This window comes from Physcomitrium patens, chromosome 15 (genome assembly GCF_059467195.1).
Source record: "Physcomitrium patens ecotype Gransden chromosome 15, ASM5946719v1, whole genome shotgun sequence".
NCBI classification, from domain to species: Eukaryota; Viridiplantae; Streptophyta; class Bryopsida; order Funariales; family Funariaceae; genus Physcomitrium; species Physcomitrium patens.
Window position 1 is genome coordinate 14,934,581 of NC_143424.1, and position 61,220 is coordinate 14,995,800.

Genomic DNA, 61,220 nt, shown 5'->3' on the forward strand with positions numbered 1-61,220 from the left:
AATACCATAATATCATCTTGGAGCAAGTGCATTTGGAGTTTTTGTTTTCAAATTAGGTGGAACTTTCATATAAATATTTGCATCAAAAAAATCATACAGATATGTAGTTGCCACATCTATGAGATGCATCTTAAGAGTAGTATAGATTGCTATTCCAATAATATATTAAAATATAATTGAATTCATGATTAGAGAATATGTAGATTCATAATCAATGCCAAATCGTTGAATAAATCCTTACGCAATAAGATGAGCTTTATGGTAGATTTTTTGACCTTTAGTATCTCACTTGCATATTAATACCATCTTATATTCTATAGAGCAATGTGTAAGAGTATTTATAATTGGACCAAAGACTTTCTTCTTATGCAAAGAAACATACTTCTCTTTGATGGTAGTCTTTTATTTTAGCAAGTTAGAGCGATGCATTGCTTCCTAAATGGTTTGAAGTTCAAGTTCATCTTTTTTTGTAAGAAACAACTTGAAAATATTGAAATGCAATGGTAATAGTTGGAAACACAATAGCGGTAGTTGAAGATGTTGAAGCATTCATTATAAATAAATCTATAAAGAAAATTTAATCTATGCTTTAAAAATAAAATTTGGTATGTACTTTATAGAATTAATTCATTAATATATTGCATACTATAGACATATGTGCAAGTGTAAATATAATTTTTTTGGATCTTGTGGTAATTAAGGTAATAAAATTCAGGAATGCACTTTTTTAGAATAACATACATAATCATTAAGTCTTATATGTTTCAAAATTCTTACTAGCATAATTTTTTATTGCATAAAAAAATAAAAAAATCACTATTTTTTAAAGTTTTTTTTATTATAGAATTAAACAAATGAATAAAATATATTTATTTATTTTTGTTTTTGGTGTATATAGTAATTAATTTTTAATTCAAAATTTGAAACATTATATTTTTCAAAGGTTCAAATTAAAGTTTTCAATCATCTAATTTTGTATTCTATTATAAGTAGGAATAATAGTGTGTAATACTTTGGAATTCCTTGCTAATATTTTTTAAAGGAAAAAAAGAAAAGAAAAAATATTTTAATATTGAATTTATATTTTATTGAGAAAATAAAAAAATAACTAATTATTAAATTATGTCCATATTTTTATAATATGCATTGCTTTAATATAACAAACCTTAGTCTTATCATTGTTATATTTATTTATGTTGCAACAAAGGTAAAATATGTACAATTTTGATTTATTATTTATTTCTAAAGATTTAAGTTGGAAATAATTAAATATTTAGATTATTTAAGAATATTATTTTAAACAATTTTCCATCTAAAGTTTAAAGTATATATGATTATAATCTAATATAGATATATTTTTCTTAATTTATCCCCCTCAACTAAGAATTTTTCCTTACTTGATAATATTTGTTGGAATAGAAGTTGTTTTTAGGTTATAAACCTATAATCAATTTTTTCATAATTATTTAATAAAAGAAGTAAAAATTTATAATTTATGTAAAGAATTAAGTGAAAATTTTATAATTTAAGTGTTCATGCGTATTCTTGTTAGACCTACATTTATTTATTTGTAACAAATAGATGAATGTGGATCTAAAGATATTACCATCTATTGGTGCCAATGGAGATGGCTAGATAATAGATGTCATGGACTCATGGCACACTGGCCAAGATAATTAGCAGAAGCCATACATGACACCACTTGCCTACCTCACACTAGCTTCTTCATGACTCTATTCTAAATTCCAGCATTGAGAAGAAGAAGCAATTTTTATGATAGTTTGTTAGAAAAACATTCTGTTTTGCTAGAACCAACCTTCCTAAAGCTAATGAATAGGCTGCAATAGAGCTTGTTTTAAGGCTAAGGTAATTGATACAACCATTGGCAACAATGGTGGTGATGATTTAACAAGAATAGATATCATTTGTTTGAACATTAAAGTTTTAGAATAGATGAATCTAGGTCCAATAAAAAAAATCATTTATTTATATACTTAAGATTTAAGTTTTTTTGTTTCTATGCTCTTGTAGAATTTGCTTTATTGTGGCTACATTCATATTTTTTCATCTCCGCATTTTTATATTTGTCTCCACACTTCATTCATCTACTTTATCTCTCTTGCTTCTCTCTTGGAATAGCATCCAAGGGTGTGGTTTTTGATATAGAAAATCTCTTAATTGACATCTCACATATAGTCAATAATGAATTTCTTAATGATGTTGCTTGTTACACATTGAAGTTGAATAGAAAAAAAATATGGTTTTGAATGTTTCATATTATATAATTGACTTAAAAATAATGGCTTTACATCAATTAGTAAGATTGCCATGATTTATTATTTTAGAACAAGAATTATAAATCTCTATTTTGTACAATAAATTTATTATATATATATTTATATTTATATTTATATTTATATAGCATATCAATGATTTGAGAATTTTGTTGAAATTGTGAAAATAGAATTTTATTAATCTATATAATAATTTTCTTAATATCATAACATGTACATACCTTAACATTTGTAATGTTGATTGAAAAAATAAGAAATTCTATTGAGTGTATTAAATGTAGCTAGCGCTCTCTACAATATTTACTATAATTTATAATAAATACTGTAGCTACAATGTTTAGAATGCACTAAAGAGAAACTATTTATCTTCTCTCCTTTTCTTTGTATAAGTGAAATAGCCACATCAATATACTTTCGCTTTTGTATCTGTATTTTTGTACACATTATTTTAAACTACTCTTATGTCTCTCCAAAAATTCTCAATATGTTATTAGTACAATTACTCTTATACATTAGACTTGGTTCTTAGAAACTTATGTGTACTTTATCTTTTATTTTTTACTTATTTTTTTACATTGCTGCTGTGTTGTGCTACTGTGTTGTACTCTATCCTACCATTGTGATGCGCTGCATCTTGCCACCGACAATTGCATCCTACCATCATTTATTACATCCTGTCATTGACTGCTGTTGTTTTTTGCACCCTATCGTTGATTTTCGTACCTTGCCAATAATTGCCACACCTTACCACCATCTGCCACACCTTACCACCATCTGCCACACCTTACTAATAACTGCCAAACCATACCACCGTTTGTTGCACCCTCTCATCAAGCTGCTGTGCCATATTGCCATTTCTCGCACTCTACTATCAAACTGTTGCACCTTGCCACGGTCCACAATAGACCTTTATTTTTGTAGGGAAAAAAAAAAAATCTCCTTAAAATTTTAATATTTTTTATTTTAAGTTAAATTTTATCATTTTATTTGGTTTTACATTTCAAGGTGCATTTTACTCAATTTCTTTTACATGATTTTATATTTTTTGTTCTTCAATTTATTTATAATAAGTGCTTTAACATCCTCAACTGTCTCTACTATGTTTCTAATTATTACCACTACATTCTAACATTTTAAAGCTCTTCTATTTCTACCATTGGCTGCTAATAGAAAAAATTATCTATTATAGGCAAAAATAACAAAAGTAGATTTATTTGTAAAATAAATCTCAAATATAATTCTATTTGAAGAATCTCTTATTGTACGCACTTCAATTTTTCTTGCTATCCATTGGAAAGCACTTCTTCTCCTTCATTGTCATCTTATAAATATATTATAATATCAATATTTAGAAATAGAAGATTCAGCCAAGCTTTGGTAGAATTTAAATCTAGGTTTGATCATCAAAAGACCATTTTCTTTCAACATGTATATCATGATTGGATACATTTACATGTCTTGGATTTCCTAAATTTAAATACTTTTAATAATGAAATATATTGTAGTATCTTACAACTATAATTATGTGGATAAACCATCTCTAAAGAAAAAATGATTGAAAAAATTCTCTCTATATTTTCTCCTATATTTTCTATGCTTGCATAATAATATATGAACATGAAATTTCAAAGTCATGATGATCTCATGTCCTATCTACTTCTTGTAGAGAAACAAAATGATCTACTCTTACATAATACAGAAGCTCATTCTATTAGAACCACAGTTCTAGAATCTCATATAATTAATATTTCAAAGTCTAAGAAAAAATTATACAAACATAAAAAAAAGTGCTCATAAATACCAAGTCAATCATGGTTATGACGATTTCCACCCATATGAAAAGAATAAACATTCCACAAATAATTATAGTAGAAAACAAAAATTAGAAATGTATTCTTATCTTAAATGTGAGATGATTGAATATTTAGTACATCCATGCTGTACTTTAGAATATTTTGTTAAGATGTTTCACAAAAAATAAGAAACTTCAAGTTGAAGCTTATGAAGTTCATACCATGGATGCATTCATAGACTCAATTGGTGTTGATAATTTAGAGGCTTATATGAATGACAAAATCTCTAATAATGAGTCCAATGATGAATCCATTGATTCTACAACAACACATTCTATCATGTGACATAGACGGTTTTTTATTGAAAAATCTTCAACTTAGCAAACTATAAATTTAATGACTATGGCTGGAACAAATGCATTTTATTTCCAAAAAGGAATAGTGATGATAAAATTGCTTGCGGGTTTCATCATAAAATATAAACATGCAATATTTGTACCCTCAGCACCTTGGAGTCTGATCAGCTACCAAGATGTATGTGTCAATGGTTATCACCTCTCAACCCCAATTCTAGATAGGTTGGAGGTTTTGGTTCTTATATAGAATCATAAAATTGTCAAAAAAACCTTTACTGTGACAAATGGTTTATATTGGATTGCAATCCGGCCTTCCATTATATTTAATTTTGCATCATCTATTATAGAGAGTTGTATTTTTTTCTAACATGAACGATTAGAACATCCAAAATCAACATTATTTCAGAAGATAATTCCATGTATAATTGGACATCATTTAAAACTTGTAGCTAGAAATCCTATAGAATTATGTTATGCATGTATATAAGGTAAAATGATTGCTTGGCCTTCAACTTAAAAACTCCCATGAGAGTTATCACCAATGCTTAAAAGATTGCATAGTAATATTTGTAGTTCTATTAATCTAATATTTGGATGATTTTGTTATTTTTTTATCCTTCTTGATATAATAAGAAAATAATCACATGTTTTATTATTATCAATTCAAAACAACATGGTGTTTGCAAATCTTATATCTACGCTTATTTGTTTCTAAACACATTTTCTTAATTATCCTATCAAAACATTACATATGGAAAATGCGAAATAATTTGTATCAAAGCCTATTGAAGACTATAATACTGTAACAAGGATTGAATTGACATATTAAGTTCTATATGAACATGTTCAAAATAGACTTATAGAGTCATTTATAAAGTATATACAACTTATTATCTAGCCACTCCTTCTTCAAGAAAATTTACTTGCAATCTATGTGGAGTCATATAGTTTTGCATGCTATTGTATTAATACGCCTCCATCCTTCTTCTCTTGAAATTATAACACCAAAAGAATTCATTTCACCTAGTGTTTCAAATGTATCTCACCTATAGATGTTTGGTTGCCATACTTGGATTCCACTACTAAAATCTCAACAGTGTATCATTAGAGCTCATTTATAAAAGGGCATATATGCTGGTTTTAATTCACCAAGTATTATTTGTATTGTTGATCCATCAATTGGCACATTATTATGTGCACATTTTCAAAATTGCCATTTTGAAGAGAATATATTTCTATCTCTTCAAAGAGGAGTATTTAATCAATATAGAAATATAGTACTTATATTTGGAGCACCAAAAATATTTATAGTAAAGCTTGATTCTAGAACACCTTTGGCTAAAACTGAAGTTGTTAAGATTTTGTATCTACAACAAATTATTGATAAAACACCTAATGGCTTCAATGATGTACCTTGGATTATAAGAGTTCCAATTAATGAACCTATTGAGATTAAAATACCACTAACTAATATACTTCAAGTTAAAATACCAAAAACTAAAAAGACTTGTGGACTAGATAAGCAACGAGGAAAGAAGAAGGCTATAACATGTGGTGATTTTGGTATTATTTCTATACAAGTTTTTATTTAATCTATGAAAACATCAATTAATGACGATATATAAATCTAAATTATATCTTTATCTCATGCAATAGAAAATCTTGAAATTCAAAAGAATAAAACAAAGAGGAGTATAGAATTATTTATCTTATATTGTACTATAAATGATATTTCGGATAGATAATTTATTATAATAAATGAAGTATTTGCACTCATAATTACACGAGCTCTATCTTACAAGAAAAAAAAGATGAACTTGAACTTCAAACCATTTAGGAAGCAATGCATCGCTCTAACTTGCTAAAATAAAAGACTACCATCAAAGAGAAGTATGTTTCTTTGCATAAGAAGAAAGTCTTTGGTCCAATTATAAATACTCTTACACATTGCTCTATAGAATATAAGATGGTATTAATATGCAAGTGAGATACTAAAGGTCAAAAAATCTACCATAAAGCTCATCTTATTGCGTAAGGATTTATTCAACGATTTGGCATTGATTATGAATCTACATATTCTCTAATCATGAATTCAATTATATTTTAATATATTATTGGAATAGCAATCTATACTACTCTTAAGATGCATCTCATAGATGTGGCAACTACATATCTGTATGATTTTTTTGATGCAAATATTTATATGAAAGTTCCACCTAATTTGAAAACAAAAACTCCAAATGCACTTGCTCCAAGATGATATTATGGTATTATATTACACAAGGCATTGTATGGTCTAAAACAATCTAACACATGTGGTATCAGTGTCTTCAAGATTATTTAATTACAAATAAATTTATAAGTGATCCACTAATTCCTTGTTTGTTTATTAAACAAGATAAAAATAATTTTGTAATCATTGCTATATATATTGATGATCTTAACCTAGTAGGTACTAGATCTACATGTGTTATAGCTATTAACCTACTTATCTATAAATTTGAGATGAAAATGCTAAAAAAAATATTTTTTTGCATTGGTCTTCAAATTATGCATCTCATAGATAGTAACATTTTTTTCTACCAACTAATGTATATTAGACAAATCCTACAAAGATACAATATGATTGATGCTTATTCATTGTCAATACCAATGGTTGGATGTGGTCATGATGGTGATGAACTATATTGTCTATACAAATAGGAAGAAGAAATATTGGGAGATCAATATCCATACCTTACAATGGTTGGAGCACTTTTATTTAGTCATATCTACAAGACCAAATAGTACAGTTGTAGTTAGTATTCTTGCAAGACACAATACACATCCAACACTAAAATATTGGAATAATATTAAATATTTATTACATTATTTAAAAGATTTTGAAGACTTGAAAATATATTACACACAATCTACAAATCCAAAGTTGGTTGGTTATTGTAATGCAAGATATAAATCTGATATAGCAACATCTAAATCTCAAACAAACTATGTATTTTTAAGACATAGAGCTGCAATATCATGGAAATCAATGAAACAAACTATAACTACAACTTCATCCAACCATGCAAAAATTATTGTCTTACATGAAGCATCTTGGGAATGGATTTGGTTGCAATAAATTGATAAACTCATTTAGACAATTTGTAGACTTCATATAATGATTCTCCAACTATTTTATATAAAAATAATAGTACTTTTGTTGTACATGTGCAAGTCAATTTTATTAAAGGTAACATGATAAAGCATATTGATTCAAACTATTTTAATTATATCCATGACTTGGTTATTAATTAAGTACTTAAAATATAAAAAAATTGAATCTACAAATAACCTTGCTAATCTCTTCACCAAAGCTCTCCCTTTGTACAACCATCAGTGACTTACTTATGGCATTGGCATGCAGCAACTTGCTTTTTTTGAGCAAGAAAGTTAATGAATTCTTTAAATAATTAAAAAAATAAATTATGTTGTATTCTTTTTCCTTCATCTATAGTTTTTGCCTTTGAATACAATAAGATTTTTTTAGATAAGGTTTTAATGAGGCAATAGCTATTGATCATACAAGATTATAAAAAAGTATAGATCATAATTTTATGTAAATTTTATGTTATATAAATATTATGACAAGTAAAGAAAAGTGTTGAGAGCATTAAATGTAGGCAGCACTTTCCATAATATTCAGTGTAGTTACAATGAATATTATAGCTATGGTGTTTAGAATGTAGTGAAGAGAAATTACTTCTCTTGTGCTCCTTCTTTTATACTTAAAGAAGACAACTACATCAATATATCCTCTCTTTTGTTTGCATGTGTATTTTTATGCACATTACTTCTAACTACTCTAGTGTCTCTCCAAACATTCTCAACAAATTCAAACTATGTAGTAACATTATATAACAATTGATTTTGTCTAATCTTAAGCCAGAAAGTTGATGCAGTAATCAACTAAGACATCTTCTTGAATAATCTAGAATTTTTTATTTTTTATTTGTAATTTTTTTATTTTCAGAAAATTTGAAGTATATATATATATATATATATATATATATTCAAGTTTTTATGTTCCTAAACTAGCTGTTGACCTTGAACAACTAGATAAAGACAAGAAGTTTTAAGTACTTGCAAAAAAATGTTCTACAACAAATTGTGCTTCTTACAGTCAGAAATGAGCTCAATTCCAAATTTTAGTGGTGTTACGCAATACAATGCATACTCGTAGATTTTGTGTTACTGATTCGTGTAGTATGGTTGTTTGAATGGGCAACACTCCCACTAGGACTTCGTTTCGGGAATTAGTTGTCAGTTTCCACACCATTTTGTTGCAGCCTCAGCATCGTCATCCACAGCTTCAACCATTGCAGGCTCAATCAGGAGATTCTATGAATTTATTGTCAGGGTTTGAGCTGAAGCATCATCGGTAACAGGATATTCTCTCTCTTTGGTATGGACTTTTCCACAAGTAGAATGGCACCTCCGGCCCCACTTGGGTGAACCATAAGGTCCTCTCCTTGCTTTGCCCGGTGTGCATTGGCTGTCCCTTGCTCTACAGGAACATGTGTGATTGTTAGATTATGACGCACTGCAGTGAATACCCAGCTCTACCGCTAAGAGCCACACTGGATGAAACTCTAGAATTTGTAGTCGTGTGGAAAAGATTCTACTAAACAAGATATTGCAACCTTAGAGAAGTCTGGCATAAATTGAAGGAACAACCAAATAGCACAGTTATATGGCAGTTAGATTTGCCCAAATAAGTACAGAATGTCTAAAGCCATAATGTGAAGATTAGACACACAAATAGATGTTGGATGGGTGGACTCGGAGCACACACAGATCCGTTTTAGATGAAGTGAGCGTTAGAGGTTCTGGATAGGGCGATTTACGCTGAATTTGAGGTCAAAACCAATGGGAGATTAGGATAAGCCCATTCTCTTGATTTGAAACGAAGCCAAGATTCTAGTTCGCAACAGTTTCTTCTAGAATCCTAACACTCGACAAGATCATAAGGCGGCACTGAGGAGAATCTGATGGTCACAAAATTTGCCCCTCCCCAAACCTTAACAAAGCAATTATAGAAATATAATATGGGAAAAGCGTACCTCTCAAACATCGACAGATTCGAACGAGTACCTTCGCTTCATATTCTGTACACCCCAACGCAGATGTCAAAGACGATACAAACTTCTACCGACAACCTTACGACTCACTCATGTTGCTGATTTTGTTAACGAACTAGTGACATAAATCAACATTGTTATTGCCCTCGAATGGGCTGTCTTGAGCGATCGTGTCTTCTATACTGATAGGAGAGGTGAGAATTGGTCTCTGCATGTACTAGCAACTTTACGATAAGCAGCTTTAGAGTAACGCCTAATGGTAATGAAAATCAATAACGATGACTACATTAGGCCGGAGAGTGCACACATAGAGTCATACAATGCTTCGTCAAATAGGTCGCTTTCTTCATGTTAAGAATAGGCGGTTATCAACTTCAAAATCCTGGTGCAGCCACGAATCCCATGCCGGGCCTAATATTTGCAAATCAACAAAAAGCAGTTAGCTGTAAAATACATCGCTTACCTTTCCCCTATGTACAGTGAAGTACTCCTGATATAAGGTTTGAAATGTTTTAAATTTGGTTGCAAGAGCGCTCTCAGTTTCAATTTTGTCTCTAAGTAATTATGCCAGAGAGGGCACCCTCACACGAAATTGGTGACAACTTGACGTGAAAAAGTGGCACCTTTTCACCGAGATCAAATTTGACTAGTAGTTCGGCCATACCCACAAAGCAACACCAATGTCAGAATTTATTCCTCGAAGGCCAAAAGATAGGTGCACGGATAAACAAAATACGGGAACAGAGAAATGCAAAACAAAGAGTACCACAAAACTTGCTATTAACTTGTACACCATCAGGTGAAACAGTACCACTTATGCTTCACCAAAAATTTCGATTGCTGATTCAGCACCAAAAATCCTGTCAGTCTGCTAAATAATACGGTTTTTCAAAGTATCAACCAGTACGTTCTAGTGGAGACTCCATAGCCAATGCATGTAAACTTTCACACATCGTTTGAACTTTCATCTTGTACAACTGGCTAGCCTCCAAGAATTTACGAGATAATAACCTCAACTTTGTTCACATGCTTAATCAAGCCTATTCGTATATATTGCTTATTCTGCAATGTTGGTGACCTTCAGTCCACGTCCTACAAGGATTGACATGAGCGGATGTAAGATTTTAATCAAGCAACTATAATCTGCAACTCCAAGATAGGGTTGGAAGCCAAATGAAATTCAGCTTCAAGGTACTTCTTCACCAACTGAATATGTACAAAAGTATAGATAGATGATGGCAATGATTGAGCTCCATTCCAAAAGTGGCATTGAAACCTTTATGTTCACTTCTTTGTTACTATAGAATTTAGAATAGTCACTTTTACCTTTAAGATAACTTCCAAAATTAGGATATCAATTTGTATAAATCTTGTACTTTTCTTTGCTTCAATGAGCATTTGAGCTCCAAACAGTGAGCTTTGCTTTGGTTTTCTTCAAATTTTGTGTAGCTTTCTTCATGGTATCAAAGCAAGATTCTTTAGAAACAAGTTCTATCTTTCCTTGGCTAGAAGTAATATCTTTTTAATTCTTCTCTCTTGTTTTAGACTTCATGTCAACTGTAGACCACTTAGAAGAAGATACATGAAATAGTGTATAAAATTAGACTACTCATAAAATTGCTCAATAAACAATCATCATGGTTAGAGACAATAGATTCTTAAAGAATTATCATCTATATGAAGGTTCAACCTTTGGAATTTAGATATACTATATGAAGAATTTGCTCCAAAAAGATGAGTGCTTTAACTTTTGCTTGATATCTCCAAGGACACCCATGAATTAAAAAGAAAAAATGGTACATCAAAAAGTTATGAGAATTATGAACAACAATGCTAAGAACAATGATCTCAAATTAATTTGACTTTATAATAGTCTCTATGAGTGTTAAATTAGATTGAAAGTAACATAAGAATTTGACAACATCTCTTTTCGAGTGATATTCTTATATAGGTTCTTTGCCTTGAGGAAAATATAATTTGTTTGTATAGATGCCTACTTCAAGATAGTTTGTGAAGTTACAAATTTCTTAGAAGAAGTGGATATCAACATTTCTCAAGACATCATTGTTTACTACACTTTGAAGAACTTACGTGAGGAATATGAGAATTTCAAGAGAATGGGAATTGTTGCTTAAATTTTCCCAACTTATGAGGAGTTGGAGGCCAAGTTAATCTCTAAAGAAACATCAATACAACTAAAAGCTCAACAAAAGGAAGATGACAAAATATTCCTATTTCACAAAGAGAGAAGAAGGAGATTTCAGCTAGTGCCAAAACATGGATATTCTTCTTTAATGTCTAACAACTATAATTGAGAGATGGCTTCTTAGTACAAACAACACTCTATTAGTAAGTTCATGGATTTTGAAGGATTATTCATTCCAAAATATTCCAACTCAGTGGCTTCTTTACTTGACTTTAGAGCAGTAGTATCTTGATTTCGGAACCACCTGTCACATATTTAGTGATTTGTTAGTCTATAAATCAATTCACTCAACTACTAGAGCTTATAATTGTCTTGAAAAAAATACAATTATGAAGAGATTGGAATTAAAAATATAGTCATCTTATTTTCATCAAGAGCAATAAAATTAATTTTATTTATTTTTTATACATTAAGTATCATAAATTTTTTTATTAAATATAGGATTTCTTGCTGAAAATAAAAAAATTCTTATTTTTAAGTCAAAGACGTTTAGTAGTTGATGATGATAGACTTGATATAATAGTCTTTTTTCTAAAAATAAAAAAATTGTACCAAATTCGAAGAAATATGACATCTTCAAGCCTAGAAGTCAACTTCCTTCATTCTTACTTATATGTGATTCTTTAATACTAGAGGTTTTAATACTTTCATATTCAAGGTCTACAACGAATGATTAATTTTGGTGTAGTCAATTATCCTTTTAACATCTATTTCTTGAGAGAAATTTGTTGCAGTTGCCAATTTGACAAATAAAATAGAAAAAAGATGCCAAAAAAGTTATATTTCATACTTCAAAAATTTTGGAGGTAATTTAATTTGATGTTTGTAAACCATTTATAGTTAATTCAACAAAAGGATCAAGATATTTTGTAACATTTGTAGACATTTTTTTGAAAATACTATAGATTTATTTTATTTCCAATAAAAGCCAAGTTCTACAGAGATTCTAATAATTTATATACAACATAGAAAATACTATTGGATATACCATTCAAACTTTTTATTTAGATAATAGTAGCAAATACATATCTAAAGATTTTTATGATTTTTGTTCTTCAAAAGAAATTTTCAAGGAATTTATTCCATTACACATATATGAGTAGAATGACATGGCAAAACAACAAAATTGATCTTTGTTAAATATTATAAGATGGCTTTTATTAGATAAGGCCTTCCTTTCTACTTATAGGCCATGGTTGTCAAAGCTATTAATATAATTCTTAACCTTTGGTCTACAAAGAGGCATCATGATAAGACTCCAAACAAACGTTTTTTAAATATTAAACTATTTGTGGTCCACTTAAGATTATTTGGTTCTTCAATTTTTATTTATATTTCTAAAACATTCTATATTAAATTAATACTTATTCTAAGAAATGCACACTAGTTAACTTTGATAATAATGCTAAAATCTATCAATGATATTAACCATTTAAGTAAAAAGTTTTTATCTCTTCTCATATTAAAATAAACAATGACAATTCATTATCAATAGCTCATGAATCAAAGCCACCAATTATTCTAGGTATCTATCTTATTAGTACTCTAGCTATTAACTCACTATAATTTATTGAGTTACCAACCTTTCTAATACTATCATTGCCATCTTCTCCAACTTTCTCTATGTTAATTCCACTGTTGCCAATTTTATCTATATTAGTTCCAACATTGCAAGATCCACTTCCATTTATGGCCACATCTTTAATCACCTACAATTGCATACTATAATTGCTATCATTGCTATCGCTAAAGTCACTTTGAAGATCAAATTGGATTCAACATTTTTCTTGTACTCTAAAAGAATTTATTATCTATGTTTAATTTAATAAGTCTGTCTTTAATGTCAATATTTTTTCTTAAAATAGATATAAAATAAATATTTTAAAAATAGCTTACATCTACTTTAGATAGCAAGCTATTATATTAATAAAATTTGATTCAATAAAAAAGAATGCTACTTGGTTCCTTATGTTTCTTTCTATTGACAAAAAAAACTATAAATTCTTATTGGATTTTTAAAATAAAGTCAAGTATCAATGGTGGACCTGATTGTTTGAAAGCTCATCTAGTTGCACACATGTATGAATAGAAATTTGGAATTAATGTCATTGATATTTTTGCATCAGTCATGTATTAAAAAACTATCAAGATTCTAATTATAATTGCCATGCATTTCAAGCGGCCAATTCATCAACTTAATGTATTGGCAACCATTTTGAATGATATTCTTGATGAAGAAGTATTCATAGAACAACCTTAAGATTTTGTAAAACTTAGTAAAAGTTACCTAATCTATAAGCTTCACAAGTCTTTATATAGGTTATGTCAAAGTCTTCAAGCTTGATATACTTGTCTTCATGATGCACTTCTTGCTTAGAATCTCATACAATCAAAGTCCAATCCAAATTTCTATTTTTCTTATATTGGTGCTGATATAGTAGTATTTATAGTTTATATCAATAATATATTTGTCACAAGTAACAACTCAATTCTCATTATTCAATTGAAAAGTAATATATATACCAAACTTTTGAAACCAATGATCTTAGCTTCATTCAATGGTATCTTGGAGTTCAATTTGATATAGATTCTTCTAGTTTATAGATGCACTAAACTAATTATATCTTCAATATTCTTTATTAATTTAGTATGGACAACTATGTATCTTCTCCTACTCCTCTCCTTCAAAGCTTGATTTTATCCAAAGAAATATCCACACCTTGTATAGATGCTATATTATATATGATGTTAGTTGGAAATATTTACATATATATATATATATATATATATATATACTTACAAGCTGTTACACTTACAAGCTGTAAAATATATTTTGTATTATTTACATTGTTATTTAGACTCAGGCTTCTTCTTTGCAAAAGAAAAAAAAATCATTCGCATGACTATATAATGCTCATTATGGTCAAGACATAGATGGAAAAATATTAATTGGTGCCTATAACTTCTTTCTAGAAAGAACACTTATTTTTTAAAATTCCAAAAAGTAATCTAGCACTTCTAAATCATTGTACAAGTTTGAATACAGACGTGGCTTAATACTCATATAGAGCCATCTAAATTAGAAGATTACTATATGAACTTAGATTTCTGGACAACAAACAAATCACTCTCTATTGTGATAATCAAAGTAATATCAAACTGAGTTACAATCTTATTTTCTACGAAAAATCTAAGAATTTTAAAATTTATTATCGTTTAACTTGTCAAAAGATAGAAAGTGGCACTATCAAGATAGAATATATATATATATATATATATATATATATAAAGATATAATAAATAAAATTTTAAAATTTTAAAAAAAAATTAAAAAAAAACTTCACTTTTGTAATACTAACTTTTCTATTGCTTAGTCTAAGTATTCTATAAAATGTTAAGAATACTAAGCTATAATAGAATCCTTAGAGAATGTAGTATCTATATTATATAAATATCCTCTTCTTCTTCAAATTCCATTGTATTGATCATAGTTCAAGTAGTATTCAAGATCAAAATATATTATTTCTCTTGTGCATATTGCTTCTTTTTTGTATCAATGTAACTGCCTCCTAGACCTCCTATTTCATTTGTCATACCTCTTTATATTATTTTTAGAAGAGTTCAACTGATAGTTATTTTCATCTCCCTAAAGCTCTAATTTTTCAGCTTCCAATTGTATCTTCAAATCCTTTAGATGTTCTAAAAGTAATTTGTACAATTCCAATTCATTTTTGATTCGATCTCACAATGAAGGTCACACTCTATTATGCTTCAAAAGATATATAATAAAACTTGGAATATCTACTCAAACCATGTCGAAAGCTATCTATTCCAAAGTATTACTAATACAATCCCTCCAGCTTAATTTACTAGCCTAAGTCTCCACAAAAATAAAATATTTACTCTTTAATGTAAGCAAGAATAAATCCAATTGAGCACTGGTTCATCAATGTCACTCCCTCACGGACCTTATATTTTAAGAGTTTATTGAAGTGTGGCTTTGTCTTCTTGAAGAAATGATACTTGATCATATCTATTAATAATGTGATACCTTGCTTGAGTATTACTTGAGTATTACAAGAAGAGCCCACATCAACAACATCAAGACTCTCAATTGTGTTGTTTTTGTCGTAGTTTATTCTAAAAAATGTAATTTCATGCCAATAAATAGCAGTCTCATTAGTATTAGCTAAATATCTAAACAATCGTTTCTGAACAGTTGATTCAAACCCATTCATTGTCAAAGCGTTTTCATGAACCGCGTATTCACACAAGAGCGAAATGACCCAACATATCAATATGATGACTGATGTTGTGACTCACGATGTGATGGAGGTAATTACACCTCGTGCATGTCTCTCAATCCTACTCATTGTGTGGTACCGTGGTCTACATCACTACAAATCAAATGCAAACGTCCCGTATTAACCATTGGTGTGTAGTACATTTATTGTAGGAAACCACTTCTGCTGGACAATTCACTCGAATCATCCAAAATTCATTCAAAATTAGCGAAACAAAGAGTCACAAGACGTTAAGAAAACCTGGTAAAAGAGAAGCGAGCAGAAGCAAAACCTCCGATTCTTATGTCACCCAAACATATGAGCTTGGTATAGCAGGAAAAGCAGAAAAGAACCCTGCATCTGACTCGTGAAGGTGATGCAATATCACATTATGATCTCGTAATAGATCAGTTTTGTGCATGCTAAATCAGTCCCGGATAATCATAAGTATATCCTTGTGTCGATAAACGATCTACATAACTCTCTACTTCCATTTTTCCAGAACGCTCATGCACACAATGCTCTCAAATAGGTTTCTGCCACTGGACGTTCAGTTACAAAGTGCACCTGAATCCCTCAAAACCAAGCTCCTCACTTTCGATACCCAGCTGATCTTGGCCTTTATCCTCGTAGATTTCACCGTCAGAATTCACTTCCTCTTATCCACTGCCTTCTTCGCTGAAATTTTACTCGGCATCAGCTAAGTTCCTGTCATCGTTCAGTTCCGGTGAAAACCATCTCCCTATGTTATACAACATGAATTGCTGATTGCCTAGATGGTTTTCTTCCTGTCGTCCCCACGTCCAGACCCAGATGTCAATCGTCCTGATTTGCAGCCTAACCTTGCTATGGCATTTATTACTACCCCTTGCGAATAAAAAGGCTCATCGAACACAACCATTCTCTACCACAACAGAGAGACCTCCAACACGACAAACCTCTGACAGTACATGCAAGGCCCCCTACAACTTTCCATACAGCTCTTCTACCACATAACTCTGAATCTTCACCTCAGAAACAACTCTTATCAATTCTACACCTAGTTGATGTAGACTCAAGGTTCAAGCTCGCAAGCTACATGCAGACGAATCACCCGTGTGCAGATTTTATTTTTATTGTGGGCAAGTGATAACAGTCGTCTGCATAAATTCGAAATGTGTTTTTTGTATTCATGCATCATCCATGTTTACTTCAATTTCGTTATTACGCTTGTTGGTGCATCACAACACAAAACAAATTTGCAATAAATTTCTGTTTTTGTGCAAGATGAATGTTTATTGATGTCGTGCAGTCCCTAAAACATATAATTTTTTTATTACTTTTCACAAATATTAAACTCTTTGTTACATATAAGTTAATTATGCAATTGGTTCTTATAAATATATATATATATATATACATATATATATAAAAAATCAATTATGGTTCTTATATATATATATATATATATATTATTACAACTTAAATCTATGAACTTTTTTTTTGATATATTGGCTTAGATGTATCATGTATCTAGAAGATAAATCTTAATACATAGATCAATGTCTACATAAAATCCTTGATATGTATCTTTTATAGATATGAGACCAAATTTACTTGTACTGAAGCACAATTTTGTGCCTTGGTGTAGTTGAACATATCTAAGGCATTTTTGTTAACATAATTATATCTTATGTAAGGATTTTTTTATCACCACTAAATCAATCTACATAATTTTAAATATTTTGGTTTCAAAGAAAGAAATAAATATTATTGTATTAAATTGATCTAAAAAATCTTACTTGAATATATATATAAGCTCTTACAATTAATTTTAAAAATCAAAATTACAGACACAAAACATTTTTTTATATATATACCATTATATTTAATATAAGATATTTTGTGATTATAAGTATTTTCTAAAATCTCAAAAGAATAATTTAAAGGACAATTTCAGTGATTATTAAGTATTTTCTTCTACAAAATACTGAAAAAAACACAAATATTGATCAATTTTATTATCTTACCTTAATTTACCATATACATAAAATTTTAAATATAATTAAACTTGAAATCTTTTATTATATTCTTGAAAATGTTATAAAAATTAATATAAATAATATCTAAAATTTTCAAAGAAATCATTCAAATTAATATGTCATTTATTAAAATATTTTTATATAAAAAAGTAAAAGATGACACATTTGTGTACATTGTTTTGATCACCTTTCAATTCTACATACACATACAAAATAATTTCTCTATGTAATGATCAAAAGCAATATTATTCAAAATATGTGAAAATTAAAAATCTATGGTATTGAACAATAATTTTTTTATTCTTGGAATCTTTTATTAATATATTTTAATTTCTTATTTACCACTTGTATATATTTAAAAGAGTAAACTTCATACATATGCATAGTTGGACATTGGAGTTTTGTATTTTAAATGTGCTAATATTGGCCATTACTAGAACTATAATATTTACTAACAATGTGTTTATACACATTTAAATATAAAGATACAAAGTGTACTTCAAATTCATATCAAGGAAATCTGCTTAATATAACAATAATCAATGCATACAATTCACATTAACATGCTACAATTCACATTTAAGACACAATCTTAAACAATAATGCTAAAAATTAGAAAAAAAGACACTCATGTTGCAATCGCCTCTACTTATCTACTTATCTACATGCAATAACATTGTCTAATACAAAATAGTAGAAGAAAAGTACAAGATCTCCATTTTATCAATAGCACCATCGCCTTGCCAAAGCAATTACTCTCTCAAAGGAGGATTTACAAAAGTGGGCAATCCAAATGCAAAAAAGTTGGATTCTAAGTCACTTCAACCCCACATTTCTTCCTGCATTTCACTTACCATTACCGGACGTCACGATGGCTACAATTTGCTGCACAATGAATACGACATCCACATTCTCGGATCATGATTTTTTCATCCTATTAGAATCATCTATAACCCACCACTACTTCAATTAGCCCTGTAATAGAGTAAGAAACCAAAGTGGGATAAAGAATGATATTCTTCCTCCCAATGCAGAAAGTCTATATGACCGAGTGCACGGCGGTAGATCACTTTAAAACACATGTACGAGATCGCAACTGGGGCACTAAAACAAAGGTAAAACTAGACTGAATGTAGGAAATCTTCTCCGTGTGTGACCACAAATCTTCTACACCAGCCATTCCTGATCTATTTATGAGTGTACCATCAGAACCATGTGGAATGATTCGACACCTTCTTCACAAAGAGAAGATTCTGAATTTAATACCGAGGTCATACTGAAACATAAAAATTTGTAAGAATTCCATTACAACGACAGCTAAAACTGGTAAAGAGGGCGTCACCTAATTTATATCTTCTCTATCACTCGAAGTTTAGCACTTCTACTTCTTGGATTTGTGTTGATCTCATCAGCTTCAGCAACAATGGGTCGCTTGGTGAGCACCACGCCTATACTACCTTCCAGCACATTTTTGTCTCTTAAGGAGAAGTCGTCGCCTTGCTTGTCAAGATGTTTCCTTCTAGTGTACCTACTGTGTCTCGTCTCCCCTGGAATATGTCGATATTCAGGAGCCGTCACGGGTTCGGATCCCATCTCATTGTCTTCAACCGCTTGGCCAATCCCAGCAGCTTTCAAGAAAAAACGCTTCACAATGCGGTCCTCCAAACTGTGAAAAGAAATGACAGCCAAACGACCTTTGGGTGCGAGGAGGTCGAAAGCATCTGCCAGAGCTGTCTCAAGGGTCCTGAGCTCATCATTAACTGCAATTCGGAGGGCCTGAAACGTACGCGTTGCTGGATGCACAGCCTTACCCTTCCCCGGACGTCCTGTGCATGCCAACGCGCATCTCAGGATAAAAAATGAGAACATCGTGGAATGCGGAGAAATGACTACTAGGAAAGACATTTAATTGTTCAGTAAGTTATTACCGAAAGTGTTGCCTCCGATAACTTTCACCAGCTCTGACGTTGAATGTATACCACCCGCCAGTCTCTTGTCCACAATCTTACGTGCCAGATGCTTCCACCTTTTCTCCTCGCCATAATCACGAAGAATCCTAGCCACCTCAGCTTCAGGCCACTTGTTCAAAATCTCCTCTGCGGTCAAACTTGCCTGTAATTGTGAATCGTCACGAACGGCTTTAGAAAGTGATGCATGGATATTGGCGGGAAAATATATATATATATATATATATATATATATATATACTTGTATTGGGTTAAATGAATCATATCCCAAATAAAGTCGTTTCCAAAAGAGAAAAAAAGGACGTTCAAAACAAACACAAAAAAATACTCGTATGACACTGCAGAAACTACAAAAAATCACAAGCGTTCACCACCTCTTAACAGAGGGTGCGTTGAGTTCCCGAGAACCAGATGAATTTACACGACACAAAACGAGTGTGAAGTAAGACTAAAAATGCTGCACCAGTAATCGCACAAGAACATCCTTCAATCACAAGAAACGGCAACGAATGGCGAAACCCACCGAAGGATCCATGCGCATATCAGCTGGACCGTCTTTCATAAAGCTGAAACCTCTCTCCGCCATATCCACCTGAGGTTTCATCCAGTTGGTCAAAAACGCTTGATGGTAACCGTCTAGATACAGCAATCACAATTACGAAATCTGTTGTACATAATGCCTAAGCTGAGGAGCTATTCAAGCATTAAACATGTCAAAAGGAAATCATGAGTTGTTAAACACGAAAGCACTAGCTTAACAAAATCGAACGCCACTTTCAAAGTAAATACACGTAGACCCATGTTGGGAGGCACGAAAAACTACAGAGAAGACGCACCTGCATAGAGGACATGCCTAGGTCCATGAGAATACCGTTCACTCCTTCATGTACCAATTTTGCATCCGCACCATTGACTGCTTTCTTAATATTCCGAAAGTTTGTGAGCACCAGGTGTAGCTGCACGTCCGATGAGGCCATGGCTTGAAGCCGGGGCTTTGCTTCACTATGTGCTACGGGATCCACATCGAATCCTATAAATGATTCGAGCTCTGGATGTTCTCTAAGGATCTGCACAGCAAATATCTGAATCAAACAGAAAACATCCATGGATATTTACGGGGATCTAAATACTCTCCGATACTGCACGAATCATAATCTAAGTACATGTCGAAAAAAGAATACACCTAAAACACACAAACCAATGAAACAACGGAATGTCATGCTCTGCAAATAACGAAAACCATATCTGGCGCAAGAACATGTTCACAACATTCAGTCTTTCACCGCAAAAAAAATAACCTAAATACTCATGTAGATAATTTAATCCTCCCGAAATAACATAAACCCTGCACTAAACCCTGAACATCGTTATTCACGACAGATCGAAGACCTTAATTGATTCCAAGTTTAATTCTTGAAACTTTGATCTCAATCAGTCGCAATACAAAGCTAGCGTAAAGAATTCCCTCAAATTGAACTCGGCTCTGCAGATGAACTCGCTAGCTCGGCAACTGAGAAAAATCACCCGCCTGGAGTGGTATTCGAAATGCTCAACAGGTTTGTAGCGGCTGCGAAGTTCACAGCCGCATTGCCCAGCCACAACCAGAATCCTCAGTAAAAGAAACAATTGCAAAGGGGGTTTGAAGGCATAATCTTACAGCTGAAGCATGGCCCGCAGCACCCAAGGTACAATCCACGAACGACAGAATCCTCCGGTCCCTGAACTTAGCCAGTACTTCATTCAACAACACCGCCACATGCGGCGCCTCTTTCTTCTCCACCCCAACCCCTCCCTCCTTATCCTCACAACCCACCTCCGCTTGTTCATCCCCAACCTCCCCCACAGTCGTTCTCGAGGAGGTACTCCAAGCTCGCCATGGCGACGCGGGCCTGGCTCCACAATTCAGCCAAATCCTGAACCTCTCACAACCCAAGCGGCGCTCCTTGGGTGCTCTCCATTGCAAGCAGCTCCTCGATTCTCCAGCTAACAATCCCGAATCACTTGATACCCACGCTGCAACATTCCTGGACAAAACAGGGAGATGGGTGGGTCTCGACGACGCTCTAGAAGTGAAGAGATAAGCAAGGTTGGTGAGATGTGAGCGCTGAATGCCATTGCTGTACCCCTGCAGATACATGGCGACGCGTTGCTTGAGCGGAGGCTGCGAGAGACCGAGCTCGAGCAAGTCGACGATGACGACACTTCTTCTTCTTCACTCCGCTTGCTCACTCCAGCTCCTCACTCTTGCCTCCGCCACCTAGGTCAATTAACAGCCAGCTCAGCCTCGGCGTCCACGTCAGCCGGACCCCGTGGAAATCGTAGTTTAATTCTTCCACCTCACTATGTGCTTTTTAAGTAAATAATCACACAGTCGTAAATTTGTGGTTACTCACAAATCATTGTTGGTTGAAGTAGTTGCAATTTGTAACTTGTGTTTCTTACACTTATTCTACGAGGTATTTTTGAAGTAATCCATTGTGTTTAATTGAGAGTTACTTGCAAAATTATTTTTTAAAACATTCTTAATATTCACAAATCAAACTTTATGGATCTTCGTATATCAAAAATTTAACATTGATTGGTTTTTAACACTAGTCTTGTTTAGTAAAAAAAAAAAAAAAAAAAAAAAAAAAAAAACTGTGATTTTGTAAGATTGATCACTATGACTGCCTCCAAAATTTACCAGGCATTTTATGAATGAATGTCATCTTGTTTGAAACAAAGATTGTTTTCAGCTCATCTTGTTTATTTCATCTTTTACAACATAATTTAGAATGATCCACACTTCAATATAAAAAATACACGCTAAAAAAAACTGTATTGTGACAACAAAAGAGCTCTTATTTTATTTAATGATCCATTCAATTACCATCCCAGAGATAAGGACTTGTTTTCAAGAAGAAAAAAATAGTAAGTGTGTGTGTATATATATATATATATATATATATATATAAGGAAAGTTAAATAAACCTGTGCTTGTACTAAATAGACCCACCCTTGAAGATGAATATGATAATCATGATGAATGTGGTTGGTTTTTATTTGTTGCAGATCCAATAGTGGAGAAATGAATGTCTAGATCATTTATTTGTTTATTTTCATGATGATTGAAATGGGTCGATGTAGTAAAAACTTGGGTCTATTTCACATTCCCCAATATGAAATGTTTATAATACAAGCACCTATGCATTGCAATCATCCATCTTCAGAAATAAAACTCAAACACTGCAAAGATATTTAACCAGAACAGAAGCCCCACAAAACACAATTCTTTGAAGTGTGTATTTGGGTAGTGGGAAGAATCACAATACAATTTCAAAGTGTGTATTTATTTCTTCCTGCTACCCAAAACCTAACTACTTCAATCAAGTCTTTGAGACTATTATTAAATGCCATCCATAAAAGTTTCATTTGAAGGACATAAATAGGTCATCTACAAGTCAACAATGTACTAAGCCTGATCTGCACAATGCATGATCCCAGGCTTTGTCAAACAGCATCCCAGACATTGAAAGTTTCAATTCCTTCCATTTCCAATGACATGGAGTGCAGGTGGCCCTATTTGGAGCCTTTTTTTATTAATATTATTATTATTGATAGTTTTTTCCTTTTTCATCTTCTGCTTCATCTTCTCTCAGTCAGATCTGACTACAGGTCTTGACTGTGAGTCAATCTTTGTGTGTCTCATATCTGTCCATTTAATTTAATTTATGAGATTGAAACATTAAAAACTAATATATATTTTTCAAATGTTTGCTTAAGTAATTAAAGTGTAGGGGGGCACATAAAAAGAAGACTTATGTGCCCATAGCATGTATCCATCTTTCTATTGGGAATGATGATTTTATGGGTGTCAAGATACATTGTAAGCTCAGTTGCTGACAATCCTTCTTTTGAACACCAAAGTCATGCTACAAGTCAAATAAGTGGTTACAAGAGGCATAGAGGTTATTTCAAATCAAAATCCACAAGTTCACAACAAAAGCCTACATAAACTTCATTGTTTTGGATTTGATTACATGAGATTTGTGTATAATATTTTAACATTTCATTAGTTTTTAACACTAAAATAATATTCACAAATCTGATAATCCTTCTAACCTAAGATATAATCTGACATGGTTCCGTAGTCTCATATATTTGGTATTGCATGTGATTATTATTCAGTTCAGCACTTTGAAATTTCAATACAATGTTTTTAATTAAATGGATTTAGTTATCAGCCAATATAAATATGTATTAAAGTGGTGACATAAGTGGTGATATTTATAAATAACATACAAAAAAAATAGAATCTACAAACATACATACATATATATATATATATATATATATATATCATTTGTAAGATTTTGTTTGTTTGTTTGATTGTTTTGTTTTTGTTTTGTTTTGTTTTTGTTTTTTTTTTTTTTTTTTTTCCCTTTTTTGCACCAGGTCTCTGACACTGTTTTAATGCCAGAGTTCTTTACTATGCTTAATTATTTGGTTTTGCTTGCACAAACAACTGCAACGTATCTGAGCCTATATATTCATCAAAACATCTATACTTAGAATAACCCTATATATATATATATATATATATTCATTTGTATTGTAATATATATGCGTTTGTGTATATATAGTTAAATATTTAGGATCTAAAAGTAATTATAAGCAGTGTAAAGATGTATCACATGTCCCCACAAGAGTGGATTTCAAGAAACCTGCAACTTAATAAGATCCATTGGCCTCTTTAAGAAGTGCCCCACCAAGAGAATTCCATCTCCCTCTTTAAAGAATTTTTCACAATTCTTTGCATGTGATTTTTAGAATAGAAAATTGACAATAAATTCTTTATGGTATTATATTAGGCTTATGGTTTGGTGGTACTATCACATGGCCTTGGACACATATGAAAGTTTTGTTCCTAGAATTGAGCATGCTAGCAAGTAGTCTATGCACACTATATAATAAAAGCAAAATTTCAAATGTTTTGATATTGATAGTGTGTATGTGTAACATATCCAAGAGCTCCACATTCAAGGCCATGGATAGTAATTGTATTAAAAGATCTAGAGGTGTTGAAACTTCTACAATAGTAAATACTTTATAATTTTGTGTAGTTTGTTATGAAAATGTAAATTAACTTTGAGTATAATAAACAAGATCTTTAAATTAAGAATATATATATATATATATATAAACTTAAATCATTGACTCTTCCAATGCCAAGTATATTTTTGGAATCCAATTAAATAAATTTAAAAATACAATATATCAATTAGTGCTCCTTATCACAATTTGAGGTAGAGAATAACAAATAGTGTTACGTCAACTAGGTTCAAGTTAGGTTTGTTCCAGCATGTCCCATCTTCTAATCCCAAGTAACTTAATAGTAATTGGATTTTACCATTACATTCAATTACCTTGGCAACAACTAGGTTTTACTATCCAATTAAATTAACTTGGTAATAAGTGGATTTTACCACCCAATTAGATTAATTTGATAATAATTAGATTTTAGCATCTTATTGGCTTAATTTGGCCATAATTAGGTTTTACTATCCAATAGGATTAACTTAGTAATAATTAGATTTTACCACCTCATTGGATTAACTTGGCAACAACTCGATTTTGCCATCCAAATAAGTTAACTTAGCAATAACTAGGTTTTATCGTCTACTTGGATTAACTTGGCTATAATTGGATTTTACCACCTTATTAGGTTAATTTAGTAATAATTAGATTTTATCACCCAATTAGATTAATTTGGTAATAATTAGGTTTTATCATCAAATTGGATTAATTTGGCAATAACTAAGTTTAACCAAGCAATTTTGCTAACTTGGCAATAACTCAATTTTATCACCAAATTGGATTAAATTTGCAATGATTTATTTTTTTTGGAAAATAACAAGAATAAAATCCCTATTTTAAAATTTACAATCTGATACTTTAACCTATTAAGCTATATTCGCCATTTTTTCCAATTTAGATGATATTAAAATATTTACTCTATAATTAGGTTTTATGATCTTATTAGATTATCTTGGTAATAATTGGTTTTTACTACTTAATTGGATTAACTTAGCAATAACTAGATTTTATCATCCTATTAGGTTTAGTAATAATTGGGTTTTATCACCTTACTAGGTTAACTTAGAAATAATTGGATTTTACCACCTAATTGGAGTAACTTAGTTATAATTGGATTTTACAACTATATTAGATTAACTTGGTAATAATTAGATTTTATCACTTAATTAGATTGATTCAAATTGGGTTTATATTGATCCATTCTATTATCCTTCTCCAAAACTTGATAGTAATTGGATTTTACCACCTAATTGGATTAACTTGGCTATAACTGAGTTTTACTATCCTATTAGATTAATTTGGCCATAACTAGGTTTTATTACCCTATTAGATTAACTTGGTTATTACTTGATTTTATCATTCAATTGGATTAGTTTAAATTAGGTTTGTCTTAGCCTAAATCACCCTCTAATCCCTAATAACTTAATAATAATTTAATTTTACAATCCTATCAGATTAATTTGGCAAAGAATTAAGTTTTACCATCCAATTAGGTTAACTTTTTAATAATTATATTTTACCATCCAATTGGATTAATTTAGTTATAATTGAGTTTTACTACCCTTTTAGATTAACTTAGCAATAATTAGATTTTATCACTCTATTGGATTAACTTGGCCATAACTAGGTTTTATCACTCTACTAGGATAACTTGAAAATAAATAGATTTTATTGCTCGATTGGATTCATTTGGATTGGATTCTTCCCAACATGTCCTATCTTCTAATCCCAAGTAACTTGATGAAAATTGAATTTTACAATTCTATTACATTAACTTAGTAATAATTGAGATTTATCACTCAATTAAGTTAACTTGACAATAATCAATTGATTACCATTCTATTAGACTATAATTGATTACCATTGTATAGGTTAACTTGATTTTAACACTTTATTGGATTAACTTGGCCATAACTAGTTTTATCATCCAATTGGATTAATTTGATTAAAATCCAATTGGATTAACTTAGTAATAACTAGGTTTTACCACCCAATTGAATTAACTTGTTCATACCTAAATTTTACTACCCTATTCGATTGATTTGGTTATAATTGGATTTAATCATTGAATTAGATTAATTTGGATTATGTTTGATTTGGATTGTCTTATCCTCTAATCTCAAGTAACTTGATAGTAAATTGGTTTTACAATCCTATTGAATTAATTTCATAAGAATTGGATTTTACCATCAAATTGGATTAACTTAGCAATAACTAAGTTTTATTATGCAATTAGATTAATTTGGCAATAATTAGATTATATCATCCAATTTGATTAATTCAAGTTAATTTTTTCCTAACTTGTCTCATCTTCTAATTCCAAGTAACTTCATAGTAATTGAATTTTACTACCCTATTAGATTAACTAAGTTATAATTGGGTTTAATCACCAAATTGGATTAATTTGGATTAAGTTCATCTTAGATTGTCTTATCCTCTAATCCTAAGTAACTTAATAGTAAATTGGTTTTACAACCCTATTGGATTAACTTGACAACAATTGGATTTTACCACTCAATTAGATTAATTTGGCAATAACCAGGTTTTATCACCCTACTAGATTAACTTGACAATAACTGGGTTTTATCACCCTCTTAGATTAATTCAAATTGGAATCATTCTAGTCTATTCCATCTTCTAATCTCAAATAATTTGATGGTGATTGAGTTTTACCATCCTATTGTATTAATTTAGTAATAATTAGGTTTTATCAACTCCTTAAATTAAGTTAGTAATAACTCCATTTAACCACCTAATTAGATTAACTTGGCAATAATTGAGATTTACCACCTTATTGATTTAACTTGGTAATAATTAGGTTTACTACCTAATTGATGGTAATTGAGATTTACCATCTAATTGGATTAACTTAGCTATAATTAGATTTAATCACTTTTTTGAGTTAACTTGGTAAAAATTGATTTTACTACTTAATTGGATTAATTTGGCTATAACTAGATTTTACCACCTTATTAAGTTAACTTGCCAATAATTAGATTTTAGTACCTTATTAGATTAACTTGGCTATATTTGAGTTTTACCACCTAATTGAGTTAACTTGGCCATAACTGGGTTTTATTACTCTATTGGGTTAATTTGGCTATAACTAGGTTTTACCACTTTATTACTCCAGCCTCTAATCAATGGAATTTTTTGTGACTTCTATCAAACATAGACTGGTCAGTATATGTATGTATATATATATATATATATATATATATATTTGTGAATATGAAAATAAAAAATTATATTTTAATCCAAAAAAATCCATATCAAAGGCTTCATTAAATTTACAAAAAGAAGGATTTGATATTGTATACAATGCATAGAATCAATAACAACATATTCAAATTAATTATATCATCAAATACGTTAAAAATTACTTCCACCAGAATAATATTTTTTTAAAATGTATTATTTTCAATACAATATAATGTGATAAAAAAGAAAAGAAAAAAAGAAAAAAAAAAGTTTCTGTATTGATTGATCTATTTTGAAGTAGAAGTGATGTCTTATTTAAAAATATTTACCAACTTCTTATTGAAACATAGAAAGCATACTCCACACAAGTAAGTTAGGACCAGCAAGGTTGCACTATAACAAATAGAGTGTGGTATGAGATAATTCTTCCCATGCCAACCCTTTCCTTATATACTAGTACCAAGGTACCAAGTGCTACAATCCATATGAGATATCTCCTAGGACCAGTCCTCCCCTTGTACTCTAATGCACTATAGACCAGCACCCTACCTTATTTGATATCCTTAACAACACTTGTACTCTATTGACCATTAGCAACTACTTAAAGAGTTCTTTTCTCAACACTCCCACTTTGCTATTGGTCAATTAGCTCTGAATCCTAATGCCTTACTCAACTTGTTATGTCCTTCTCTAACTAAGGCTTTTGTCAACAAATCAGCCAACATGTCTTTGGTTTCACAATACATCATATCAATAACCTCCATCTCTATCTTCTCTCTTATGAAATGATGCTGAATATCAATGTACTTACTTCCTGCATGATGCTTTGGATTCTTTGCAAAAGCAAGACATCCTTGATTGTCACACCTCAATGGAGTAGCCTCCAATTGCACAAGTCCAATATCTTCCAATAACAACCTCAACCAAATTACCTCCATTGCTTTATGACTTGCTGCCAAATACTCTGCCCCTATTGTGGACCTTGCAATGTTTGGTTGTCTCTTGGTATTCGAAGATATGGCTCCCACTCAAACAAAGAATACATAGCCCATTGTTGACCTTCAATCGTTTGCATCTCTCTTGGTTCTAAGCACCCACTTACATCCAATTGTTGTGGAAAGATGTGGTTCTTCCACCATTCACCTTGTGGACTTCTCTCACGTATTGGATATCTTCTTTCATGCAAAGAAGATGAGCCTTCTTGTACCTCTTGCTGCCTTGTATGACTTATGGAGTGCTTTCTCTTACTAATTTGTTGGTATTCTTCATCTTCATTCTCTTCATTGTCCTTGTTGTATCTTGCTGGAATTGAAGTCTTCATAGTATTGGGCTCTTCTATTATGGCAACTTCCTCTCCTTCTTCACTTTGAGAATGCACTTCTTCATCTTCTTGTTTGTTTGTTGGAATTGAAGATGTGTCCACAAACACACCACTACTCTCACTTTTCACTACCACTCATAGATGGTGTCCTCATGGATCCACAAACATCGGAATGCACAAGCTCCAGCAATTGGTTTGCTCTTGTTGCAACTCCTCTAGGAAATGGTGTCTTATGTTGTTTGCCTTGAATGCATCCTTCACAAGCAAGATTCATGGTAGAATGGCAAAGGTCTATGCCATTTACCTTAGATTGAAGCCCCTTCATGCTTTTGGCATTCAAATGCCCAAGTCTTTGATGCCAAATGCCCATCTTTTCTTCATTTGATGGAAATTCAGCAAAGGCAGCAACCTCCACTCCATTGATCCTCTTGCAATTGATAATATAGAGATTGCCATTCCTAGTCCCTTTTGCTACTTCTTTGCCTTCCATGGTTCTCACAAAACATCCATTCATGTTAAATTGCACTTTGTATCCATGAGTTACAAGTTTACTCACCGAAAGGAGGTTCTTCTTCATCTTTGGCACATGCAACACATCCTTGAGAGTGATTCTCTTGCTTATGCCCTTCACCACCACCTCCACTACAATGGTGCCTATTCCAATGGCTTGTACCATACAATTATCACCTAACCAAACCTTGGTTGCTTGAATTGGTTGATAAGTGTTAAATGAATACTTGTATGGAGTCATGTGTTTGGTACATCTAGAATCCACAATCCATTTGCTCATATCAAATATGGAAGGAGTTTGTTTTGCCATGAATGCAAAGTCTTCACCTCCATGGTCATGAAAAGCATTGTTGGCATTCTCTCTTTTTCCTCTCTTTGCCTTGAAACAATTTCTAGCAAAATGGCCTGGTTTTCCACAAATGTAACAAGTTTTAGGAGGATAACGTTGAAAAGGGGCACTTGCCTTACTTGGTCTTGTAAATAGTGCTGATTGCTCCCCAATAGACTCCTTTTGCTTTCTTTTGGTCACTTCATAGGCTAGTCTTGCCGTGACATAGTCCAAAGTGAGGTCTTTCCTTGAAATGGACTCCAATGCCACAATGAGGGAGGAATAGGAGTCCGGAAGGCTTGAAAGCAATGTCATCACAACATCTTCTTCAAGTAAAGGCTTGTCAACAATAGCAAGTTGGTTTGCAAGTACTTTTACCTTATTTATATGAACCATGAGATCTTCACCTTCTTCCATCTTCACGGTGAAGAACTTTTGCCTTGACCATAGCACATTGGAAAGATTCCTACTCTCATAGACATTGCAAAGAGTCTTCCATGCATCTGCTGCTCTTTTGCAAGAAATGACATGAACAAAGTTGGTTTCATCTAAGTTGGTGGCAATTATGCCAAAAGCCTTCTTTTCTCGCCTTTTGAAGTCCTTTTGCTCCTTCATGCTTGCCTCTAATCCAGATGCCTCTTCCTCCTCACATACTATCTCCCAAAGATCCAATGACGCCAAAAGTAGCTCCATTTTGGCCTTCAAGTGGTGAAAGTTGTCACCTCTAAACTTTTCTACCATTCTTAAGCTATCACTCTCAAAAGATGCCATCTCAAGCTACAAGTAGGTCCTAAAATCTCTTGATTTGGAGTTGTAATGCAAAAGATATGACTACTCAAAGATTGCTGAACTACAAACTCAGAATTCGCTGTTTTGCAACTTTTTGCATACTTTGAGTCCAAATCACGTCTAAATGGTGGAAAATGCTATTTCATGTAATTCTATGGCTTTCAAACATCTCCCTCACATCACCTCACTCAAAATGACTCAATTTCTCATAAAACTCTCAAATACTAGTGTTACTTCAGCAAAGACACTATCAAGGTCTTGCACTAACTTCATACACTCACAAATCCAGGAGTAATGACTTCAGCAAAACACTAGTAATACTATACCATAAGATCTCAACCACCAAACAAGCAACAAAGAAAATAAAATACAAGAACAACTTACTTGGTAAGAGAATGTGGGCCCATAACCTATTGAAACATAGAAAGCATACTCCACACAAGTAAGTTAGGACCAGCAAGGTTGCACTATAACAAATAGAGTGTGATATGAGATAATTCTTCCCATGCCAACCCTTTCCTTATATACTAGTACCAAGGTACCAAGTGCTACAATCCATATGGGATATCTCCTAGGACCAGCCCTCCCCTTGTACTCTAATGCACTATAGACCAGCACCCTACCTTATGGGATATCCTTAACAACACTTGTACTCTATTGACCATTAGCAACTACTTAAAGAGTTCTTTTCTCAACACTTCTTATATCCATATATACATACACATGTAAATAAATAGCCAAGCCATTTTCATGTCTCAAGTCTTTCCACAAAATTTCATGGCATCCTTCAAAACAAATCAGAATAAAATTGTAACCCAGAACATATTTCAGACCACATTTAAAATGAAAAAAACAAAAAAAGCAGAAAAAGAGAAAAGTTGTATTCTAAAACAATTATGTCATGGGTTCAACAACAACAAATGCAGTGATGACAAAATATATTTTACTGAAGTATGCAAGCAAAGGACCTGCGACTCTGCAACGTCCACATCAGCATCCTACGTGGCAGAGGGGTGGGGTTGGGGCTTCTTCTCCACCACCACCGTATCGTCCATGTCAGCATCCGACGTGGCGGGTGGGGAGGGGTGGGGGGGCTTCTTTTTCACCTCGTGAATCCTCCTCCACCACCACAGTCACCACAGCATTGCTCATCATCAGGAGATCAGACCTACCATAGTCGCAATGATCCAAGAGAGGAACTGTCTTTGCATGCTCAGTCATCGACTGGTGGGCTGGCCCCCCCTTAGGCACCAACCATTCCAATGGGGTTGCGTTTCTGACGAGAAACGTTGAGAGGGGTTTATTGGTTTGTACGCCGCTTGCGACGAAAAGCAACAGATGTTCAGCAATCCGGACACACGCATGCAGGACAATTCTCACTTCTCTCATCGACACCAGCTTTGCTACTACTTCCTCCCTCGCATGATGTGCGTTGCAACTCCGTCCGCGACGTTGAGAGTTGCTAAACCCTCCAGACGGCTTTCTGATTCCTCGGTGACCGGGTTCCCTCCACACGCCATGCACCCAATGTCGTTGACGAACAATCCAGAATAATTTCCCCTTGAGGCGTACGGCATTCCTCTTCTTTAACCGTCCTCTGCATTTCTCGAGCTCGTGGATCGAAATTTGCTCAAGGATTCCACAAGTTTACGGTAAATCCTGAAGGGTTTTGCATCTTGCGGGTGAGAATGAAGGAACGCCTCAAACAATGAAAGAACTACGGGTGAAGAAGTCGAGATGGGGTGACGCTTCAGCACTGCGGTTGCTACTGATGGATTATCATCTGATTAAAAACTGGGGAAATCGAGCCCAATTTGCCCAAACTACCAGTTCTAACGTGATCAAAAGTGCCAGCCCAAAATTGGTAGCAAGCTTAATACTCATTCATTGCCAAATTGTAGGATCGATTTTGTCTAATTTTTGCCTGTTGGGCCAGGCCCTGAAGTTTTATGGTTAGAGTTCAACATAGTGTGCCCACATCAATGTTCACTCTTTGTGGAAATAAATCTAAGCATTTGAAGTTGGGTAGCTTTGAAGAAGTTAAAAAATCATGAGTTCATATGATGGTTCTCTTTTTATAACTTGTGCAGGAGAAAAGTTATTCAAGCATTGTCTTACAAAGTGTTTTCACTACTTCAATTTTAATTTGTTGTGTGACATGAGGTTTCTCTTGCCCTACAAAAGGTTGTGGAAATATGATGTAATTTCAAGTAGTATTGTAAATAGTATGCTTGTGTAATCAAAAGATACCTCCTAGTGGTGCTAATACAGCATGAAGATTCTTCAATTTAGGCTTGATCTTTTTTAAAATATAACAAATTTCGAATAATTGGTATTTTGAAAATCTTATTGACTGCATGATTATTTGAAAAATCAAGTTTATAATTCATGGTTAATGATATCTTTTTCTTGCTGAGGATGGGTCACAAAAACAATTAAGTCACTTCATTCATGTCTCAGGGTGAAATATTTAATCAAATAAATGAAAACAGCAAACTAGAAACTTTAAAGAATCATAATCTAATTGTAGCAATCAGCTCTATTTTCATATAGATATATATTTTACACTAAAGACATCACACTGATACAAACATTTTGTATCACACTTGTATTTACAAGTCTACAATAATATTAAGTTATAAATAATTGTGTAATTTATATGTTACTTACAGTGTATTTAACTTTAAAATTTGAATGTTTCACCAAATATGTACAAACATTTAACTTATCTATGAAATGTACACACACATATATAATTTGATACAATGTGATTAGTGTTGTAATGGTGTCATTCAAAACAATTTAAATTTTGAAGATGTGTAGCATGTGTATAATTTGTGCATTGTATGGGCGTTAGTCTGATCATTTCCACAAGAAAAGACAAAGAAAAGGAGACAATATAAATTTGAAAGCTGTGTCAGTAGGAGTGATATATACTCATTCAATTGTTAAAAGCTTTCTTTTCAATTAGATTAACCTATGATTTCGAAAATGACAGAACAATACACACCTAAATTATGTAAATTTGCTGTCGTGAGTAAATCAGTTTTAAAGTTGACAAGTTTACATGTATATCAAAACAACATTCCGATGTATCCTTGTTTCAATGTAAGTTGGCTCTCTACATTGATTTGATGATTATGGTTTCGAATTTTTGTATCACTATAATGTTATGTTAGTGGTTCAACATGTTTTTCATTTATAATGAAAATTAGTTGCTCTCATCATAAGCTACTTTTTTCTTTTCCCTTTTTTCTTCTTATATATATTTCAAATAATTTTAGACACATATACAGTTTAAGAAACTGTTGAAAAGCTGTGGAGTTTTTTCTTTGGTTCAATAAATTACGTCCACATGAATTACAATCATAACAAATAATTTTGCAATGCAAAAAATCACACATACGTTTGCTTTTCATTCTTCTGGATATTAAGCATCCAAAAAGTATAAATCATAAATAAACTGCACATATAATATTTCTCATGGTGGGTATATTTTCTTCACCCATTAATTGTTGTCCGAACTTAAACTAGTAGAACGAAGATTTTTCAGGCATAAATATCAAACACAACCCATCAAAGGTTTCATGTAATTTATAAATAAATAAATAAATAAATACAAATCATAAATCATCCTCGCTAACAATACCTAAAATGATCAGACTAAAAACCAGCTTATCTCAAAATATTTTAGAAAATTACTCGTCTTTGAATGAGATACCGCATTAAAACTCATCAACCAAAGGCTTAACTTTTCATGCATCTAAGACTTCAATATTTACAACAACCGCAGTTTATTTTGAAAAAAAAAAACCCTTTTGGAAGTTTACAAGCAAAGAACCCACATCATGAATTTCTATTTCTTACATATTTTTGTTACTAGCTTTACAACCTTTTGAGGCTGAATTCTAGGTCCATGGAACATTCCAATAACCACTAGTGTCGTATGGGCTTGTGTACTCAAGGATGAGAACACAGTGTGAACGCAATGGCTCTACTTCAGAATGACAAAGCAAAGAAAACTTCAAAGGAAACCCATAAATTACTACCCAACAAATAAGGGCCCATTCAACGCTTCTGTTGCACATTCATTCATTTACACTCTTCAAACCTGCGGTGAGCGTTGTTGGTGCAGAGGCATTTATACCCGCGGCGCGAAATACGCCACTTGGGAACGGCACCGGTCTTTGCAAATCACATCCCTCCACGTAGGATTCAGCCACGAAGGGTGGCGGGAAGCAGTTGCGGACGGAGCATCTACGTGTAGAGGCTCCGAGAATGTACACGTTGGTGTAATGTGTTGGAATTAGGGCAACAGAATCTTCCTCGCGTGTAGGCGCACCAGCTTGAGCGCCATAACCGGGAGCGTTGCAGGCGCATTTGCAGCTATGGCTACTGGAAGGGAGGGGGGACGGGGGCGGGGGAAAGCCGGGGAAATGCAGAGAAGACAGTGCCTGACGACTGAGCAGGGGCGCAATCGATCGTGTCAAGAGGGTGAGTCTCCGATGTCCGCTGGTTTCGGATGAATGCTGCACCGCTGGCACGCTTCTGCAATCCCCTCTGCAACATGCTCCATTGGTTTTTTCTCTTTTGCACGAAGCTCATGGAAGTGTTTATTCTTTCGACGTTCCGAGCAGTTGAGAGCAGCGAGTATGCGTCCTGCTATCACCTTTCATGTGAGTTTTGTGATCGCGGTTTGGTATCCTAAGTCGCGAGGGCGGACTGAGAGCAGGTGATTTGAAGTTAAGCCGCTGTGGTGGAAAGTGGTGGCGAAGTTTGGTTTTCTGGTTTGTTTTGTGGCGGGTTGAGGACCTGAGATGGTTTGTTTTTGCAATCTGGGCGTGGAAGAACCGAGTGACGGATAATTGGTGGCCGGTTTGTTTGGATTCGATTGAGAGGTCTGCGGTTTTTGGTTTTTGTGATCGATGCCTGCTTGAGGGAGGTGTTGGGAGTTGTTTGATGTGGCTCGGTCTTGAGGAAAGTAGGCTGTGAGTTGCAGTTTGGTGGTTTTTGATGTGGCTCGGTCTTGAGGAAAGTAGGCTGTGAGTTGCAGTTTGGTGGTTTTTGAGTAGCAGAGTGTTGAGTTAAGACCGATGGATGGTTTACGAAGGCGTTGATAGGAGATGGTATGAGCGTTATTGTTGGTGCCACGTTAAGGACATTTTGGTGTGTATGCTTCGAGCGGAGGTTGTGTTGGCTTGAGTTTAGTATTAGGTAGATTAGCTGTTAGGGTAGCAATGGCAGGACGTCTTTGTTCCTTCTAAGGAAATTTTGAGTGTTGGACCGTGGACTTTTTCACGTGCTCTAAATTTTCCTTTGCTGACTTTGACAAGCGTTCGAGCGGTTGCTTCGGACGATGCAGGCGAAAGACCTTCGATTCATTCTATACGATGGATTGTGGAAAGCAGCTTGCTTTTGCAACGAGGATTTCGTAGAATGCTATATTGTGTTTCAATCACTGCGTTGACTGTAGCCGCTGGAGGGAATGTTTGTTTCTGTTTTAAATCAATCGGAACTAACCTGAACTAACCTCAATTTTAATTTTCAAATGAAGTTTTAAATTTAAATTTCTATGTTCATGTATTTAATATGTATTTATATTCTATAAAGATTTATTTTCGCACACAAATTAGATCCCGAATATTGAAATATTTGCTGTACTAGTATAAGATGGAGCAGTTGAGAGCATTGGGAGGCCATATTACGAACTTTTCTGGACAGTGTGAGACTAATTTCGAGTCGTTTGGTGGATCGAAGTGATGTCTGAAAAAAATACTATGAAGTTAGCAGATGCTGCGTTGTGCGTCTTGTGTTGGGTTCCTCAACCTTTATTCTCCAGACGTTTCTGCGAAGATGATTTCGGTGGTATATCATGCCGAGTCTCCCTCGAGGTTCTTTTGCGCCAGTGTATTCTTACTTCGATATCTTAGGCTCATTGAACGCAGAACCAACATTTTATTGAGTATTTAAGAGTTTAAATGACATCTTTAATTATTATTTTTGCTCAAGGTTTTAGCGTTCAGTACATGCTGCCTGTTCATATGTCCAGGTGATTACTACCTAGCTAACATATAAGTATTTAGTGTTTGACCGGTCCAATTTTCAATTTTCAAGTAGCTAGATTGATCTCTTCAGTGGGACCTGAACTGTAAAAAACATCTTGTTTAGTTTTCGACGCTGAAGAAGTTGGAATTTGTTTTCTCGTGGGCCATCTAACTTTCCGATGCAGCTCGAAACCACGAAGCTCAGTGCACGGAACTTGAATGGGAGCCCTAGACATGGAACTTTCGACTGTTTGAATCTAGCGAAGTCTTGTTTGAGTGATATCTTCCTTCGTTTTGGTTGTGTTTTCAATCGTCTGTGGAGCCATTTGGTTTGTAATTTAGTTTTGCAGTTTGGTCATCTGGGTATTGTCAGCAGAGTCGATCCTCTCGACGGCATGGATTGAAGATTGTTATGAAACAGAAGATTGTTCATCTTCTGTTAGAAACCAGCGTCTAATGTCCTTATTATGCAATATCAATTAATCTCGATGGTACGTACGAAGCTTACGATTAAGTTTGGAAAATGGGTTGAAAACAATATTTACTCAATGTCCGAATTCTTGTAATTTGTCGCTTAGTTTAATTTAGTAGGTGATTGTAGTTTCATCTGGTTGTGTTTCTCTCGCCAGAAGGCGTGCAAGGAAAAGGATAATGAAGTCACTTCATTGTTGATAATCTGGTTGAAGTTACACGGTTGAATAATAGGCTTATATTTCCTGCGCTACTGTCCATCTCTTCTGCTTGGTCCTGTGTTGGTTACGGATCCTCTCTACGTGAAAAGTTTATTTAGGGAGTAGAAGTCATTGGGCTATGGTGATGTAATAACTGTCGGATGTGTCTCCTTTTTTCAGGGGATCATTGTCGAAAGCTTCATAATTTTCGATTGTTGACCGGATCAATATGGATGCCTATCCTGCAGATGCCGCAGTTCGTGACATTGTGATCGGCGAATAGCTCTCTCAGTGCTGCTGAAGCGAGTTGTATTCTTTCCACCCAAATTGCACAGCTGTGACTTTGATTTGACGGTATGCAGGTATGACTAGATTATGCGGTGCTTTGATTAATGAGAAGAACTAAGAGCCTTCCGACAGGCCGGTGCATCAAAAATTCAAGATTCTGTTCTTGAACGTATTGTCATATTGACAACTGCGAAGTTAAAATATGGTTACAGTGTTGTAATTTGTGTAGTATACACAACATTGGACGAAGTGGCTTCTGCATGCTGCCATTAGTTTCATTACGCACTCGAATTGTTTGTCCACTAGAATATTGATCAAGTGGAGAGGCTATTTCTTCGCAAAGAGACTGTAGCGGTTTAAGTTTCCGAGGAGTTCCAATTTGGAGGAGGATGAGGTTCGTATAGGAAGGGTTTGTGAATAGTCACTATGTGGAGGACCAGTTTGTTAATAAATACTCTAGATTCAGCTGTCTTTTACAGCAAGTAAGTGTATTACTTGGTACAAGGATCAAGAAATGAGCATATGTAAAGATTTGGCCGAGCTTGCGTGGATGTTTTGGTAACATCTTTTTAGCAATGAAGGATCGGACATGCTCTCAAGACATACGATGGTTATTTTGATCCAGCCTGCACATTAGAGAGAGAAGGAAAGAGATCGAGAGATTGATGAAGCATGTGATGGCGGAGGGACAGAACAATGTGGGGGCGCTTGAGAAGCGCCCCTCGCTCTTCTCTCAAACAACAGAAGAGGAGGCAAGAATCGCTGTTGAAGCGGCAGCTGCTGTGAGACCCCGCCCCTCTATAGTTGTTTCAGCTAAAAACCAGCAAAGTTCTACAAGCTTTCTAAAATTGAAGAGAAGCTTCCAGAAAGCTATTAAATGGCCCAATAATCATAAAGATCGAACGCAGAGGAATCTATTCAATCCAGAGGTCCTTACCCGGCAAAAGAGGCAATGGAGTGAGTTACAAATGCAAGCGTTGGTGAGTTATATATTTACTTAGTAATAATGCTGCTCTCTTTCGAGCGCATCTATTCACTTTAAGGTGAGGAACTGTTTTAGATATACAGCATTAGAGTGAAGAACTTTGACGCACAAACTACGTCAGCGAATTAGCGTAGTTTTAGCGATTCTTTGTTGATGACATGCGACAGTTAAGTATTATCTGCGGTGAGATTTCGCCTTTTACCAGGGTTCCGTGCCCCTCCGTACGTAGTATGACATATGTGGTGTTTCTATAACCTTGTAATTTTATGCATTTCCTTCCAATCAGTTTGTGAAAGGAACGTGTTACAATGGCTGACATTCAAACGGTGTGTGTGTGTGTGTGTGTGTGTGAATTGCAGGAAAGAAAACATCATAAAAAGGAACCTACGTCTTTCTTTGAGCACTTTGTAGTAGTGGGTCTGAGAGCACATTCGGATGTTCAATCCATAGAGGCTGCGTTTGCTAGAAAAAAGCTGTGGCAACGGGATCCAGAAAAAGCAACCTTAGATTTTGTCAACCATAATGCTCCTACACTCGAGCCGGAGGTTATAGCAATTTTCACGTCTTCTTCAATATATATGATCATAGATTTTTTTTACTGGAGTGATACGTTTTGTAATGCTTTAGTGGAAGAATATTTATTTTTGTTCCAGTGTCTGCAGTTACGCTGTTGCTCAAATTTAGCCGGCCGTTCATTAGGATGAGAGAACTTTCTCTTATCTTTGTAACATATTCATTTATGGTATATTTCTGACAGGTCTTGTTTAAATATCCTCTTAGCAAGCGACTTCCGCTGAAGAGCAGTGAGCTGCCCCACTTTTGCTTTCCTTCGGGAGTTGAGGTGCATACATATCCAGTCTTCGAATGGTCGTTATCCATGTCATCGCGTCCTTCTCGCTTGATATCTTACTCGTATCACCGTACTTTGCTGTGATAAGAACGTTACACATTGGTGGACTATTCTGTTTAGCAAATGGGATGTTGATACTCAGACATTCGGTTTGGAACGAGTGCTTGTACGGAATGCAGGCTCGAGTTATGGAGCGGACTCCATCTATGAGTGAGCTGAATGAGATCATGTATGGGCAGGTAAATATCAAAACTGACCAAAGAATTTCCCTCAAACGAAAATAATATTTATTGAATGATGTCACCTTCATTAGGTCAGAAATACTCAGATGTTACTGGTTCTGATCTTTGAGTTCTTTTGGCCTTATCGGTTTAATGGCCTTGATCTGATCCAAAAACGGTCAATATGATTATTATTATCTTAGCGGGAACTATTTTGACAGTTTTCAATTTGATGTTATCTTCTTGAAGTGAATCTAATTCTTCTAATCTGTTCCATCGTTTTCCAGAGCCATCAGAATCGCGATGATCATTCGTTCGTTTTCCTTCTCAAGGTTAGCAGTGTCTGTGTCGCCTCTCACCTTCATGCTATGGTTATCTTGATGCTGGGGTTCTGTCGTCTGTCGTTGCTTGGTCATGTATCACCATGCTAGATTTGCTCATTTCAAACTAGTAAACTAGTTTCTCTTTTTCTTACCACTTTGATTTATATTTCATTTTTAACATATTGTTTTAATGTCTACCAGGTTGCCGACAACGCTACTTTGTATGGAGTGTGTATATATGTTACTGAAATGGTTCAAAGAGCTCCAGCCTTTTTCTCTATGAACACAGAATTATCTCCGCAGCGGTCACCTCGTGGACGATTCTTGATTTCCGCCCCTCGTTGTTATTGCCTCCTCACAAGGCTGCCTTTCTTCGATATACACTTCGAAGTTTTGAACAGGTAAGTTACGATTAGCGTCTTGTTTCATGAAGATTTTCTCTATTTTAGCAATTGGAGAAGAAACTACTTGATTTTTGATGCCCTCGTGGGTGACAGCTTACATGCCAGCAACTATGGAGGATTCCTGCCATGCGCTGGACATTTATTTGACCTCGTATTTGTTTACTCTCGGTGACAGTCTTCTGTAACATATTATTTCTTTGTTGTCGTGAAACTGACATGGTCGTGTATATTGTTTGTTCGCTTAATAGCATAATTGCGCAGGAGCGACTGGATCGGATTACGGAGTGTGTTAAGGAGATGAGTCTTGTAGAAGTACCACCTATGGTGAAAGTGGATTCTAAGAATCACGCTCGACATAATTTTCCTTCCCCTGATGACCCTGACGGATGGATGGAGAGCGCTATACCTGTTGATAGTGTCCTAGGCGCAACGGCTGCTGCAGCAGGACTAATTTCTGCTAGTGAAATGGACTCATTTGCTTCCAAAGGTTCTGGTCACATGTCTCCAGACAGAATCTCAGAATGTGTATCACCACAGCCATGCACTCCTCAAGCAGAACCTTTAGTGAACGGACGTGCTGCTGAAATTGATAATGAAATGCCAGATCATGGTCCAGATCAGCAGAACGGATTTAGGGGAGGCACGGAGGTAACGCTTGTACGTTATTTAAGTTTCTGTCTGCCATGAAATTTATTTACACGTGTTTTGAAGATAGGACCCTCCCGGAGGGGTTTGGTTGTGAAGCCTCTCTCGCACTACGTGATGCAGTGTGTTCCACAGGTACATCCAGAAGAAATCTTAGAAGACACTATAGAGCTCTCAAATTTGGGTACGAAAACCCCGCCCTCTAACGCAAAGTTGGAAAGAGCTGAGGACATGGGCTCCAGCTCTAGTTTTGGCACCATGCCACCCCAGTCCAGCAGCAGAGGGCACGAGCGCGTTGACAGCTCTGAGTCAGTGTACAGGTATTTGTGTAGTACGATTTTTGGAAGTTTTTTTTAGAGTAAGTTTTGACATTTGTTTTCATAAGAGACGCAACAACTCCGTGGTTTAACGTTCGCTTCATAACAAACAAGCAATATGAAACTGATTTGGTTTTATTGAATGTTTACATTGCAGCTATGGTTTGAATGCCGACTCTCTTCGAAGCAATGATTCTGACGATGAGTATGACGATGAGACCTCCCCTTCCGGGCAGGAATACACTTTTGGAGCTGAAGCAGTACTTGCTTGGGCTGAGGTGTGTGTATGATTTATCCCCATTTCTTCACGCGTGGATTTTGACAATTTATCGAAAAGCTCCAAGAGTATTCTTAACCTCAGATTATGTGTTTTGTATATATATGTTCAGCTTGGGGTTTTGATTCAAAAGGGTTTTCATCTCATCTCTTCTCTTGGCAATATGAAGTTGAAATAAGTTTATAGATAAGGACTACATCTCGAATAGATGCAGGGTTGATCCGTTTTGTCTGTACATGTTCCGATTACAAATTGTCGGAATTTGTGTGCCAGGCTAATAAGAACGATTCCTTGCGGATAGTGGTTGATTATCATCGGCTTTTCATCCCTATGCGTGGCGACACTATCCAATTTCAGCCGTTGGAACACTTGTCGTCAGTAACTTTCACCAGAGGTGGCAAGGCGATGCCTAGCTCAGGGAATGGAGTGGCGAACTTGAAGACGTGCAAGAGCAATTTGGAAGTTGCTGAGGTTTTTAATTTCTAATTATGATACGCTTTGTAATGCAGTACAAGAACTTTCAGATTCCTGTTTCTTTTATCTTATTTTGCACGGAATAGCTCTTATTGATGACAACATTGTTAAAAAAACTCTTTGTGTGGGTTTCTGTGACTTTTTTAAGTTTGAAATTTACTGTAGTTCTACGAACAAACTCTTGGTACTGTGAAGTTTGAGGTCCTACAATACTGTGACGTACTATTTATATCATTTATGGGGCATAGACAGTTGTATTCAGTGACATTACTGATTTATTTTTAAATAGGTGCATAGAAACATTAGTGGATTTCTTGTTTTTTTCGTCTTGTAACATGTCAGCATGTTTTGTCGATGCATTTTTTGTTTCCTCGAACTTGTTTTGTATAATTTACTCTTGATCTGTTCATACTACAGATTCTTGGAATGCCAGTGTGAAATACTACGTTATTGATGATTTATTTTTTATTTATTTATTTATTTTTTGACTTTAGGCTCGAGCAGCAGCCATGGCTGCAGAAGAATGTGAAGCACTAGCTGTGTGGACAGTCGCCACAATTTGTAGAGAACTTTCCCTTCAGAACGTACGGAAACTTTTTGTATTTTCGTCCTGAACATGCATTTACTTGGCTCTTTTCTGCAATGCTTGCTTTTCGAGGAAGCTGTGGTCGTCAGGGATTTATTTTTTTCATGTTACTTAGACGGTTAATGGTTTCAGGTGCTGGCCATATTTGCGTGTGCCTTGTTGGAGAAGCAAATGGTGGTCATCTGCCCTAATCTGGTCAGTAAATTTCATCACCATTTGAGGATATTGTTGAGACCAGCTAAACCTGTTTCTATGGATAGGGTGATGTTGTAATTAAGCAGATTACCGCATCATCTGTGTTAACCTTGTAAAACCAACCTAGTTTTGTGGTGCAGCGAAGTCCTTTGCGAAGGTTTTCAGGAGTTTGCAGACTTTAATTTCATGGGAGTTTTTTAGCTGAAGATTACTTTGATAACTAAATTATTTTTTGCATCGTTTTTCATGGCAGGGGGTTTTGTCAGCGGTGGTGTTAGCGATGAAGCCGATGATACGACCATATGAGTGGCAAAGTCTGCTTCTTCCAGTGAGTTTATTGTTATGTCATCAAAGATCTGGTTTGTACACATAGTATGAGACTGGCTATCCTGTTAACAGGTTATTGCGAGCTTATTATTCCCTGAAATCTTCAATCTATGTGACTCTGTAGAGTGATCTTTGACCCTGGGATTAATTTTAATGGCAGTTCCACTAGCAGCTATGAATTTCTTGTCATGGTTGCCTAGGCTTGATTCGTTTGATGTTAGATACACTGTCGAGGCACGTTCTAGTGTGAAAATAGGAGAGAATACTCGTGCGAAGTTGTTCGTTGAATAGTTCAGCTTTACTAAGTCCCCTCTCCTTCCCTTTCTCCTTCCCTCCTTTTCCTGGGATAAGACTAATTCTGATAACCCTATTTTTTTGATCAGGTTCTTCCTAACAACATGCTGGACTTTCTGGATGCTCCGGTGCCTTTCATTGTGAGCACCCTGCCCCCTTTCAAGTTTTCAGTTCCAAAGTGCTTTTCAGGAATATGGGTTTTATACCAGACACTTTTGATGCTCGTCTTTTGAACACAATTCACTGTGTTTTGTTCATACTCATCTACCCTACTGTACTTGCAACGCGTATCGTTGATCCTTCTGACGATCATTATGCTGAAGAACAACTGTGAATGAGCATGCTATTATGTAGTTCATCTTGTGGTGATTTGTGGGGAGAGGTAGGACTCACATCCTTTCCTTTTGTAGGTTGGTGTTCAGCACAAGACCTTAGAAGTGCAGTCAAAATTGTCTCATTTAGTTCGTGTTAACGTCTCAAAGGATAAGGTAAACCTCACTAACTACTAAACTGCTGGTGGGTCTTTCTAGTCGTCGGTGTAGGTATATTAAGATTTTTTCTTTCAGAGGAGGGAAGTGAGTTTAATTTTACTCGAACGTGCGGTTCTTTCAGATTTTGATGGGTTCTAATATCAGATGGTATTTTTCTTGGAAAGTGATTATTTCAGACATGTATTATATTGCAGGTATCAATGTCTTCAATCCCGCCACTTCCTGCATACAATAAACTGCTGTCTGAGCTGGAACCATTCTACTCAGAACTGGCAGCAGAGAGTGTCTCAGCTAGAAGGCATCCAATTCATCACACTAATGAAACCCAGGTCTGTCTTGGTTATTCGATAGCCGACATGTTCAGCGTTTTATTTACTACTGAATTCTTCGCACTCCTGCTATTCCTTACTCAAGAAGTTTTACTGATTTTACGCATTACACGTTGGTGATTCGAAGAAGTCAATCCTTGCCTTTCCTGTGTTACCATTCAAGGTGATTAGTGGCTGTATGAAAACTCTATATCTAAAATGTTAGGAATTTGTTTGCAGGCAAGGGCAGTGGAGGGGTTTCTTCATGTATTACAAAAGTACTGTACAGAATCACTGTGCAATAATCTGCGAGCCCATACCATCACTAATGTGCAATCTAATAATGATAAGGTAAATCCTTCAATCAGGTTCTTTCCTCCCATTCTAAATGTGGGTTGCTCAGCCTACTTTATTTCAATTTTTTCTTTGTTCAACATTTCTGCTATTTGATTCCCACATAAAATAGTTCGCATGTTTTTAGGTTATTGATATGCTTACCTCCTGAATACGTTTTAGCTGTGTTGGCATGCTTAGTAAGCCACTATACTTAGTTCAGCAACTGCTTAAACTCACATTAAGGACACTCTTACAAAGTTTGGATAAGGTTGTACTCCCTGCATAGTCATGATAGAGAAAATGTAGCAAAACAGTGCCTCATACTTAATTCTATTAACTAAGTATTAAATTAGTACATCAACATTTTTTTATTAACAAATTCATGTCCACGTTTTATAGTATCTAAACTATATGTTTTGTGATGTGGGCAGGTATCTCTGTTACTCAAAGATAGCTTCATTGATTCATTTTGTTCACGGGAGCAAGCATTTATCAAGGTATTTTGAATTCTTTTTGACTTGTTCATGTTTCTTTTTGATAGCACTGCTCGACTTCCAACTGTCAATACATTTATGTCTAGTGTCCCGGAAGCACGTCGTTATTTCTTTGCTTAGAATATCTGGCTTGGTTGCAGCTTTTTGCAGACACGCAAATATTTGCTGTATACACAGATGCCGTGCTGTCAAGCTACCAAAATAGTTGAAACCATTGTACACTAGCGTTTCTTCATCCACACCCCAGAAATCGGGAACGTATCACAAGATGGCATAGGGTATTTACTTTTGACCTGAATAGGTATATGTACTGAGGAATGGGTGCAAACTTTAAATTGAGTGGCATAATCACCCGTTAAGAGGGTGTGAGGATTTAGTTAGTCTCAGAGAGTATAAAGTTGGAGGATTGCCCTAGCACGGCACTTTTTGCATCACACTCTTAGCTTTTCAAGAGAAGATTGTCAGGCGTTACAGATTATGCTATTGTAAATAGAAACAGGGCAGTCCATGATCTGTACTCCGGAATGCAAGCCGTATATCCTTCTTTGATTGTAAGGAACCTGCTTAACATGGTTAGTGTCTGGTATCATCTAATGGCAACTGAAAGCAAGTTCATTCTCGATTTTTCCGTTCGTTTGGGATTGAATTACGCAACATTCAGTTCACAAGCTTATGACACCTTACTTCACCTCGCTTGTAAGTGAACCTATCTCAATTACTTTCTCGTTTTTAACTGTTTTTAACATTTTCAAATACTGCATCATTTTAAACATGATCTTTTAGGTATCCTTAGGCAATATTGGTAAACAGATTGACTCTCATCCTTAGAACTACATCGGTGGCGTAAGCTTAAATACTAACAAGAACCGGAAGCCCTGATGGAGCAAGCTTGACTTGATATACCACCTTCTGACTTCCTTTTGGTCATCAATGTTGCAACAGTATAGTCCCCAGTTTATCCTGGTCCAAAAGCCTTTGTATCTTATTCATCTCATATTTTATTCAACTCTGTTTTCCCCTATTTTTTGACAGCGTACTGTTGAAAACACATTGTGTAGTACATTGTCCAGTAGTGCTGAGAACAGTAAAATCTTCAAAGAACTGTGGTGCATGTGTAATTCACGTGGAAATCCTTGAGGAAGAGGTTATTCTTGAGATTTGAAGCAATGAATTATGAAATAAAACTGAGGAGGTATGAAACAATTTCCTTTGTATCTGTTTCCATATGTTTCTGTAGCATGAATAGATTTTGAGTTTGTTGTAAGGTTTGAGTTTGAAAGTATTTTGGATGAATGATGTCTACATAGAGTGATACAAAGTGATAAATTTCTAACAATTAGCTTCATCTTTTATTCCTTTGCCTAAAACATGACATGAATAAATGCTTCTTAGGTATATTATGGTGTCTTTCTTCTCTTATAATCATAATAAATTATTATTTGAATGTAGCAATGTTCTATAGATAAGTATATGTATGAGTTATGTAAATATACTTGAGAATAATGGATATTATCCACATTTTTTTAATTAGAATTGAAAATAAGTAAAATTTTATTATATTAGAAAAAAATCATTTTTTAAAATTGAGATATTTGTATATAATAGTAAAAATTTAAATACTTATGAAATGTGAGTTTTTTTTCTTGTATTGTGTCGCGAACACCAATATTGATATGAATAATTTGAGGAATAAGATAAATTGGATAAAAATAAAAGTAAGTAAAATTGGTAATATCTTTTAGAGAAGCTTTTTAGAAGTTTTGTAATTACAAATTTTATTTTACAAGTGTTTGTAGACAATTAATAGATTAAAAAATTTGGCCAATAAGTTGGCCACATGTTGCTTATATTGGCTACTTATGATACAAATTGGCTATGTGATGCACATGTTGGAAATTTACCTTTTATGTTAGTCATATATCCTATAAGTTGGACACATATAATATCATCATGTAATGTCTTAATTAGATAGTATATATAGAGGTAAAAGTAAGGCTTCTATATATACCTTCTTGATTCTTGTCTTTTTGTTTTAATTCAAGAATATCTAGCTTCTTAGTATTCAACAATAACTATTTTAATTTCTATCTTTTATCTATCTTTGATTTGTTATAAAAGTGTAATTGCTTCTTTAGAATTTTGTTGTAATTCATGTCCTTGATATATTATTAATTTTAATATTTTATTGTCAATCTTCTTAGATTAAAGATACATCAAATATAGATAAATTTAATTAAAAATTTAAGATTAAAGAGTATTTTTTAAAATATTTTTGTAAAAATATAAAATACTTTATTTATGTTTAATAAAATATATTACTTAATTGGCTCTCATCAAAAATTTTAAATTCATATATTTTTTTATTTTTAAATCTTAAATAAGGCTCATTACATTCTTTATTTAAGAAATCTATATAATTTTAGAAGTGATTAAAAATAACAAAAAAATTACTATATGTATATTTTATAAATGATTTAAATCACCTTGTTTTAAGAACATTTAACTATTATCTTTTAGATTTAAAATTATAATTATTTTACTTTAATTTTAACACAAAATTGAGATTTATCTAATGCATTAATTGGGTGCCAATTAAATACAAAAGATCATTTTAATTCTTAATGCCCAAGTAAGCCAAATTGAGGATACAATACAAATCAACTACTATAATTTGTTACTCATCTATATTTTCATAAATTATTAAAGCATTTTATGATATTTTAGAGTTCTATTTAACAACCTTATATGTACTAAAAATAATTAAGCATTTTGTCATCCAATACTTATTCCATTCTTTGAATAGGCTTAATTTTAATTTAGGATATTTTAAAATTTTCTTCTAAATATAGTTCATATAATTTATATATATATATTCTATTTAACCACTCCAAATTAAACTTCTAGTATGAAGATCATTCTATATTTTATATTCAAAGATAAACTTATTTTTTTAAATCCATACAATGTACAAATTGAGATTTTTTTAACAAAGATTAGATCTTGCATAAGCCTTTAAATTAATAAGGGATATTTTTTACAAAGTTCTCTTGTTGGCATAAAATTGTTTTCTTAAGCCCCCATTTCTAAGGTATGGATGCCAATTTATATAAAACCAAAGTTGATCAATTCCAAATTTTACAAGCTTGATGGTATTTTCAAAATTTGTGTAGGATGGATTCAGAAACTTGGTGAGGGCATATAGTGTAATTTGTATTGAAAAAATTTCTTTGTAATAACTTTCTCATCAACTTAAATGTATAAGTTATAAGCTTTTTATGAATTATTAGAAAATAAGAGTTGAAATTAGAGTTAAGCTTACTATGTAGAAGATAAAATATATTAATACTTAAAGTGTCCACATCTAAAAGAGTTTTTTAAGAGACATCCTATTAAGTTTTAGGAAAATTGCCACTTATTTGCATTATTTTTAAAATGTTCTCCAGTTTAGTTGATGAATAAATTTTCATTATAGTAGAAATTTTTTGATTTGAAGCTTACACAAAAACTATTGATTTTAGTGTTTTGTGGTAGAAAGAACCATTTGTCTTCTTTAAGTTTTTTATGTTTGGTGGGAAGTTGAAAGACTATAAAAAATAGTTGATTAATTTTTGAAGTATCAAAATTAATCCAATCTTAAGATTCAAGAATATCTTGGATTATTTAAAGAATTATTTATATATTTTTTAAATATTAATATAAGATATATAACCAATGTGCAAATAAATATATATATTTTACTTTAACTTTGTCAAGAGACAAGAGTTGTAAAAGATCTTTAAACTAATTTTTAACTCTTTGAAGTCCATATGAATACAAAGTTACAGCTTTATAAAAGCTTAGGTAGGAATTTTTAAATAGAAATCTTAGATTCTACCATAGAAATCTATTCTACATTTCATGAAAAGATGAAAAGAAGAGGGGCATTTAAGATATATGTGTGCATGCATTTATGCCTATACTTCACTGATATTATTTTATATTTTTGAACCAAGTCTTGAGCTGAATTTTTGGGATAAAAAAAATAAAAATAATCAAAGAGTCAGTTACAAAGAGCTATTGGTTTAGCTTGTATTACTCTAAAACTAAGAAATTACTAAATATTTACATGACCATGTTAAAGAACCTTAAAAACTACTTGATAAAAAGAATTTTAGTCGCATCCTTAAGATCAATCAAATCAAGGTCATCTTTTGCACAAGCCTTACAACAAATAGACCACACTACTTTGGCACACATATAAGATGAAGTTTTACCATAGAAGAGGTTTTTGATCATTGTTTTAATTTTCTAAATAGTCCTTATAGAACCATTTAAACAACAAGAAAGTAATATAGAAATGATAAAAGTATATTGTTGGCAATAATAACTTTTTAGCTATATTTAGTTTTATAGACTATTAATGTCTAATTTATAAGTCATTTTTTTAATAAGAAATTGAAGAATATTTCTTATATATAAAGATAAGCCAACGAAGGTTCTTTATAACTTATTGATATATTTGAAGTAGTCTAAGCACATTCAAAGTCATTAATCTATGTAAGTCAATGAATCTTTTTGTACTATCAACAAGCAAATGAATTCGACAAGTTAATTTCTATACCCAATGTTAGACTAAATTGGTTAAGAATTTCTATCAAATTACAAATATTATTCTTATTATTTTTGTAATGATGGTTGAATCATTTATATATTATTTTATAATTTTTAAACTATTTTTCTGTGGCATAAAGATAATATAAAGCTTATTATCTTTAAACATTTTTTAAATGGCAATATTTGAGGACCTCACAAATAAGAATAAAGATGCATATAGCAAGAAGACATCCTTGTCATATCCCTCTTTCAAATTAAAAGAAGTTTGTAAAAGAGATATTAATACCACCAATGGTGCTTATATCATTGAAAATACTTTTTGTTACTTGAAAGAAATAAGCATTAAAATATTTTTTTTGATGATTTAAAAATAAAATTCCATAAGATTTTATTGTAGGCTTTTGAAAAATTGATTTTGAGAAGAAGAGATTGATAGAAGGACTTGGCTCAATTTATTGTTTTATGTTTAATAAGAAAATTATCAAGAATATTTTGCAAGAAAAGAGATGCTACTTAGTTTGAATAAATTACTTCCATGAAAATTGCTTAAAGTTTTTTCTAGAGAACCTTGGCATAATTTTTCTAGATTGTATGAAATAAAAATAATGGATCTTTAATTTCTAAAAGGTGATTTAATATTTCTTTTGTAGAGCAAAGTCATATGGTCTTTAATAATGCTTTATGTAAATTGGCCATTTATAAGAGCTTAATTGATCATTGCAATATAGTTTGCTCAAATAAATTATCAAAAAGTTTGAAAAAATTTAAATGTCTATCTTATCAAGTCAAAGGGCCTAATTTTTTGGTATTTTATATAATCTTTAATTTTGTAGGAATCAAACTAACAATAAAGTTTTATTTATTTATTTTTATTTTTTATCTATCTTACACACAATCTTATAAAAAATGAGATTTTAAAGAAAATTAGAAGCATTCATTGATTCTATAGACACTTGTTTTTATGTTAGGTAGATTTTTTTTCTTAAATGTTCTTTAGATCTTGAGACTCTCTTAGAATTGTATCAAGAAGATTTTGGAGTTTAATCTAAAAAAATTCCTTGGAATTATTATGATCAAATTTTCTCTATTAAATCCTAATTCAGATTTTATAACCTTCTAATTTCAAGTCTTTAGATTAAATATGGTAAAACTTAATCTTTAAAAGCCAAGATTACAAAAAAATATCTTGTAGATTAAATTAAAGATGTAAGTGTGCTTGTTGAAGTTGATCTTTAAGTTCAATAAGGCAACATGGTTTTAAAAAAGAGCATACTTTATAAAATAATTTGTAAAATTGTAGAAATATTCTCATTCTATTGATGAAAAACTACAAAGTCTATATTGTGATCAAATTTCTTGAACTTGCTATAAGACTTTAAAATCCTTGAAATAAGAAATAATAATTTTTTATACAGATTTTCATGGTTTAAAATTTTAGAATTGTAGAAATAAATTTTGTTAGAAGATAATCAAATAAAGTACTATTTATTTATATTTGGTGATTTTGAATTTGTCTTTCAGGTGGAGATACAATATTTGTGTAAAATATATCAAATCTAGCAAGAATAAAAATTTCTTCTCTATTTTTTTCTCAAGAAAAGTTCAAAGATTTTCATAATTTATAAAAGTTAATTAAAAAGATAAGCTTTAAAAACAATCACATTTTTTTTTTTTTTTATTTTATTTATTTTTATTCTTAAAAATTAGTTTGCCTCAGGAATAAGATTTTCTTTTATAGATTCACAAATATATTTCAATCACCATCCAAAATTTAAGGGATTTTAGATAGTAATATATTCATTAAATTAAGCCATATTTGAAATCTTTCTTTGTATTTATTAAATACATATATGTTAATAATGTCCATAGAATTTTTTAAAATATCATTTAGAATATTTTAAAAATATTTTATTATTTACTAGAATTTCCACATTTTTTTTTATCAATTTTTTAAGTACAAGAAAAATAAGGATACAAACTTCACTAGCTTTGATACCTTTTAGGTTATTTATATACCTTAGAATAGCTTTTGGGATGAAAAATCTTATATTTGGGCAAAGATTCTTACCTAATTCTTGAGTACTTATACAATATAATTTATGTTCTTGAATTATAAGGATGTTACATTTAGAAAAGTACTTTGAATATAGTTTTAGTGTTTTAGGTTGATCATTTAGTCCATGCACATTATAAGAAATAAATTTTAATTTCATAAATATAATTTTCGGAGGAAATTAAATTATACATTCCAAGAAAATATAGGAAATAAAGATCAAAAAAAGATCCCAATTTATCAAAATCTTGCAGTATATCAAAGAATGTAGTGTATAAGTCAAAAGAAGAGATTTAAAGGGACTCACTTGTCTATTTAGGAGGAGTCTTGATCTGCAAATATTGGTGTGATTGGGTGAAAAGTCTCTTCTTTTATTCCCATTGACAACTAAAAAATCACGAAAAAAATAATAACGAAAAAAATGAAAAGAATCTGTCGATAGTGGGGGCAGCATCAACCCGCATTAGCTGCTCGATCAGTGAGAAAAGGGCACTACGTGTCACTGAGGTATTGTGAAGCGAGTTTAGTACGTATCCTCGGGCATCTTAAACAGATCCAGGCACAGTAAACAGCAACTTTGGAAGAACGTGAGAATAGCGTTTTGACTTCGAGGGAACTGGTGTCTCAATAGTCACAAGAAGGAAAAGGATGCCGATTGATGAGCAGTCAGGCACTTAATCGTACAGAACTGGAGTTATAAGAGGATAGCCACTGTGATATTCTCATTCAGAGCAAGGGTACTAGAGCTGGGGCTGAGCGTTAGCGACGGCGCAGTTAACTTGTGTGATTTGAAGTGGGGAGATTGCTGCTGCTGTATGAAACCTTTTTTATACCTGAGCAACATGATATGTACTAAAGCCATGGAGGCGGGGTTCGGGAAGCGGCAATTGTTCAAGGCTTCTCATCTAGGCTGCTGCCTCCTCCTCATGCAGCTTCTAATGAGCTTGACATTCGTGGAGTGCTACAGTGTGGGGTTTTATCCAGGAGAAGGTATGAGCCTGCTAGTTTTACGATGGCATTTTGTGTTTGGGTGCATGTCTCGATGACCATGGTAAGAACACTTGAAACAAGTCAGTGCTGTGAAAAGTAAGAATCGTCTTCTATGCTGTATGTTACAGTGGATGCGCTCCAATCACTGTTGGCAGCATGGAATACGAGCACGCCGAAGAGTAGCTTAAAAGGTTGGAGCTGAATGGATCGATGGCCCGTGGTGTTTTTTTTAAGTCCACCTTGGCAAGGAGTGACTTGTAGACCTTCGAAATGTGGTCCACCATGCAACAATATCACAGTAGTAGATGAATATGACGCTGGTTTGTAAGAATCTATACTTTCTTTTGTTATACGAAGCGAGTTCGTACATTTTGCATATTTAATTAGACAGTGCATGAAGTACTAGCATGTTTTGAGAGCGATCTTGTCATCTGCAGCGTGTTTTACCAATCTAGAGCATGATGTTGCGTCTATGGGAGACACACATGCAACCAATTTAGAGACTGTGTTTCCACCCATGTGTTGTATGATCGAATCAGAGGACGAACAAAATGTGTTTTGTGTCTGAGATCTGGTACGTGAAATTGTTGGCATCGTCGGAGCTATTTTTGAAAATGTACACAAGTATGTCATGTGCCCTAAATAGAATACAATGGTGATCAGGGCCCTTTCAGATGCAAATATAACCGGCACTTTGCCAGACGTGTTTGGCGAAGGTGGCCTCGACTCTCTCAATTTCTTGTAAGTGCTTCCTCGAAATTGTTGCATGTATGTTTGAAGTGATAAAAGTGACTTGATGGTGTTGTAGGACTTATTTGAGTTGATACTGAGTAAGGTAAGTAATGATTCTAAAAATGCTGATTTGACTAAAAATGACTTATGACAAATAATTTGCATAAGAAATAATTGTGTGTAGGAAATCCAGGGTTGACTGGTCTCCTTCCAGATTCAATCAATTACTCGTGGCTTTATGTTTTGTAAGTTACATAAAGTACATACATACATATTTGTGCAAAGATTTAGTGCTGTTATGCAAAATAAGTATACTAGAATAGTATTGTTTGTATCTGTAAAGTTCAGTAAATTATATATTTTCTTTACTTCATTCTGTTTTTAAATTCAAGTTTTGATAGTTTACAGGGATCTTCATGACAATGGATTTACTGGACCTATTCCAATTCTAACTTCTTCCAGTCACCGAGAGTTCTGAGTTTCATCTAAACCTTAAGTTTTTTTTTACCATCTCCAAGAGTTGTATGTTTTTCCCAAACATTAGAAACCAGACATATGTATTTCAATTTTTATTGATATCATGTGCAAATCTTATTACAGATATTGTTTATTTGCATGTTTAATAGAGATTTGAGTGGCATCAAATTTGATGGAGAATATCCTTATCTACAACTACAAGATTCGTTTTTTCTTGAATCCTTAAATATTGGTAGAAACGAACTTTATGGAGAAATTCCACAAGGTGCCTTTTCAAGATTACCCAAATTACAAAAATTGTAAGGCATAGCATAAACTAAGTGAAATAATTTGATTTGAGTTTGATTTGAATGTGCTTTCAATTTGATTAATAGTAATTGAACCTTTTTATTCTTGTCTGTTTGTTTGTTTGTTTGTTTCAGTGAAAGTGCACTACTTAAACAAAAAAATATTATTTGTACTCATATTAAGTTTTAAATCTGTATGTTACTTAAATGTTAGTATATATTTACTAAATAATATCACAAAAGTTATCTGAACATTATAAAATGTAATATATTATGATAAAAAAAAATTATAGATTTTTTTTTGTTTAATCACAATTGTTTTATATCAATATTAAATGTGAAAGAAAATACTATAATAAATGTAATTTTATAACCTTTTTCAATTTTATATTTTTTTAAATACTAAACTTTTACAATTTCTCATTATACTATATTTGTGTATATTGTGCAGAAATTTGGGTGGTAATTCATTTTCAGGAATATTGACAATTTTTTTACTCTCTCCAATGTTTCTAAAGTAAAATTGGTAAATATGTCTTACAACAATTTGAGCCATTTCCATCGAACTTCTTAGCATCAGATTTTGGCTCTATTAAAGAATTGTAAGTTATTTTTTAACATTGTCATTCTAAAATTCTTTTTATACTTTATTTTTTAAAGAAAATTTATTTAAAAATATGTCATATGAAGTATTAAAGACAATTTTAATTCCACAATAGAAAATATTTTATATAATGGTTATGTTGATTCTTTGAAAAGATTCAAGAAACTATAATTTAATAAACAAAAGTAATATCAAAATTTAAAAGTATTAATTACAGTGGAAAAAAATTCATATTGGTACATATTAGTACATGATAAGGAGAGGATCAATTATTTTTTGTGATGTTTCTCATGCTAATTATTACAGAATTTTAATTAAAAAAATTTGACATGCCTCCAATAATAAAGCAATTTAAACCCAAAAAATATTTAGTTTAAAGTAACTTTGTAAAACATTGAAGTAATAAGTATTGAGACCCACTGTTTATAATAAAATTAATATATTTACATTTGTATGCTATGTGGTTGAAGGTTATTTTTTGAATAATAATAAAGATTATATTTCTCGTATTTGTTATTGTTTGTTTGTTTGATTGTTCTTTCTTTTCTTTTCTTTAAATCAGCGTTTTGATTTGACAAATATGTATATTGTACTAGGTACTTAAACAACAGCAATATTACAGGAATTCTCAACATTTCTTATATTTTTAGTATAGCACACACTCAAAATCAGACTGTAAATCTTAAAATTTTGAGTTTGGAGTTCAATAATATTATAAATATCATATATACCATTGAAGACATCAAAAATCCAAAAACCACCACCAAGTAAGTTTGTTGAACATATTTCATTAAAAAGAGTATTTTATTAGAAACTATGAACTTCTCTGAATTGATATTAATTTTTTTTATTTTTTTATGTCAAAAATTGTTTAATTTTTCTTTAAAATATTTTTTAAATGGATGACAAATGTAGGTTATGGAACAATCCATATTACCAAAGTAATAAATTTGATGATGCCAAAAGATGTTTTTGTAAACAAAATTGCCAAATTTCTGAAGGTAATATTTTATTTTTTTGATTTTTAATTTTGCAATTCCTGAAAGAGTAGATTATGAATAGTTTTTTTTACTTCCAAAAACAATATTTGAGTAGATGTTTATGGAGATTCATTTACAAATTCAAATTTATAGGAATTAATATTACAACAATACAATTGGTATTTTTTCATATAATATTTGAAACTGATAAAAAATTGTGCTTTGTGAAATAGTGAACAAAAAATTGCAAAAGATTGTCATTATCTCAATCACCACTTGTAAAACAATGGCGACAATATTGACAATGGTGCTGGTAGTAGGAATAAGTTATTTTAAAAGCAAGAAGTACAAAAAGTATTTGGAACTTCAATTTCAACAAAGTAAGTTTATATTGCACAATCCAATATATCACTATTTGCAAATTATTTAGACTCAATTCTTTTATATGATTTTTTGCTTTAGCTAAATAGTATCAATGTGCATTGTAGAATTTGAAGAATTTAATGTCAAGCCTACCATCTACTCTTACAATGAATTGAAGATTGCCACATGAGATTTTCATGTAGAAAACAAGTTGAGAGAAGGTGGAATTTATATATAAGGTACTTAAATATAATTTTAACTATTATAAGATATATACATATACGTATACATATAAATTAAAAAAACTAGAAACCAAAAGTACAAATATTCTAAATAATATTTAGTGAATGTAAGGTGTGTTATCAACTGGAAATGTAGTAGCTGTGAAGCAACTATTTGTTATAACAAATCAAATCTTAGAAGAATTTGCCAACAAGATTGTATTGATAACAAGAATGAAGCATAGAAATTTGGTTAACTTGAAAGGATGTTGTCTTCATGAAAACTCAAAAACAATTGGTATATGAATACATAAACAACTGCAATGATGACCAAGTTTTGTTAGGTATAATCATTCAACTTTTATGTATATTTATATTTATATTTATTTTAATATAGAATAATTAGTTTATTTTATTATAATGTGTTAATGGTCATAACAAGCTTGCATTAATTTAAACTTAAAATTTTATTTTATATGTTTGTGCGCAAACTATTATACTGTAGTGTGCAATATTAGGCCAAATTAGTGATAAAGTGGATGTTTTTAACTTTGGAATTTCATGTTTGGAAATAATAAGTAGACAAAGGCTTATTGATAGATCTCTACCAAAAGACCAAGTATATCTCTTTCAATGGATAAGACATTTTTTTACTTTATTTATAATAATTTCTTCAGAAATAAAAATATAAGTATAATTTAAAAAAATTAAAAAAGTTATTTAATTTTATTCCTTTCTATGATGAAGTAAGCTATAAAATATTTTAAGATTATTTGATTTCTTTTCAATTTTTTTCTGAAATAATGCATAAAAATATATTTATTAGAAAAATATTTTTTATTTTTCTTGTATTAGTGATAAATTTATATTTTGAATTTTATGCAACAAGATATGTTTTGCATAGAAATCAAGCTGCATATGTATTAATTTACTTATTTATTTTTACAAGCATGGAGATTCAATCAATAAAATCAACTAATTAAACTAATAGATTAAATATTGCATTTGAGTGATAAAGAAGTTAAAGATGTACTTAAATTTATTAAAATTTCATTGCTTTGTATTCAAAATGCAAGTAAAAGGCGATTTAACATGGCTCAAGTTATAACAATGTTATAGAGTAATACATATGTAGAAGTAGATGTACAAGATAAAAGTAAAGATTATCTATTTGGATTAGAGGGATTAGAAAGTGATATGTTTTAAATCTCAGATAGAGAAATAGATTTTTTTTTCATTTGGATATTCTAAGAAAAGTATAACAACATGAGTGTAACAAAATCTAGGTGCAATAATAGCTTTTTACTTTCAAAACCAATGACTATTATAATATTTTGTAACTTTTTCTTTACAAAAATTCCAATCCTAGTATATATCTGCATGTATTAATAATAATAAACTTTTTTAAATAAGAAATCATATTATTAATTTTTATGCACAGAAATATATATATATATATATATATATAAACTAATGTTTTACAATGAAGATAGTATTTTACTAAAAATAAATTGATAAAAATAAATATTTATATATATATATCTAATAAAAATTAATTTTATTATTTAAAATATAATTTAATTTTTAAAAAATTATAATTTATTAAGTAAATTTTAGTGTAAATCTTTTAAAAGACTTCTAAAGCATAATTAAAAACTTTACAGATATTTTTTTTATTATTATAAAATTAATTGATATTTTTTCTTCTATTTTGAATAGTTTTTTTTGCCTTGTCTAATTTTATTCTTTTTACATAAAATTAAATTATTTTTATTATTTATTTAAACCATTCTTAGAATATGTCAATTTTTTTTACGATGTATAGAATATTTTTTGTAATATTTAGTTGTATGTAATATTAGAAGATCATTATTTGCAACAATAACTTATGTTTTTATGTTTATTTTGTTTATAACATTTTTATTTTTATTTTATTTTTAATCTACTTATTTTTATCAAATTATTTTTTGATAAAAATATTAAAATTTATTTAAATTGTTAACTTTAACTTATATAATTTTTATAATATAATTTTCTATAATTTTTATAATACAATTTTCTATAATTTATATTTTTTATTTTACTAAGATATTTTTGGAATATTAATTTTTTTAAAAAAAATATAACATGAAAATGAATAAACTTTTAAATGAATAAATCTTTCAAAGGCCACTTATAAAGAATTAGAGCAAGATTTTAAAGTCTAAGTGAAGTTAAATATTATTTGATTGATTAATCAGATGGAGCAATGCTTATACATCTATTACAAAACAATTCTAACATCCATATCTTTATAATTCATCTCTTTCTTTTAAAGATAGCACATAGAATTTATCTTATATTCTACATCAAATTCATATGCTAAACTTGTGTCTATTTAACATATATATATATATATATATATATATAATTTAATGCTTAGTTATTTTTTTTAAAAAAATTCAAAAAAGTAGAAGATCATCTCTTAATGTTGGCTGGTAATGCACAAAAACATGTCCCATAAACATTTTTAAAGTATGCATGTTTAAAAACTTTGATATTTAGTACCTTTACAATTACAAAGAGTATTCTTTATTCACTTATGTATCCATGCTGAGGACCTAAAATGTGCAAGCCTCACATTGTAGTGTCAAATTCATCACAAGGTTAATAGCTAAAAAAGTTAAATACAAATAACTTCACTCGAATTGACATTCATTAAGAAAATTAAAAGTCACAAAAAGATGAATATCAGCTTATTTAGTTTTAATTCTATTATCTTTTTTTGTAGTAATGATAATAAAACTGAATTCCTAAAAGTTAAAAATACGAAAACAAATACAAATACACTGCATTTTTAGAATCATAATTTTGATGATTCAAGCACAGATAAAATTACAAGCTAAGCAAAACTTTAAAACATTCAATATGAAATTTTAATTTTTTTTTCTTCTTCTTTTTTTCTTTTATTAGCACAGGCCAATAACTTGATTTTGATGATTTGGACATTTTAGTTCATATCAAGTACTAATTTGTCCACTAACAAACATTAAATTGAATTTGAGATATTTATCTTTTCATGCTTTTTAACAACCTTGACAGTGAGGACAACAACTCTACGGTACTATAATCAATACATGACACTAATGAATTGTTAGTAACAACATCATACTGATTTTCTATATTCAAAGATACAATATATATGGTGGTCACTTCAATTTAAAATGTTATAAATAATCTTGATCTTTTCAAGATCTTTTCAATAATCGTGGGATAGCTGGCCAAAACTAAGCTCAGTTTGCTATAGTTTTGGCCTATTCTGCTAGGCCCACAGTTGCAGATATGAGACAGAGTAAATTGCTCAAAATGCTTTTGGAAGATGAATGTGTTTGTATTATAAATAATTTATAAAATATAATTTATGAATTATAAATAATTTATCAATATTTTGTTAATTATTTTTAACATATTTTTAGTATAATATATTAATAACAATATATAAAATGACATTCTAAAATTTTAATATTGATAGTAGAAATATTATTATCATATTATAAAAATATATATTAATAATATAATAAAATTCTATAACTATTATAATAATAATTAAGTAATATTTTATTGAAATATTAATTTTATAGTATTATTATTTTAATATGAGTATTTTTAATAGTATTTTTATATTTTTGCATTATATATATATATATATATACATACATACATACATACATACATGATTTTGCTAACAATACCACGGTTTTATTCCTATCCACCATAATATGCCACCCACTCAATCCATGATGCTTTGAACATGGCCATCGATGGCACCAATGCTTGTGCTATTGGGCAACTACATTCTCCCATCTTCAAAAACTTCTCTACTAAGATCTGCTCAAAGGCAAAGATGGTTGCAAGGGCAGATACAGCAAATTAGAGCACTTAGCTACTAGTATACCATGCAAATACCTTGGTGAGGCTGAACTCATTGTTGTTTTGGGGCCTATGTGGAGCATGTATGAGATTGCCATGTGGTGTCTAGTCTTACAAATATTCACCATCCTTCCCTATAGTTGGTGGTAGCCAAGCTGAGCGTTGCTTGGCTACCTTACTCTCTTCCTTTCTTTTATCATCTCCATTGGCGCCAAT

At 32.1% G+C, this 61,220-nt stretch overlaps 3 protein-coding genes across 16 annotated transcripts; 1 reads left to right on the top strand and 2 right to left on the bottom strand.

The window, feature by feature from the left end:
* Positions 1–19,294: 19,294 nt before the first annotated feature.
* On the bottom strand, positions 19,295–22,246 carry LOC112292169 (uncharacterized). The gene is made up of 5 exons (XM_024540386.3): positions 21,698–22,246; positions 20,877–21,107; positions 20,564–20,632; positions 20,002–20,185; positions 19,295–19,899 (listed from the first exon to the last, which is right to left on the bottom strand). The coding sequence occupies exons 1-5, from the start codon at positions 22,175–22,177 to the stop codon at positions 19,421–19,423; spliced, it is 1,443 nt and encodes a 480-aa protein (XP_024396154.1). The 5' UTR covers positions 22,178–22,246; the 3' UTR covers positions 19,295–19,420.
* A 10,045-nt stretch (positions 22,247–32,291) lies between these two features.
* LOC141046277 (uncharacterized) lies at positions 32,292–35,361 on the bottom strand. Of its 3 annotated transcripts, none has more exons than XM_090256571.1 (3): positions 34,276–35,361; positions 33,936–33,994; positions 32,292–33,677 (listed from the first exon to the last, which is right to left on the bottom strand). In XM_090256571.1, exon 3 carries the CDS (start codon positions 32,652–32,654, stop codon positions 32,322–32,324), a length of 333 nt encoding a protein of 110 aa, XP_090112697.1. In that variant the 5' UTR covers positions 32,655–33,677; positions 33,936–33,994; positions 34,276–35,361; the 3' UTR covers positions 32,292–32,321. The 3 variants fall into 2 exon arrangements, with proteins under 3 accessions (XP_090112698.1, XP_090112697.1, XP_090112699.1); XM_090256572.1 differs by having other exon boundaries at positions 32,292–33,618.
* A 243-nt stretch (positions 35,362–35,604) lies between these two features.
* LOC112292479 (uncharacterized) lies at positions 35,605–46,417 on the top strand. Of its 12 annotated transcripts, none has more exons than XM_024541011.3 (20): positions 35,605–35,759; positions 38,229–39,248; positions 39,613–39,798; positions 40,011–40,094; positions 40,283–40,342; positions 40,612–40,656; positions 40,849–41,048; positions 41,300–41,708; positions 41,832–42,016; positions 42,171–42,291; positions 42,564–42,761; positions 43,259–43,348; positions 43,483–43,545; positions 43,799–43,873; positions 44,256–44,306; positions 44,577–44,654; positions 44,852–44,986; positions 45,206–45,316; positions 45,733–45,798; positions 45,936–46,417. In XM_024541011.3, exons 2-20 carry the CDS (start codon positions 38,934–38,936, stop codon positions 46,002–46,004), a joined length of 2,541 nt encoding a protein of 846 aa, XP_024396779.1. In that variant the 5' UTR covers positions 35,605–35,759; positions 38,229–38,933; the 3' UTR covers positions 46,005–46,417. The 12 variants fall into 12 exon arrangements, with proteins under 12 accessions (XP_024396779.1, XP_024396784.1, XP_090112687.1 ...); XM_024541016.3 differs by having other exon boundaries at positions 41,300–41,699; XM_090256561.1 differs by having other exon boundaries at positions 35,624–35,759; positions 38,161–39,248.
* The last annotated feature ends 14,803 nt before the right edge of the window (positions 46,418–61,220 follow it).

Bases quoted from the DNA above. Each gene is read 5' to 3' on its own strand.
- LOC112292169 (XM_024540386.3), bottom strand. From the start codon at position 22,177: ATGTATCTGCAGGGGTACAGCAATGGCATTCAGCGCTCACATCTCACC. The intron at 21,108-21,697 runs GTAAGATTATGC...TTTGCTGTGCAG, and splicing joins CTGCGGGCCATGCTTCAGCT to ATCCTTAGAGAACATCCAGA. The intron at 20,186-20,563 runs GTGGGTTTCGCC...TCACAATTACAG, and splicing joins ATATGCGCATGGATCCTTCG to GCAAGTTTGACCGCAGAGGA.
- LOC141046277 (XM_090256572.1), bottom strand. From the start codon at position 32,654: ATGAGAGAAGTGAGAATTGTCCTGCATGCGTGTGTCCGGATTGCTGAA.
- LOC112292479 (XM_024541011.3), top strand. From the start codon at position 38,934: ATGAAGCATGTGATGGCGGAGGGACAGAACAATGTGGGGGCGCTTGAG. The intron at 39,799-40,010 runs GTTATAGCAATT...TATTTCTGACAG, and splicing joins CTCCTACACTCGAGCCGGAG to GTCTTGTTTAAATATCCTCT. The intron at 40,095-40,282 runs GTGCATACATAT...TACGGAATGCAG, and splicing joins GCTTTCCTTCGGGAGTTGAG to GCTCGAGTTATGGAGCGGAC.